General features: G+C 41.6%; 2 protein-coding genes and 1 pseudogene across 2 annotated transcripts; all 3 read right to left on the bottom strand.

Moving 5' to 3' along the window:
* Positions 1-30,051: 30,051 nt before the first annotated feature.
* LOC139410008 (protein regulator of cytokinesis 1-like) lies at positions 30,052-45,167 on the bottom strand. The gene is made up of 14 exons (XM_071155428.1): positions 45,043-45,167; positions 44,301-44,433; positions 44,078-44,200; positions 43,727-43,960; positions 43,379-43,549; positions 43,110-43,259; positions 42,643-42,793; positions 42,424-42,560; positions 37,351-37,446; positions 33,812-33,964; positions 33,250-33,351; positions 32,822-32,914; positions 32,344-32,448; positions 30,052-30,247 (listed from the first exon to the last, which is right to left on the bottom strand). The coding sequence occupies exons 1-14, from the start codon at positions 45,057-45,059 to the stop codon at positions 30,182-30,184; spliced, it is 1,731 nt and encodes a 576-aa protein (XP_071011529.1). The 5' UTR covers positions 45,060-45,167; the 3' UTR covers positions 30,052-30,181.
* Positions 45,168-45,796: 629 nt separating this feature from the next.
* LOC139408806 (sulfate transporter-like) lies at positions 45,797-53,357 on the bottom strand. The gene is made up of 3 exons (XM_071153151.1): positions 53,128-53,357; positions 50,963-51,610; positions 45,797-50,744 (listed from the first exon to the last, which is right to left on the bottom strand). The coding sequence occupies exons 2-3, from the start codon at positions 51,554-51,556 to the stop codon at positions 49,221-49,223; spliced, it is 2,118 nt and encodes a 705-aa protein (XP_071009252.1). The 5' UTR covers positions 51,557-51,610; positions 53,128-53,357; the 3' UTR covers positions 45,797-49,220.
* A 10,748-nt stretch (positions 53,358-64,105) lies between these two features.
* On the bottom strand, positions 64,106-71,150 carry LOC139409687 (purpurin-like; annotated as a pseudogene).
* Between the last annotated feature and the right edge of the window lie 939 nt (positions 71,151-72,089).

The following is a 72,089-nucleotide window of genomic DNA, read 5'->3' as shown; positions in this document are numbered from 1 at the left end:
TCAGGATCTCGCCACGGCATCTCTGTGCATTCAAATTGCCGTCTATTGTCACGCCCTGATCTGTTTCACCTGTCCTTGTGCTTGTCTCCACCCCCCTCCAGGTGTCACCCATCTTCCCCATTATCCCCTGTGTATATATACCTGTGTTTTCTGTCTGTTGCCAGTTCGTCTTGTTTGTTCAAGCCTACCAGCTTTTTGTTTCAGCTCCTGTTTTTCCCCAGTCTCTTTTTCTCGTCCTCCTGGTTTTTGACCTTTGCCTGTCCTGACCCTGTACCCACCTGCCTGACCACTGCCTTTCTCTGACCCTGAGCCTGCCTGCCGTCCTATACCTTTGCTCCACCTCTGGATTACCGACCTCTGTCTGACCTGAGCCTGCCTGACGTCTTGTACCTTGGCCTCGTTTGCCTGCCCATGTGGTTCAAATAAATATTGGTACTTCACATAGTCTGCACTTTGGCCTTACCTTGATTCCTGATATCGTTAAAATGCTATTTTTTTCGCTGTCTGTAGCTTATGCCTGCCCATACCATTACCTCACCGCCACCATGTGGCACTCTGTTGACATTAGCAAACCGCTCACCCACACGGCGTCATGCACGTGAGGCCGGTTGGACGTACTGCCAAATTCTCTAAAACGACGCTGGAGGCAGCTTATGCTAGAGAAATTAACATTAAATTATCTGGTAACAGCTCTGGTGGACACTCCGTAGTCAGCATGCCAATATCACATGACCTCAAAACTAGAGACACCTATGGCATTGTGCTGTGTGACAAAAACAGTGACCTTTTATTGTCCCCAGCACAAGGTGCACCTGTGCAATGATAAGGCTGTTTAATCAGCTTCTTGAATTTCCACACCTGTCAGGTGGATGGCAAAGGAGAAATTCTAACTAACAGGGATGTTAACAAATTTATGCAAAAAAATGAGAGAAATAAGCTTTTTGTGCATATGGAACATTTCGGGGATCTTTTATTTCAGCTTATGAAACATGGGACCAACACTTTACATGTTGTGTTTATATTTTGTTCAGTGATTGCCTAGTCACTTTTAGCCCTATAATCACATGTACATACTGTATTACCATAATTATCTCAACTACCTTATACCCCTGAACATTGACTCGTTACTGGTACTCTTTGTATATTGCCTCGTTATTGTTTTTATTGTGTTACTATTTCCTTTTTTATTTAGAAAATGTTTGTCTTACTTTTTAACTCTGCATTTTTGGGAATGGGCTCTTAAGTAAGCATTTCACTGTAAAGTTTACACCTGTTGTATTTGCCGCATGTGAGCAATAAAATTTGATTTGATTGTGCCTGGGGAGGAGAAATTAAGAAGTTCCTAATTTGTATTCCCTAGACCTCGCTAACTCCTCAAACCTGATTCATAGTATAGAGCACTGGTCGTCTTTCCACGAGGTTTCAGGATGTTGAATAACACTTTATTAGTTATGTTATAATGCCTACATAGGATGGTCAAAATACATTCTGTGTTGAATTGTGCATTCATTGTTTTCAGTATTTGTTATGGATTTCCTTTTGCTTAGTAGCTTTAGCTGCTCTAGTTTGTATTTGTTTATTATGAAGCTGCTTTCAGCAGCAGAACAAAGTGTCGATAGAGAGTGTGTGTTTAGTCATCTGCAGGAAAAAGGCATAAGGACATTACACGTCAAAAACCAAGCCTTGTGTAGCAAGGTCATAATATACACAGAGAATTAAGTACTTGTGGCTGAAAAGCAGGTTTAGCCTTGGTTCACACACAGACTACCATCCACCTTGATGCACTTCGCTGAGCACTCTGGTTTTATTCACATAGCAAATAGGGAAGGATTCAAAATGAATATATAGTGGAAACACTGTTAAAACTTTCACTATGTTGTTCAACAATTTACAAGCCCTATACTGTAGCTACCTGGGCTTTTACAACCTGAAATAACTACACTTCACATCATCGCATAATAAAGCAATATCACCATCTTCAAGACTGCCTCAAGCTAACCGCTAACACAATGTTCTAGCATCTTGAAAGCATTCCACCATCTTGCCAGAAGTAGCCTTCTCTTGTCATCACTGTTGCATCCAAGATGCGGCAGGGTAGCCTAGTGGTTAGAGTGTTGGGGTTGCAAGTTCATATCCCCGAGCTGACAAGGTACAAATCTGTCATTCTGTCCATGCACAAGGTAGTTAACCCACTAGGGTTCCTAGGCCGTCATTGAAAATAAGAATTTGTTCTTAACTGACTTGCCTACTTAAATAAATAAAAGTTAATAAAAAGATAAAAGCATGGATGGATTATGTTTTATCTAAAATGTCTATATCTAAGTGATGTAGCTACAGAATCCATTTTGCACCAGGACATACGCTTTCCTGTGTATAAGCTCTCTTTGTGGCAAGGTGACGAGTCAACACAACCAAATGGAACCTAGCTTGACTGGGAATTCCACAAGGTTAGGATAAAAATGTGTACTCTATAGGTGCCATTGAATCTTTATTGCCCACAAGGGTTGAGAGCAGTGGAGGCTGCTGAGGGGAGGATGGCTCATAATAATGGCGAGAACAAAGCGAATGGAATGGCACCAAACCATGTGTTTGATGTATTTGATACCGTTCCACCGATTCCACTCCAGCCATTACCACGAGCCCGTCCTCCCCAATTAAGATGCAACCAACCTCCTGTGGTATGAGAGAAATACATTTGTAAAGTAATCAAAGGGGCTTACAAGAAAATGACTAATTCAGGCAGAAAGGAGTTTCAGCACTTTAATCCATTGTTCAGGATGAGTAAATCACCTGTACTTACCCTGAACAATGGATTAAAGTGAGCAAATAAAAAATGTATCTCTGCCTTTTTTTTTGAGTGCTCCTTTCTGCCTGCAATTAGTCCTTTTGGAAATGTTTCTTGGTAAGCCCCTTTGATGGATTTTTGTCATTGTTGTCAAGCACCCCTACTTTCTTTGTTTGCTGTTGCTCATTTGTAAAGTAAATACATTCACTCTCAGTGTGTTGGTTCACCACAGAGACATAAGTGCCTCCTACCCCAGCTAGCATATACCGTTCTGAGAACCATATGTTTCTTAGAGCTTCGTGAGAGTATGGTTGTCCTATGGTTATGTTGCCTGCAACCTTCCCAAAATGTTATTGGAATGGTGTAGGATAGTTGCTTGGCTTTGGAACATCCTCAATACATTTAAGGAACATGACAAAACAATGTTATTACTTTAACGGAATGTTCCTAAAAGTTCAAACATGGTTACATGTAATTACATTTTTTTGTATTGTTCTAGGAATGTTCTCCAATTGGTTTGGCATTGGGAATGTTCTCAAAGTTCAAAGAACGTTAAGAAACAACGTTCTTCTGTGGGAATATTAGTACTTCAGCATAACGTTTCCTACAGGTTTCCTTATGGTTCTATTTTAAATTATGTTCTCAGAACGTTCAGATAATGTCAAAGTGGAACTGACAGCATTAACTACTTTGCAGATATGAAACAAACAGACAATCATAATATCAGTGAAAAATATCAAATTCCTACTTTATGCTACAAAACCAACTTTATAAGAGGTTTGAAATAGGTTCTACTTTACTAAAAAATCCATGATGTACAGTAAGGCATTATTGGCAGAATAGATGGATGCAGTTCAATACATGATTAATATAATTCACCAATACATTTATTCACTTTTTTCCCAAAAATGTATAGCTGTAAATCACAGCTGGCGCCCCGTACATTGTTTGCTGCCTCCACCCATTCGGGCGGGATGCACTGTTTCAGGGCAATGATCACAAGTCGGTCATAACGTAGTTATAGCGTGGCTAATAGGCTAGCGTACATGTCAAACATAAGGCCCGTGGGCCGAACAGGACACATAAGCGAGTCAACAATTGAGATCTATTTGATCAAATTATAGCCTGATGTCCTGGCATCGGTGAAATCAACTTCAATCACGCTGCTTTTGTTTGTCCCATTTACAGCGCACAGCGGAGGGAAAGTGTACAGACACAGTCCTAGCTAGGCTACTAAAAACGAAGCCTGCAACAAAACAAGATGCAGATGAGCCTATTACAGGGTGAGGAGTGAGTTTCACACATCCCCATGTGCTACATTCACCCCTCAAACTTACTTAACAGTGACCCCAGCACTGAACTCAGTGCAACTGTAGATTCGAGTCACTAGGAACCACTGTAAAGGACGTCACCCTGTTTGCTTAGGGAGTACTACCTCCTCCCGATTCGGCCCATACCTGGCGCGAACTCGGGACCTCTGCCTTAAAAACACACGTGACCGCCCTCCTCAAGGGTAGCCGATCGCACCACCTCAAAAGCTAGCTAATGAGGCAAAGCAAGCGGGATACTTAAGGCTGAGGAGCAAGTTTCACACATCCCTATGTGCTACACTAGATTCTCAGAAACATATATCTTCGTTCCCAGAACCAATGGGAAACCAAAAATGTACGCTACCATTACTTCCAAGAAACCAAATGTGCTAGCTGGGACTGCTCTCAATATGGCCACCAACACTACTTCCTGTAGCAACTCTACATCTCTGTCAACAGCTCTGCACCATTGGGACACGTTTCTGCATTTGACATTCCTAGATTACAATTTTAGGGTGTAGAGGAAAGTAACTGCAGATGCAGTATCTGTTAATCTAATGAACACTAAGTTATTCTACCTCAGAGCTTGAGCAAAAACTGTGTACAGTCTCCGCCGCCACGACAATAAATATACAGTGCCTTCAGAAAGTATTCATACCCCTTGACTTATTCCACAGCCTAAATTCAAAATTTATTAAATATATTTTGTCTCACCCATCTACACACAATAACTCCTAATGACAAAGAGAATATGTTGTTTTAGAAATGTTTTAAAATGTATTGAAAATGAAATACAGAAATATTAAAATTACACAAGTATTCACACCCCTGAGTCAATACGTGTTAGAATCCCCTTTGGCAGCGATAACAGCTGTACGTTTTTCAGCTGTGAGTCTCTAAGCGCTTTTCACACCTGGATTGTACAATATTTGCTATATTTTTATTTTTGAAATTATTCAAAATTTGTCAAGTTGGTTGTTGATCATTGCTAGACAGCCATTTTCAAGTCTTGCCATAGATTTTCAAACCGATTTAATTCAAAACTGTAACTAGGCCACTCAGGAACATTCAACGTCATCTTGGTAAGCAACTCTAATGTATATTTGGCCTTGTGTTTTAGGTTATTGTCCTGCTGAAAGGTGAATTTGTCTCCCAACATCTGTTGGAAATCAGACTGAACCAGGTTTTCTTCTAGGATTTTGCCTGTGCTTAGCTCTATTTCATTTACTTATATCCAAAACAATTCCCTAGTCCTTGCCAATGACAAGTATAACCATAACATGATGCAGCCACCACCATGCTTGAATATGAAGAGTGGTACTCAGTGATGTGTTGTGTTGGATTTGCCCCAAACATAACACTTTTTATTCAAGGACAAAAAGATACATTTCTTTGACATTTTTTTGTTGTTGCAGTTTTACTTTAGTGCCTTATTGCAAACAGGATGCATGTTTTGGAATATTTGTATTCTGCACAGGCTTCCTTCTTTTAACTCTGTAATTTAGGTTAGTATTGTAGAGTAACTACAATGTTGTTGATCCATCCTCAGTTTTCTCCTATCACAGCCAAACTGTAACTGCTTTATACTCACCATTGGCTTCATGGTGAAATCCTTGACAGGTTTCCTTCCTCTCTGGCAATTTAGGAAGGATGCCTGTATCTTTGTAGTGACTGGGTGTATTGATACACCATCCAACGTGTAATTAATAACTTCACCATGGTCAAAGGGATATTCAATGTCTGCTTTGTTAAAAACCGTCTACAAATAGGTGCCCTTCTTTGCTAGGCATTGGAAAACCTCCCTGGTCTTTGTGGTTGAATCTGTGTTTGAAATTCACTGCTCGACTGAGGGACCTTACAGATAAATGTATGTGTGAGCTACAGATAGTACATAGGTAAGCATTCAAAAATCATGTTAAACACTATTATTTCACACAGAGTGAATCCATGTAACTTATTATGTGATTTGTTTAGCACATTTGTACTCCTGAACTTATTTCGGCTTGTCATAAACAAAGGGTTAAATACTCATTGACTCAGGACATTTCAGCTTTTTGTTTTTAATTCACTTGTAAACATTTAGAAATTCTTCATTCCACTTTAAAATTATGGGGCATTGCGTGTAGGCCTGTGACCAAAATCGAATTGTAATCCATTTTAAATTCAGGCTGTAACAACAACAAAATGTGGACAAAGTTGTGGTGTGAATACTATTTGAAGGCACTGTAAATGCAGGGATGGGTAAGTTACTTTCTAAATGTAATCCGGTACCGTTACTAGTTACCTGTCCAAAATTGTAATCGGTAACTTTTGGATTACACAAACTCAGTAACGTAATCTGATTACATTCAGTTACTTTTAGATTACGTTCCCCTTAATAGGCAATAGAAGAAGACAAAAATGTATGTTACCAATTTAACTTTGTTAAAATGTTAAAATGTACATACAGTTGCTGGCCATATATATATATATATATATATATATATATATATATATATATATATATATATATACATTTTTGGACTTATAAATTATATTTATATAACTGGTTTCCTTCCTCTCCGTCATATATATATATATATATATATATGACGGAGAGGAAGGAAACCAGTTATATAAATATAATTTATAAGTCCAAAAATGTATATAGCGACAGATTGCCCCTTAAAGTCTATCAAAAATGTGCGAGTTTGAGGAGGTGTCCATTTTTTTATCAGCACTGCCCTGTACTGCATTATCACCACCGCATCTCAATGTTAGAGCCGACACCCTGGTTTGTTTCCAGGCTGTATCACAACCGGCCGTGATTGAGAGTCCCATAGGGCTGAGCTTAATTGGGTTTTGCTGGTGTAGGCCGTCATTGTGAATAAGAATTTGTTCTTAACTGACTTGCCTAGTTAAATAAAGGTTACATTTTTTTAAATAAATAAATGAATTAGACTGAGCAATAAAATCCCCACGTTTATTCCATAGGCTGGGATCTGAACTATGCAGCTGTTACAAGAGCACATTTTTCACTTGCTGCCCACTGGTATCAAAAACAATGATTGATAGGCAGCTTAAACTTCTTTAATTCAACCATTATTGGGTTCAAATACACATTTAGATTTGAGAACAGCCATCCACAACAACCACAATCCGTAAGACACAAATAGCTAAATGAGAGAGCAGCAGTGTGATTCACATCAATGTGCTATGTAGATATCAATAATAAGTGATATCCGTATCGCCGTACACTACACCACTGCTGTCATCCTGACCTCCAAGCGTTTATTTCAGTTGGATAATCTTTGGATGCCGACAGCAGTCGCCCATTGGAAGACACAGCTTAGACTGTAGCCCACAAAAGCCCATTCCTGCTCTTTTCCCGCAATCCACCAAATACATTTTAAATATAGAGTGTCATCATAGTGGTCTCTGACTTGTGGTCAGATTCGCTCAGGTCGAATAAACTTAAACTTGTGCCTTTTTTCAATGCTGATTTGAATGTCAATGAGAAAACAATGTCAATTATTTTTTTCCCGCACATCCTTTCTGAATTTAAATTGAATCCTCGAAGTAATCATCTAGTTTTTTGAAAGTATCTATAATCTGATTACAATATTTTTGCTGGTAACGTAAAGATTTACAGATACCGTTTTTTTGTAATCCGTTACTCCCCAACCATTTGTATATTTGGTATTTTTGGTATTTTATTAGGATCCCCTTTAGCTGTTCCAAAAGCAGCAGCTACTCTTCCTGGGATCCACACAAAACATGAAACATGACATAATACAGAATATCAATAGAAAAGAACAGTTCAAGGACAGAACTACATACATTTTTTTTAAAAGGCACACGTAGCCTACATATCAATGCATACAAACTATCTAGGTCAAATAGGGGAGAGGCATTGTGCTGTGAGGTGTTGCTTTATCTGTTTTTTGAAACCAGGTTGGTTTATCTGAGCAATATGAGATGGAACAGAGTTCCATGCAACAATGGCTCTATATAATATTGTACCCTTTTTGAATTTGTTCCGGATTTAGGGACTGTGTAAAGACCCCTGGTGGTATGTCTTGTGGGGTAAGTGTGTGTGTCAGAGCTGTGTGTAAGTTGACTATGCAAACAAGGAGAATTTCAACACATTCATGTTTCTTATAAAAAATAAGAAGAATCCATTCAGTCTCTCCTCAACTCTTAGCCAAGAGAGACCGGCATGCATAATATTTATAACAGCTCTCTGATTACAATTAAGAGCAAAACATGCCGCTCTGTTCTTTCCTTGCAGCACTGGACCACATGACTGGACAATAATCAAGATTAGATACAACTAGAGCTTCCAGAACTTGCTTTTTGGAGTGTGGTGTCTAAAAAGCAGACCATCTCTTTTATTACGGACAGAACTCTGCCCTTCTTTACAACCATTGAATCTGTATGTTTTGACCATGACAGTTTACAATCTAAGGTAATGCCAAGTAATTTAGTCTCCTCAACTTGTTCAACAGCCACACCATTCATTACCTGATTCAGCTGAGGTCTAGAATTTAGGGAATGATTTGTACCAAATACAATGCTCTTAGTTTTGTAGATGTTCAGGGCCAGTTTATTAATGGCAACCCATTCCATAACAAACTGTAACTCTTTGTTAAGAGTTTCAGTGACTTCATTAGCTGTGTTGCTGATGAGTATATGTTTGAATCATCAGCATACATGGACACGCACGCTTTGTTTAATGCCAGTGGCAGGTCATTGGTAAAAATAGAAAAGAGTGGAGGGCCTAGAGAGCTGCCCTGCGGTACACCACACTTTACATGTTTGACATTAGAGAAGCTTTCATTAAAGAAAACCCTTTGAGTTCTATTAGATAGATAGCTCTGAATCCACACTAAAAAAGCCATAACACATCATGTATGTTTTTTCAACAACAGGTTATGGTCAACAACAGGTCATGGTCAATAGTATCAAAGGCCGCTTTACCACTCTTAGGTAGCGAAATTACTTTGGCTTCCCTCCAGGCCTGAGGACAAAGACTTTCCTCTAGGCTCAGATTAAAGATATGACAGATAGGAGTGGCTATAGAGTCAGCTACCATCCACAGTAGCTTTCCATCTAAGTTGTCAATGCCATGAGGTTTGTCATTATTGATCGATAACAATTATTTATCCACCTCTCCCACACTAACTTTACAGAATTCAAACCTGCAATGCATTTCTTTCATTATTCGTTTTTTTACGCATGAATATGATGGCTCACTGTTCGTTGTTGGCATTTCCTGCCTATGTTTGCCCACTTTGCCAATTAAGTAATCATTAAAATAATTGGCAACATCAAATGGTTTTGTGATGAATTAGCCATCTGATTCGATTAAAGATGGAGTTGAATTTGTCTTCCTGCCCATAAATTAATGTAAAGTACTCCAAAGTTTTTTTTCCATAATTCTTTATATCATTGATTTTGGCTTCATAATAAAGTTTCTTCTTGTTGTTGTTGAGATTAGTCACCTAATTTCTCAATTTGCAGTAGTTTAGCCAGTCAGATGTGTAGTCAGACTCCTTTTGCCCCATCTTTTTCAAACATACAGTTTTTCAATTCCTCATCAATTCATGGAGCCTTAACAGTTATAACAGTTAGTTTATTTTTAGGTGCATGTTTATCAATAATAAGTGCAGCATCTGGATGCTCCTCATTAATCACATCAGACCAACAAATATTTTGAACATCATCCACATAAGAGTCACAGCAAAATATTTTGTATGATCACTTATACACTATTATAGGCCCAGCTGTTGGAACTTTGGCTTTCCTGGATATAGGCACTATATTGTGATCACTGCATCCAATGGGTACGGATACAGTTTTAGAACAAAGTTCTACAGAATTAGTAAAAATGTGATCGATACATGTGGATGATTTTGTTCCGGATTGTTTGTAAACACCCTGGTAGGTTGATTAATAACCTGAACCAGATTACAGGCACCGGTTACAGTAAGAAGCCTTCTCTTGAAAGGACAGCTTGATGAAAACCAGTCAATATTCAGGTCCCCAAGAAAGTAGACCTCTCTGTTTACATCACAGACTCAATCAAGGATTTCACACATATTGTTTAGAAACTGACTGTTAGCACTTGGTGGCCGATAGCAACACCCCTAAAGAAAAGGCTTTAGATGTGCCAAGTGAACCTGCAACCACAACACTTCAATAACACTTGACATAAGATCTTCTCTAAGAATTACAGGGATAAGGCTCTGAATATATACCACAACACCTCCCCCATAAGTATTTATGTCTCTTCTATAGATGTTATATCCGTGTATTGCTACTGCTGTATCATCAAAATGAGTCTCAGAAATGGCTGAAATATGAATGTTATCTGATGTTATCAAGTTGTTGATTTCATTAACCTTATTTCTAAGGCTACACATATTAATATGTTCAGCCCTTTCCTGGGTAGCTTATCAGAGATAGACATAATACTGAAAATAGCATACAAAGCAAGATACAAAAATATACATTCAGCAGTACATTGTAATCAACTTGTGTGTGTGTGTGTGTGTGTGTGTGTGTGTGTGTGTGTGTGTGTGTGTGTGTGTGTGTGTGTGTGTGTGTGTGTGTGTGTGTGTGTGTGTGTGTGTGTGTGTGTGTGTGTGTGTGTGTGTGTGTGTGTGTGTGTGTGTGTGTGTGTGCGCGCGCGCGCGCGCGTGCTACGGGGTTGAAACTACGAACCCATAGACTTGGCTCTCTCATCCCCTCCAGGCTTCTGGGAGGGAGGGTGGACAATGAGCCTGTCATAGCGGATGTAAGCAATGTCCCCACGCGCTCTGGCAGCTTTCATGGCTGGGATCAGTTCTTTCCTCTTCTGGCGCACAGCTTCAGGTTAGTTGAGGAAGATATACATTCCTCTCAAGTTCTTGGCTCTTTCAGGAACAGCTACCTTGTCCTTGAACCTCAGGAATTTTACCACTATTGGCCTGGGCCTGTCACCTGGGCTGGGGGTGGGTTTTCCAGTCCTGTGTGTGCACTCCAATCTTCCTGTGGTCCATCTTCAGTTTCTCAGAGATCATTTCCCTCACTTTGTCCTCAGACTCCGTCCAATTCTCATGTGGAAATTCCGTCCACAACCATGTTGTTCCATCTGATTTATCCATCATTTTTATCATGGATTCACATACAGTGCCTTGCGAAAGTATTCGGCCCCCTTGAACTTTGCGACCTTTTGCCACATTTCAGGCTTCAAACATAAAGATATAAAACTGTATTTTTTTGTGAAGAATCAACAACAAGTGGGACACAATCATGAAGTGGAACGACATTTATTGGATATTTCAAACTTTTTTAACATATCAAAAACTGAAAAATTGGGCGTGCAAAATTATTCAGCCCCCTTAAGTTAATACTTTGTAGCGCCACCTTTTGCTGCGATTACAGCTGTAAGTCGCTTGGGGTATGTCTCTATCAGTTTTGCACATTGAGAGACTAAAATTTTTTCCCATTCCTCCTTGCAAAACAGCTCGAGCTCAGTGAGGTTGGATGGAGAGCATTTGTGAACAGCAGTTTTCAGTTCTTTCCACAGATTCTCGATTGGATTCAGGTCTGGACTTTGACTTGGCCATTCTAACACCTGGATATGTTTATTTTTGAACCATTCCATTGTAGATTTTGCTTTATGTTTTGGATCATTGTCTTGTTGGAAGACAAATCTCCGTCCCAGTCTCAGGTCTTTTGCAGACTCCATCAGGTTTTCTTCCAGAATGGTCCTGTATTTGGCTCCATCCATCTTCCCAAACATAACGTTTTGCATTGTTGCCAAAAAGTTCAATTTTGGTTTCATCTGACCAGAGCACCTTCTTCCACATGTTTGGTGTGTCTCCCAGGTGACTTGTGGCAAACTTTAAATGACACTTTTTATGGATATCTTTAAGAAATGGCTTTCTTCTTGCCACTCTTCCATAAAGGCCAGATTTGTGCAATATACGACTGATTGTTGTCCTATGGACAGAGTCTCCCACCTCAGCTGTAGATCTCTGCAGTTCATCCAGAGTGATCATGGGCCTCTTGGCTGCATCTCTGATCAGTTTTCTCCTTGTATGAGCTGAAAGTTTAGAGGGACGGCCAGGTCTTGGTAGATTTGCAGTGGTCTGATACTCCTTCCATTTCAATATTATCGCTTGCACAGTGCTCCTTGGGATGTTTAAAGCTTGGGAAATCTTTTTGTATCCAAATCCGGCTTTAAACTTCTTCACAACAGTATCTCGGACCTGCCTGGTGTGTTCCTTGTTCTTCATGATGCTGTCTGCGCTTTTAACGGACCTCTGAGACTATCACAGTGCAGGTGCATTTATACGGAGACTTGATTACACACAGGTGGATTGTATTTATCATCATTAGTCATTTAGGTCAACATTGGATCATTCAGAGATCCTCACTGAACTTCTGGAGAGAGTTTGCTGCACTGAAAGTAAAGGGGCTGAATCATTTTGCACGCCCAATTTTTCAGTTTTTGATTTGTTAAAAAAGTTTGAAATATCCAATAAATGTCGTTCCACTTCATGATTGTGTCCCACTTGTTGTTGATTCTTCACAAAAAAATACAGTTTTATATCTTTATGTTTGAAGCCTGAAATGTGGCAAAAGGTCGCAAAGTTCAAGGGGGCCGAATACTTTCGCAAGGCACTGTACATAACTGATGTCCTCTCTCAATGACTTACAGATTGCTGTCATTTTGCTGTTCTCCTTTTTCAACTCATTGAGCTGACCCTGGGAGAACTGCAAACTGTTCTTCAGGTCCTGGATCTCTCTGGTCAGGTTGTCCATTATTTTATTAGTTGAATCTACCAGTATTTGGACAAAACACTTTAAGCTATTTCCTTGTTGTTGTAACAACAGCTTGTAGAACTCTTTTTGTTTGTTAAAAGATCCTTCACGTTTGATAGAGAGACACCACTGTCCTCAACGGTGGTGTCGGCTTTGGTCTTTGTCATGGTAGCTAGCAACGTAGGTTACTCTGTTACTCCTCACAGTTTGAGACAGGGCAAGTCACAGGGCAGATTGAGAACAACAAACATCAAGGATCTAGACAGCCACAAACCCGGGACAATCCGCAGTCCCAGACACAATGGCTAACCGCGTCGCTGGCTGTGTTCAAGCCCTCAAGAAAACCCTGCTAGCTTGATATGCAGCTAGCTAGCAGCTAGGTTAGCTGCAAGCCCAAATAGCTCCTCAGACCCGTCCTTGGATGGCAGGATCACTGGACAGAAGCTACCAGTCTCAGCAACTGATGCCAACTGTGTCGCGGTATCCAAATTAAAAAGTTAGCTAGCTACTAAGAACTTTTTTCATTGATTTTGTTGTAAGGTTTGAGTCACTCTGATAGCATAAGAATGGCATAAGCCATGGGAAATTAGCTTTAAAATGTGTAGAATTGCAGGAAATTAGCCCTAAAACGGTTTTATTTTCTCTCAGCCCATGATAAAATGTGTAGTATTGCAGAAAACCAACTTTAAAACTGTACATATTTTTCTCCGGCCCATGAAAAAATGTAAGGAAATTAGCTTTAAAACAGCAACATTTTGTCTCTGCAGCCAAGACTGTGCAATTGGCCACACCCACTATCACTACAGTACCACTACCAATCCTTGGGGAAACACTGGGTTTAATGTTCTTCACCTCAAACAGACCTGGACTCTTTTTGATTCTCTCACTGACACAGCCGTACTGTAGCCTACATCGGGTCATGATGCTTCTTTTGTCACAATTAGCTTTTCCCATGAACATTGCAGTCATGAACTGATACAAAGATGATGATCACCGTCCTTTGTGTTGTGCATCTTCATTCTGGTAAAGGGTAGGCCTAACAGAATAGAAGATATGTTCAATGTAATCACTACACCATTTGGCACACTACTATTAACCTTCCTTCCAGGTAGACCGACAGAAGGGTTGAGGCATTTCAAGAAGCTCACTAAAGAAGCAGGCTAAGTGCTACATAGATTTGACCTTTGGTACATTACAGGTGTTTAGCTGTGTGCACTGTGTGTGTTTGTGCATGTGTGTATGTATATCTGCAGATGTTAACTGTATGGATCTGGAACCCAGTCGCTGTAGTACCCTAAAATGTCAACTAACAGCCTCCGTGGTTTAGAGAGAGTGATATTTTAAAAAGACACGTGCCTATACTATGTTGTGTGTGACAAAGAATTCAACAAGTCTATACATTGCAATTTATATGTGTGGGGAAAGCCTGCAAATGTCTACAATGTTTAATGAAATGTATATGTTGATAGCGCTGTGAAGGTCTGGTTCGGTGGACACCCTTTGGGCTTCTGCTGTCTAGTGTAGAAGGTGTTCTGTAGAGACTGTCGTGTTGCAGTCTATTGTATATTGTACCCTCATGCTGCCAATGTTAATCACCAACAGCTGTACTTTGCTGACCTGAACGCCTAAATACAATTCTTTGTATGGAAGTGAAATGAGGTTGCATGAAGAGGGTAAGTTACCTTCTGGAATCACATTGCCATGTTCTATTATTCCTACTCTGACTTGACTACATTACTGTACATGGGAAACTCTGTCTCCACTTGTTTCTATGTATGAGGAGAATCAGGAGATGAAAGGTATTATTTATGTTCTGGCTTGATCAGGGATATTGGGTGTTAGAACCTGTGAGTGTGAGATCAAAAGTAAATATACAATCCCCCCCCCCCCCCATAGTATTACGGCCCTTACAGTCAACTGCACTGTTAGTAGTGAGATCAATATTTTTGATATACCACTAGAATTAATCAAATCCTGTTTTTTCTAAAATCACAGAGCATTTTGTTATGCTGATTATAATAGTGGATTGAATGAGGCTGTCTTGAACAATTTGTCTCCAAATGATCAGCCTTCCTATCAGCGTTTATCACCATGGTGACTTACCAAGAAAATACCCATTTGTGTGCCGATATCACCTGCTACAGTGATCCATTTCCTAGAAGGATATCTCCATATTTGGTCAAACTTGGGTAAAGTTTTGTCTATGAAGCACCAAATCAACTCATCTCAGGTTGATGGCCAGCCTTGTCAGTCTGTTGACTACGGCTGTCAGGCAGTCACATTGATTAGTCCTAGTAAACATCCATTGTTTTTCAGGTTTGCCTCTCGTGTCTGCCCAATACAGCATACTGAAATATCTAGCTAATTCTGGAAATGTAGTTGGTTTCATCTCCAGAGGAGCAGCTTTGTGGTAGACTTGTATTTTGACAATCTCAGTAATCATCATTGTAACACGTGTAACCTGGAAAAGGTTCCAGTCTCTTCTCCAGCTTGCAGGACTAATTTGATTACAATAAATGTCTGCTCAGTGACATGGTCCCATGTATTTTCAGAATGATACTCACAACCAAAGAAGTTGTTTTCCATTATGTTTGTTTGTATAGTAACAGCAAAACAACTTGTACATCATCTCATGTGTATCGTCTGATGTCAGTGTTCAAATCTAACCACGGTAGTGATACTGCCAGATCTGTCCAAAATGATCATGTTGATTAGTCTTTCCCGTCCCAGTTCAAGACAGGCGTTTGGCAAGATCTGCGTTTGGAGGATTTTGCTTACAAGCAAATTGCCAGTATAAATATGCACTGTTCCATTAACACTGAGTAATACTGACGAACAGTACGGAGTGGCAATGTGAGTGGATTATTGAAGTATGTGAACACTTGATTTGGTCAGTCCGCGGTAATGTCTGGAGAGTCGGTGATCTTCAGTACAGACCTTTTGATTGTTCAGATACTGTATCACCTCTTGGTTTTGATTAAGTTAAAATGAAGTTTATTGAAGGTTTATTTACGTTTAATTAGCCTTGATATGAGCATTCCATATCAGCGTGTTTGCTTTGACAGTTGTTGATAGAGCGTTGATAATTGATTTAAGTCGAGCTCTCCTCCACATTGTGCAGCAACACAATTAACTCTGGACAAACATTCCATATAACAAAGATCAAATGCATTCCATAAATGATACACCTTCACATCAACACTCATAATTAATTCTTAATGAAATTGTAAACAAAGTTTGCAAAGTGTCCTACTTTGTACTCAGATAATAACAGCTGCGACTAGGAACTTGTTTTTACAAACAACATTTATTCATGATGTAACATGACCGGTTTTCTTTTCACGGCCTGAGTGGGCCCCTGTACCATTTGACAAATCAGAATCAAAATGTATTGGTTGTGTACAACTTTTAGCAGATGTTATAGCCGGTGCAGCTAAATGCTTATGTTACTAGCTCCTAACAATTGAGTTAAATGTCAAACAAGTACACAAATAATACAAAAAATGATCTAGAAATGTCAAAAATGAATCCAATTAACAATCCAAACAGCAGTGTAACAGTAATCCAAATGTGATCTATATGTATATACAACAGATGAATTTACACCAGTTATACTAAGAATGATGTGTATAGTAGTAGATACATTAGAGTAAGCTATGTCAAGAATCCAGTATATAAATAAATATGCATTGTGTATAAACAGTGTACCTAAAATGCATTGTACAGTAGTAGAAATATTAGAATGAGCTACAGTACCAGTCAAAAGTTTGGACACACCTACGCATTAAAGGGTTTTTCTAGAATTTGACTATTTTCTACATTGTAGAATAATAGGGAAGAGATCAAAACTATGAAATAGCACATATGGAATCATGTAGTAACCAAAAAAGTGTTAAACAAATCAAAATATATTTTATATTTGAGATTCTTCAAAGTAGCCACCCTTTTCCTTGATGACAGCTTTGCACACTCTTGGCATTCTCTCAACCAGCTTCATGAGGTAGTCACCTGGAATGCATTTCAATTAACAGGTGTGCCATGTTGAAAGTTAATTTGTGGAAGATAGCCCTATTTTGTAAAAGACCAAGTCCATATTATGGCAAGAACAGCTGAAATAACAAAAATAAATGACAGTCCATCATTACTATAAGACATGAAGGTCAGTCAATACGGAACATTTCAAGAAGAAAACATCAAGCTCTATGATGAAACTGGCTCTCATGAGGACCGCCAAAGGAAAGGAAGACCCAGAGTTACCTCTGCTGCAGAGGATAAGTTCATTAGACTTTCCAGCCTCAGAAATTGCAGACCAAATAAATGCTTCACTAAGTTCAAGTAACAGACACATCTCAACATCAAATGTTCAGAGGAGACTGCTGCTGTCACACCCTGATCTGTTTCACCTGTCCTTGTGCTTGTCTCCACCCCCCCCAGGTGTCGCTTGTTTTCCCCGGTGTATTTATCCCTGTGTTTCCTGTCTCTCTGTGCCAGTTCGTCTTGTTTGTCAAGTCAACCAGCAATTTTGTTTCTCAGTTCTCTAGTTTTGACCCTTGCCTGTCCTGACTCTGAGCCTGCCTGCCTGACCACTCTGCCTGCCCCTGACCTCGAGCCTGCCTATCACCTGGTACTGTTTGGACTCGGACCTAGTTACAGAACCCCTACCTGTCCTGACCTCAAGCCTGCCTATCTGCTGGTACTGTTTGGACTCTGACCTGGTTTACGAACTCTCGCCTGTACACCGACCTGCCTTTTGCCTACCCCTTTTGTCATAATACATTTCAGAGCTCAATCATCTGCCTCCTGTGTCTGCATTTGGGTCCCGCCTTGTGCCCTTATAACTGCGTTCGGCCTTCATGGTCGAATTGCTGCAAAGAAACCACTGCTAAATGACACCAATAAGAAGAAGAGACTTGCTTGGGCCAAGAAACACGAGCAATGGACATTAGACCGGTGGAAATCTGTCCTTTGGTCTGATGAGTCCAAAATTTAGATTTTTGGTTCCAACCGCTGTGTCTTTGTGACACGCAGAGTAGGTGAACGGATGATCTCCGCATGTGTGGTTCCCACATGAAGCATGGAGGAGGAGTTGTGATGGTGTGGGGGTGATTTGCTGGTGACACTGTCAGTGATTTATTTAGAATTCAAGGCACACTTAACCAATATTCTGCAGCGATATGCCATCATTCTGCAGCGATATGCCATCCCATCTGGTTGGGACTATAATTTGTTTTTCAACAGGACAATGACCCAAAACACACCTCCATATGTGGGAACTCCTTCAAGACTGTTGGAAAAGCATTCCAGGTGAAGTTGGTTGCGAGAATGCCTTTGAGTGTGCAAGTTGTCATCAAGGCAAAGGGTGGCTACTTTGAAGAATCTAAAATATAACATATCTTTTGATCTGTTTACACTTATTTGGTTACTTCATAGTGTTCATAGTAAAAATAAAGAAAAACCTTTGAATGAGAAGGTGTGTCAACTTTTGACTGGTACTGTATGTTGAGAATACAGTATTTAAATACACAGTACAAAACACCCATGGCAAAATGGATGAAATTGCAGGAAATGACCTTCCAGACCAGAGTACAAAATATACATATACAGTTCCTTCAGAAAATATTCACATCCCTTTACTTTTCCCACATATTGTTGTGTAACAGCTTGAATTTAAAATGTATTACATTTAGATGTTGTGTCACTAATCTACACACAATGCCCTATAATGTGAAAGTGGAACTTTGTTTGTAGAAAATGTTTGAGTCAATAAGAATTAAACCTCTTTGATTTGACAAGCCTAAATACATTCAGGAGTAAAAAATGTGCTTAACAAATCACATCTGTTGAATGGACTCATTCTGTGTTCAATAATAGTGGTGAATATGATTTATGAATGACTACTTCATTATCTGTAAGGTCCCTCAATTGAGTAGTGAATTGCACGCACAGATTCAACCACAAAGACTAGGGGGGGGGGGGTTCAATGCCTCACAAAGAAGGGCACCTATTTGTAGATGCTTGATTATCCCTTTAAGCATGATGAAGTTATTAATTAGGCTTTGGATGGTGAATCAATACTCCCAGTCACTACAAAGATACAGACATCCTTCCTAACTCAGTTGCCAGAGGGGAAGTAAACCACTCAGGGATTTCACCATGACGCCAATGGTGACTTGAAAACATTTACAGAGTGTAATGCCTGTGATAGGAGAACACAGGATGGATCAACAACATTGTAGTTACTCCACAATACTAAATGAATTGACAGAGTGAAGATCCTGAATTCAAAGTGTTATGTTTGGGGCAAATCCAATACAACACATTACTTAGTACCACTCTACATATTTTCAAGCATAGTGGTGGCTGGGTAAAAAATAAATAGAATGGAGCTACTGTAAGCACAGGCAAAATCATAGAGGAAAACCCAGTTCAGTAGCTTTCCACCAGACACTGGGTGATGAATGTACCTTTTCGCAGGACAATAACTTAAAACACAAGGCCAAATCTACACTGGAGTTGCTTACCAAGAAGACAGTGAATGTTCCTGAGTGGCCGAATTACAGTTTTGACTTAAATCTGCTTGAAAATCTATGTCAAGACATCAAAATGGTTGTCTCACAATGATCAACAACCAATTTGACAGAGCTTGAAGCAAATATTGTACAATCCAGATGTGCAAAGCTCTTAGAGACTTACCATGAAAGACTCACAGCTGTAATCACTGTCACAGGTGATTCTAACATGTAACAACTCAGGGGTGTAAATACATATGTAAATTGGATATTTTACATTTTTGTCATTTAGCAGATGCACTCATGCAGAGCAACTTACAAGAGCAATTACGGTTAAGTGCCTTGCTCAAAGGCACATCGACAGATTTATGTAATAGATTCAATAATAGATCCAGATTAGGTTTAGTGAGTGATTTTTCCCAAAAATTGTGCATTTCATTTTTCAAATATTTAGCATCAGCCAATTGCTTGTTACCCATTCTAAAACTGATTGGAGCGATATGTCGAGAGCGTCAGCTATTTATTTTACTGTTGCCACCGACATGTATACTGTTGAGTTGTTGAGCGTACATGGACACACATGCTTTATTCAAGGTCAGTGGAAGGTCATTAGTAAACACAGACAACAATAATGGTCCAAGCTGGCTGCTCTGTGGTACACCACACTGAACCACATTTGCATTAGAGAGGCTTCCATTAAAGAAAACCCTATTGGATCCATGATAAGGCAGAAAATGTTAATCCATAACACCTAATTATTTTCAGCAATATGTTATGATCAATGATATGAAAGGTTGCACTGAAGTTTAACAAAACAGCTCTCAAAATCTTATTATTATCAATTTCTTTCAGCCAATCATCAGTAATTTGTGTCAGTGCTGCACATGTTGAGTGCCCTTCCTTATAAGCATGCTGGAAGTATGTTGTTAATTTGTTTTCTGTATATAATTGTCAATACATTTTCAAAAATGCAAAGTGTAGTATTCATGTGTAATTTATCTGCATGTTTTGAAACTTGAACAGTCATTTTTTATTAACATTTTTCACATATAACAGATATTTTGTGTTACTTCATTTTACCAGACCTGGTTGATGCTTGATGCTTCCTAGATCCCTTCAGTGAGCTAAGCTGTGGTGATTTGTCTACCTTCTGAGATACAGTGCCTTCAGAAAGTATTCATACCATTTGACTTATTCCACATTTAGTTGTGTTACAGCTTGAATTCAAAATGTATTAAATATATTTTTTTTTACATTTTTGCAAATGTATTGAACATGAAGTACATAAATATCTAATTTACATAAGTTTTCACACCCCTGAGTGAATAGTTTGTAGTAGCACCTTTGGCAGCGAGTACAGCTGTGAGCATTCCACACCTAGATTGTGCAACATTTGCCCATTATTCTTTTCAAAATTCTTCAAGCTCTGTAAAATTGATTGTTGATCATTGCTAGACAACCATTTTCAGGTTTTGCCATAGATTTTCAAGCAGATTTAACTCGACCACTCAGGAACATTCACTGTCTTCTTGTTAAGTAACTCCAGCGTAGATTTGGCCTTGTGTTTTAGGTTATTTGTCCTGCTGAAAGGTGAATTCTTCTCCCAGTGTCTGGTGAAAAACAGACTGAACCAGGTTTTCCTTTAGCATTTTGCCTGTGCTTAGGTCCATTCTGTTTCTTTTTTATCCCAAAAAGTTAATTGCATTGTCACATTTCCACTTTCCTGCACTATGCCTTGTTGCAAACAGGATGCATGTTTTGGAATATTTTTATTCTGTACAGGGTTCCTTCTTTTCACTCTGTCAATTAGGTTAGTATTGTAGAGTAACTACAATGTTGTTGATCCATCCTCAGTTTTCTCCTATCACAGCCATTAAACTCTGTAACTGTTTAAAGTCACCATTGGCCTCATGGTGAAATCTCTGAGCGGATTCCTTCCTCTCTGGAAACTGAGTTAGGAAGGACGCCTGTATCTTTGTAGTGACTGGGTGTATTGATTCACCATCCAAAGCGTACTGATTCACCATCCCTCAACTGAGGGACCTTACAGATAATTGTATGTGGGGTACAGAGATGAGGTAGTCATTAAAAAATCATGTTCAACACTATTATTTCACTCAGAGGGAGTTCATGCAACTTGTTATGTGACTTGTTCAGCAACTTTTTACTCCTGAACTTATGTAGGCTTGCCGTAACAAAGGGGTTGAACACTTGTTGACTCAAGATGTTTCAATTTCATATTTTATTAATTTGTACATATTTTGAAAAACATGATTCCACTTTTACATTATGGGGGTATTGTGTGTAGGCCAGTGACAAAACATCTCTATTTAATCCATTTTAAATTCAGGCTGTAAATGTGGAAAAAGTCAAGCGGTGTGAATACTCTCTGAAGGGACTGTGGCAAGGCTCCTCCAATAGCAGGGTCCATTTCCTCAGACAGACCACCTTCTCTCTCACATAGTCCCTCTCACTCCTGTCCTGCTCTGACCATACTGATGGTCATCTGGTTATGATCAAGGTTTTGAGTTTAGAACCGCATTTTTGGAAAATGTAACAGTGTGTCTCGGCCTCAATCCAATAAACCCAATACAAATTGAAACAAGTAACATCCACATACCAGGGATCAGAGGAGGCTGATCCGGATGGTAATTTCACTTGTCAGTGTTTTCATCTATCAGCATCGTATATTGTAGAACTAAATAAAATAAAATACAGTTTTATTAGTCACATGTGCCGACTACAACAGGTGTAGGTAGACCTTACAGTGAAATGCTTACTTACGAGCCCCTAACCAACAGTGCAGTTTCAAAAATTACGGATAAGAATAAGAGATAAAAATAACAAGTAATTAAAGAGCAGCAGTAAAAAATAACAACATTCACAGGGGGGTGCCGAGTTAGTTGAGGTAGTATGTACATGTAAGTAGAGTTATTAAAGTGACTATGTATAGATGAGTCAATGTGCGGGGGCACCAGTTAGTTGAGGTAGTATGTACATGTAGGTAGAGTTATTAAAGTGACTATGCATAGATGACCACTGAGAGTGGCAGTGGTGTGGAGAGGGGGGGGGGGGCAATGCAAATAGTCTGGGTAGCCATTTGACTAGATGTTCAGGGGTCTTATGGCTTGGGGGTAGAAGCTGTTTAGAAGCCTCTTGGACCTAGACTTGGCGCTCTGGTACCGCTTTCCATGCGGTAGCAGAGAGAACAGTCTATGACTAGGGTGGCTGGAGTCTTTGACAATTTTTAGGGCCTTCCTCTGACACCGCCTGGTATAGAGGTCCTGGATGGCAGCAAGCTTAGCCCCAGGGATCTTACTGGGCTGTTCACACTACCCTCTGTAGTGCCTTGCGGTTGGAGGCTGAGATGTTGACATACCAGGCAGGCTCTCGATGGTGCAGCTGTAGAACTTTTTGAGGATCTGAGGACCCATGCCAAATCTTGTCAGTCTCCTGAGGGGGAATAGGTTTTGTCGTGCCGCTTCACAACTGTCTTGGTGTGGTTGGATCATGTTAGTTTGTTGGTGATGTGAACACCAAGCAACTTGAAGCTCTCAACCTGCTCCACTGCAGCCCCATCGATGAGAATGGGGGAGTGCTCGGTCCTCTTTTTCCTGTAGTCCACCATCATCTCCTTTGTCTTGATCACATTGAGGGAGAGGTTGTTGTTCTGGCACCACACGGCCAGGTCTCTGACCTCCACCCTATAGGCTGTCTCGCCTTTGTTGGTGATCAGGCCTACCACTGTTGTGTCATCGGCAAATGTAATGATGGTGTCGTGCCTGGCCATGCAGTCATGAGTGAACAGGGAGTACAGGAGGGGGCTGAGCATGGACCCCTGAGGGGCCCCTGTGTTAAGGATCAGCGTGGCGGATGTGTTGTTACCTACCCTTACCACCTGGGGGTGGCCCGTCAGGAAGTCCAAGATCCAGTTGCAGAGGGAGGTGTTTAGTCCTAAGGTCCTTAGCTTAGTGATGAGCTTTGAGGGCACTATGGTGTTGAACGCTGAGCTGTAGTCAATGAATAGCATTCTCACATAGGTGTTCCTTTTGTCCAGGTGGGAAACGGCAGTGAGGAGTGCAATAGAGATTGCATCATCTGTGGATCTGTTGGGGCGGTATGCAAACTGGAGTAGGTCTAGGGTTTCTGGGATGATGGTGTTGATGTGAGCCATGACCAGTCTTTCAAAGCACTTCATGGCTACAGACGTAGTGCTACGGGTCGGTAGTCATTTAGGCAGTTTACCTTAGTGTTCTTGGGCACAGGTACTATGGTGGTCTGCTTGAAACATGTTGGTATTACAGACTCGGACAGGCAGAGGTTGAAATGTCAGTGAAGACACTTGCTAGTTGGTCAGCGCATGCTCGCAGTGCACGTCCTGGTAATCCGTCTGGCCCTGCGGCCTTGTGAATGTTGACCTGTCTAAAGGTCTTACTCACATCTGCTGCGGAGAGCGTGATCACACAGTCTTCCGGTACAGCTGGTGCTCTCATGCATGTTTCAATGTTATTTGCCTCGAAGTGAGCATAAAAGTAGTTTAATTCATCTGGTAGGTTAATATCACTGGGCAGCTCTCGGCTGTGCTTCCCTTTGTAGTCTGTAATGGTTTGCAAGCCCTGCCACATCCGACAAGCGTCAGAGCCAGTGTAGTACGACTCAATCTTAGTCCTGTATTGATGCTTTGCCTGATTGATGGTTCGTCAGAGGGCAAAGCGAGATTTCTTATAAGCTTATAAGAGTCCCGCTCCTTGAAAGTGGCAGCTCTAGCCTTTAGCTCAGTGAGGATGCTGCCTGTAATCCATGACTTCTGGTTGGATTATATACGTATGGTCACTGTGGGGACGACGTCATCGATGCACTTATTGAGAAAGCCGATGACAGATGTGGTCTACTCCTCAATGCCATTGGAGGAATCCTGGAACATATTCCAGTCTGTGCTATCAAAACAGTCCTGTAGCTTCATCTGACAACTGTTTTTATTAATCTAGTCACTGGTGCTTCCTGCTTTAATTTTAGCTTGTAAGCAGGAATCAGGAGGATAGAATTATGGTCAGATTTGCCAAATGGAGGCTGAGGGAGAGCTTTGTATGCATCTCTGTGTGTGGAGTATAGGTGGTCCAGAGTTCTTTTCCCTCTGGTTGCACATTTAACATGCTGATAGAAATTTGTTAAAACTGATTTAAGTTTCCCTGCATTAATGTCACCGGCTACTAGGAGTGACGCCTCTGGGTGAGCGTTTTCTTGTTTGCTTATGGTGGAATACAGCTCATTCAATGCTATCTTAGTGCCAACCTCTGACTGATGTGGTATGTAAACAACTACGAAGAATACAGATGAGAATTCTCTCAGTAGGTAGGGTGGTCTACAGCTTATCATGAGACACTCAACCTCAGGCGAGCAATAGCTCGAGACTTCCTTAGATATAGTGCACCAGCTGTTATTTACAAAAATACATAATCCGTCGCCCCTTGTCTTACGAGACGCCGCTGTTCTATCCTGCTGGTACATCGTATAACCAGCCAGTTCAGCTGTATGTTGATATTGTCATCATTCAGCCACGACTCCGTGAAGTATAAGATGTTACAGTTTTTAATGTCCTGTTGGTAGTTTAATCTTCCCCGTAACTAATATATTTTATTGTTCAAAGATTGCACGTTTGCTAGCAGAATTGAGGGAAGTGGGGGTTTATTCGATTGCCTTCGAATTCTCAGAAGGCGGCCCGCTTTCTGGCCTCTCTTTCTCCGTCTCATCTTCACTCAGATCACGGTTGTCGTGGCCTGTTCCCGAGGAAGCCGTATATCCTCCGCCTCAGGCTCATCAGAGTCGTGAAAGAAGAATAAGGATTCTGCTAGTCTGTGGTGAGTAATCGCAGTCCTGATATCTCAAAGTTATTTTCGGTCATAAGAGACGGTAGCAGCAACATTATGCACAAAATGAGTAAAATAAATATTTAAAAACAACGCAGATAAAAAAATACAATCGGTTGGGGGCACATAAACATACCTACTGTACCGGTGGCATAATACCCGGAAAAATGGTCTGGTGATTGGAAAGTTGGTATTTTAATTTCCTTTGGGGTACCTGGTTTCCCGAGTGGTGCAGCGGTCTAAAGGGACTGCATCTCAGTCACTACAGTCACCCTGTTTCAAATCCAGGCTGTATCACAACTGGCTGTGATTGGGAGTCCCATAGGGCGGCACACAATTGGTCCAGGTTTGGCTGGTGTAGGCGGTCATTGTAAATAAGAATTTGTTCTTAACTGACTTGCCTAGTTAAATAAAGGTAAAAAAGAAAAACATGTTTTGTTCTGTTATTTTTTGGTCTGGGAATAAACAGTTGTTAAATGTACCATGGCTCTACATTTGTACAAATATTGCCTGCTGCTATTCCATGACAAGTTGCACCAGAGATGGGCTTTGGTTGTACTACATTTGAAACTATCTGGGACTTTGGGATTTGATAGAGTTTAAAAAATGCAATTTTGTTTGTTTTTAGAGGCAGAACAAATCCTTCGTAGCATGTTTTGGCAGTAAGACATTCAGCATACTCAAGTACCCCATGGACTCATGCCAGGTTCTGTTTTCTGACCCCTGTGAAATAAGGTAGAAGTGGTTTGTATCATATACTGTAGCTCAATTTCAACATTCTTTGATGTCATGTCAGAAGAAAAACATATTATTATTATTAAGCCAATCAACATGTGATCTCCATGGCTCTTCATGTCTGCCTAGTAGGTGTCTCAGGTCCAGTGTTTGGGTTTGATTTCCACCCAGAGTCCTCCAGGTTTCAGAGTTTATACTTTAAGACTGATCACATTATATGTTGGCAAGAACAACCATATGGACCAGCGCCTGAGGAATCAAGATGAAATTAAACAGCAAACTAGTCAATAAAATCTTCCCATGGCCATGTTCAAATGGTCGCCCTTCGTTGATGTAGACCTCATGTGTATCAGATTTAAGCTTCAGGTTTAATCCACGTCACAGACATGTTGAAGTTCCCACGGAGAAAAGTGGATAATAAACATCTGGGCCCAGATTCACAAAACACTTCTTACTCAAACGTAAGAAGCTTCTTAAGAAGAAAAAGGAAGAAGTTCATAACAAAGTTTGTATGTGCAATTCCTCAACAATATTTTAAGATTGAATCATTTTCTTACGAACTTCTCAAATATGTTCTTACGAATTTTCTTAGGATGTTTGTTGCTAGTCAACCGATGTATCTAGCTTTCTAGCTAGCAATGGCAATCATGTTAGCATATTTCCTACAGAGATTACTGTTCTAAAACATGTTTAAAACAGGTTTAAAGAAATCAACACTGAAACTTTCAGATTAACTTTGTGAGTGAATTAAACATGTTCAATTGCTTTCATGAGCTTATTCTCTCACTGCCCTTCGTTTACGAAAAGGGTTAAGCTATCTTGGAATTAAGAACAAATTCCAAAACTTTATTTTCAAGAATCATATTTATTTTTAAATGTTTGCTTAATTAAGGAGAAACACAAGACATAGCACAAGTACATTTCCAAGAAATGTGTCTTTCTGGAAATGTGGATACAATCAGAATGTAGACAAGATCAGGACAAAGGACCCATGTTAGCACCAGGTATAAACAGGATTAAATTACATTCAAAGACAAGGAAGTCACAGTGAATTTAGCCACACATATTGCACACTGAGTATACCAAACATTAGGAACACCTTCCTAACATTGAGTTGCACACCCCCTTTTGCCCTCAGAACAGCCTCAATTCGTTGGGGCATGGACTCTACGAGGTGTCAAAAGAGTTCCTCATTGGAAAGAGCTTACTCATTGGAAAGGGGGATACCTAGTCAGTTGTTCAACTAAATGCCTTAAACTGAAATGTGTCTTCTGCATTTAACCCAACCCTCTGAATCAGAGAGGTGCGGGAGGCTGCCTTAACCGACATCTTTAGCGCCCAGAGAACAGTGGCCATAAGCCATTTGTCATTCTTGCTTGTAACATACATCAGTGTAGGAGTGATAACACATTCCCAAGTTTGATGGATGTTCACGTGACAAACTTGATTGGTGACATTTTCTGATGCCTGACATGACAATTACCTCCCATACTGTACCGGCTAAGCCAGGTGGCATCTGACATTGTTTGCCGGAGTATGATAAGTACTTACAGAGCTCTACTTGGACAGTAAAGGGTCTCCTGAGAGAACAGAGTGCATTTGGAGGTGGAGGAACATTGCTGTTTGTTTTGTTCCCCCTCAGGTTTCTCATCGAGGGCTTTGGTGGTCTGATAATGAGGACAACTGACATTTGGCCTCCTGAGACTGGCTTCAGTAGACTCCCTGGAACTCAGGCAGGGCAGCAGTAAAACCTAGCAGCACTAGTCCTACTTATTTTTCACTTCTTATGAGCCTTATTCCTGCCTGAGGGGCTCAGTCATAACTCAGCTAACCCTACATGTGATTAAACCACCTAAGACATGATCTATCCAATATTCCAAATATGACGTGTTTACTCACTGGCTAAGAGGGGTATTTTTGTTTAGTAATTAAGAATTCATGTCTTGAGGCATGAAATATGTGTCAATTGTTCTTTTGTTAGTGTTACGCAACCAGGTATACTATCTGGTATCTGCCCTGCCTGCTAGAAGCCAACTACAGTGCACTTTTCTATACAAGCAGAACAGCATTATAACTCATGAGAAACAGCACTTGTATACAAATTCCCTACACCTACATTAGATTCACCTTTCCACAGGATATCGTTAGTATTTCACTTTGACCCTCATCAGCTTATAAACGGTAACTAACAGCATTCTTTTCATTTCCTCCTTCTAGATTATCCTTCCTTCCCAACCGAAGCCACAGTGAACAGCACAAAGATTTTATCCAATGAGGTAGGATCTCAAGACTCCATGGGTGGACTATAGCCCAGAGAAATAATGGTGTTAACCTGCTTGTCTCACACAAGTCGAACAAGTGAAATACAGTAGGTATTAAATGGGGACGTATGGTCACGACATTGAGATTCTGAGCTGAAGGACTTGAGAGGACTGCAGTCTGATTATTGAATTAGCAGGTCAAGGTTTATGGAATTTGATGCAAAAAAACACTGTCCAGTCGAGCCCCCCCCCCCCAAGTGAAGACTCAGACAATGAAGATACAGGAAGAGATCAAAAGCTAGTGTGCCTGTGGAATGACTCAGCATTGTGCCAAGATTGTTTGCGATTGATGTTCTAAGAGTCCCTATGAAGTTAAAAGCTATTGTACATGTAATCAGTTGGCCAAGCAGTTGTGTGGACTGGGGTCACTCCCATTCCTGCTAGTGACCTGTGTGTTAAGGACAACTACGTTTAAATATGTCAATCAACTTAACATTACATTATCTTTTGACAAATATTTCATGTATATATGTATGTTTTGCATAGTTGGGATGTACCAAATGTAACTATCATGTAATTTGGCAACTAAAAATGTGCTTCTGAATGTCTAAACAAATTCTTTCCCACTGGATCAGGGTATTATTCAAACTCGTTGCAGTCAGTTTAATCTAGCCTTAGATTTGTAATCATGCAGCATAGACAACGTGACGGGCTTCAATGGAGACAGTTGAATAGCAAACAGCTTTAATTGTGTAATACTGTGTTGCCTTGAAAGCATTTAAACGTTCTTGACCATCATGCCATTGTTTGAGTGAGGCAATTATACAGCCAAAAATCCTCTTCTCCATGTTCATAAATGACTAACTTGATTATCCATGACAATTACATGGTTTCTACAATCCCACTCGTCGGTCAACGGTAAAGGAGTGTTTTGGCTCAAGGTCAATGAAACAATCCAGGATTGATGGAGCAGAAGAGGAATATCATTCATTCTCTATAACCATTCAAGTTTACAGGGTCTGAATCAATCTTAGGACTTTGGCTCTAAACCAACATTCCCTATCATGAATAAAGCTAAACTCTCCCATGCCATCATTTCATGTGTAGATAAAAGTTCAAACACTGCCATGTAGCTCGGTTGATAGAGCATGGTGCTTGCAATGCCATGGTTGTGGAGTTCAAATCCAGCGCGGGACCAGTATGAAAATGCATGCACTACTGTAATTAAAAGACAGGTGACATTTATTAATAGGTATACAAGAAACAGTAAAATTCACATGTTGACACAAGGACAAAACAAATGAGAAGTAGCATTACAAGAAAGAAATATTTACAAACAGAAATATTTATAAAACTTTAAATTGAAAAAAAAAAAGAGTAGCATGTAGATCTGCTGGAAGGTCTGTATCAAAACAGGATGCTTCCTCTGGTGTTACCTGGTCATTTATTATAAAGTAAAACATTTAAAATTAATATTAAAGTACTGCATGTCTAACATCTAAGGGACTCTACCTTTAAAAAAGTATCAAACTCGTGAAATACCTGCCCTGGACAGCAGAATATTAATCACTGGAAAACATGGCTTTATGACAGTTTCATCCACACCTTTACTATTACAATACGTTGCAAATTACACTAAGAGTCCCCTTTGACCTATCCACTTCCATGCAGGTTGTAGTATTACTATACATAAATACAATTGGTTAGATTTCAAAGTAACAGCAACACCAATTAGCTCAAATTAGTTGCATCAAGACACGTGTAGCCACGGCAAGTCTTTGATGTAACTAATTTGAGCTAATTGGTGTTGCTGTTACTTTGAAATCTAACCAATTTGATTAAAACACCGGCCGTGTAGCCAGGAGAAGAGTGCCAAGTGGACAGAACACAACCTCTGAGGAGTGAACTGTGCACGCACCTCTTAAAACGCGGGGTCCTTTGCTGTGGAATTGAAAACTGCATCACTTGACTTTTTGGACAACGCACTCTGGAGGGAATGAAAGACATATTTCAGTAACTGATACAATAACCCCCCCCCCCCCCCCAAAAAAAGCACTGTTGGAGTAGAAAGCGAGGAAAAACTTAGGTCAACATTTAACTTACAGTGGAGTCGGAAAATATTTAGACCCCTCGACTTTTCCACATTTTGTTACGTTACAGCCTTATTCTAAAATCTATTTTTAAAAAAAAAAGGGTTTTCTTCCAACGCATCAATCTACACACAATACCCCATAATGACAAAGAACACAGGTTTCAATATTTTTGCAAATCTACAACAAAAATACAGAAATATCACATTTACATAAGTATTCAGACCCTTAACTCAGTACTTTGTTGAAGCACCTTTGGCAGCAATTACAGCCTTGAGTCTTCTTGGGTATGACGCTACAAGCTTGGCACACCTGTATTTGGTCAGTTTCTCCCATTCTTCTCTGCAGATCCTCTCAAGCTCTGCCAGGTTGGATGGGGAGCGTATCTGCACAGCTTTTATTCAGGTCTCTCCAGAGATGGTTGATTGGGTTCAAGTCCGGGCTCTGGCTGGGCCACTCAAGGACATTCAGAGACTTTACATTTAGCAGACGCTCTGATCCAGAGCAACTTACAAGAGCAATTAGGATTGAGTGCCTTGCTCAAGGGCACGTTGACAAATTTCAGCTAGTCAGCTCGGGGATTCGAACCAGCAACTTCTCGGTTACTGGCCCAGCCTAGACTTCGAGACTTGTCCCAATGCCACTCCTTGGCTGTGTTCTTACGGTCGTTGTCCTGTTGGAAGGTGAACCTTCTCCCCAGTCTGAGGTCTTGAGCACTCTGTAGCAGATTTTCATCAAGGATCTCTCTGCACTTTGCTCCGTTCATTTTTCCCAGTCACTGCCACTGAAAAGTCTCCCAGTCACTGCCACTGAAAAACATGCCCACCGCATGATGCTCCCACCACTATGCTTCACCGTAGGGATGGTGCCAGGTTTCCTCCAGATGTGAAGCTTGGCATTCAGGCCAAAGAGTTCAATCTTGGTTTCATTAGACCAGAGAATCTTGTTTCTCATTGACAGTCTTTAGGTGGCTTTTGGAAACTTCAAGTGGGCTGTGATGTGTCTTCTACTGAGGAGTGGCTTCCATCTGGCCACTCTATCATAAAGGCCTGATTGGTGGAGTGCTGCAGAGATGGTTGTCCTTCTGGAAGGTTCTCCCATCTCCATAGAGGAACTCTGGAGCTCTGTAACAGTGACCGTCAGGTTCTTTGTCACCTCCCTGATCAAGGCCCTTCTCCCCTGATTGCTCAGTTTGGCCAGGCTGACAGCTCTGGGAGGAGTCTTGGTGGTTCCAAACTTCTTCCATTTAAGAATGATGGTGGCCACTGTGTTCTTGGGGACCTTCAATGCTGCAGAAATGTTTTGGTACCCTTCCCCAGATCTGCACGTCAATCCGGTCTCAGAGCTTTACGGATAATTCCTTTGACCTCATGGCATGGTGTTTGCTTTGACATGCACTGTCAACTGTGGGACCTTATACAGACCGGTGTGTTTTTCCAAATCAATTGCATTCACCACAGTTTAAAATAAGGCTGTAACGTATCAAAATGTTGAAAAAAAGTCAAGGGGTCTGAATACTTTCCGAATGTACTGTAAATTCATGTGTCCGGATTATTGAAGTACACAGTGACACAGTCTTAAGGATGGTCTCACAGTGAAGTCCGAATATAGTTTAAAAGGCTGGTTTAACAATATATAAATTGCAGGAAATTTGCGTTAAAACTAATATTTTCTCTCCACCCCATGACAAAATGTGTAGAATTGCAGGAAATGTGATTTTGAGAGCAAAATGTTTCTGCAGACAAGACGGTTGTAGAGTTTAGTTTAAAGGGTTAGTCTTACAGTGAAGTCAGAGTAGTTTAAAATGCGCAACTAACAATATATGATGAGCTATGAGAATGTATGAATTGCTTTTGTTTTGTAAAGTGCCATGTTTATTTAATTGGTTGACTATAGAGCCGAGAGAAAAATCCTATTCAAATATTTGTAAAAATAAATAAATCATTAACAGCTGGTCTTAAAGTCAGAGTATAGTTTAAAAGGCTGGTCTCACAGTGAAGTCAAGGTAGCTGATGTCAACAGGTTGTTTCCTCTCTGTACTGTTGCACTCCAGCAGGGGCGTTCTCTGACTGCTGCTGCTCTCCAGGGGCCTAATTTTCTGCACAGCCAATGAGTGGACACAAACAAACACGGCACATCAGAGTCAACATACTGAACATGCAGCACACTTCCTTCCCTGCTTACCTATCAAATCCACCTGAAGTATTATATTTCTACATCTCTTTAATAGAATTCTTAACTTGGAAAGAGATTAGATTCTAAAGACGAGTTTGGATTTTGCTGTCAATACTGTGTCTTTCACAAGCTAGGCAGACTTTGGAAAGTGGTTTATGGCTCGAACAGGAAAAACTCTATAACAGCAATCACCTAGTAGTTCTCTTAATAGTCATTGCGCTATATAAATGGAAGCTGTTCACCAAGGACAAGAACCAACAATGGTCCACAGTTTGGAGTGAGTGCTGGGTGTGTACCTGCATCTGAACCTGGGAGAGAGGAGGCTTGCTGCTGGGCACACTTATGAAGGTGTTGGCTGACCGCACCCTGGTAACCTGGCTAGGAGTCTTCTGAAAGAAGGGCTATGTGGGTCAAGGTCATGTAAGACTAGTGACACATTTCTTACATTTTCCACCTATGTAAGGTACTTAATGAGATTCTTACATTACGCAATTATATCAAAATAAGTGTTACCACAATAATAAAGTGCTCGAGTTGGTTTCGGAGGCCAGTGAACCACTGTAAGTGCTAGTTACTGTACCTTCTACAGCTACATATCTGGAGATTATTTTTTGACAAAAAAATCTAAATATTATGTTTGCGCTAGTCAGCTGTCCCTGTACCAAAACTCCAGTATTTTTCCTTCATAGCTTGTTCGGACCCTGGCAATTCCCAGCCCTAGTACCTTTCTGATCTTGTTGGGGGTAGGGCCGTTTATCCCTCCATGGGCCCTCTTAGTGGGAGTTTTGAATGGAGTCGTCATCTCCCCCTTCTTTGATGTCTGCAACTTAAACACAGAGACAAACAAAGCCTCAGTCACAGACCAGTCAGTAACAAACGATCAGTGCCCCAGAATGGTCAAATCCACATTTCTCAGCATTGCCATTTGGCAGTTACACATGTTGACCACGCTACTCTGTACAAGTCTATTTTAATCTACGTTCAGCACAGTAAGTTTTAGAATCGGCCTTTTGCACATGGGAACAGAGAGATATTGCTTTACGATAGTTTGTGATGAAAAACAGTCACCTTGTAAGAGAGATTTACACAGGTATCAAAACGTTATGCCAGAGTAAGCCTAGACGAAACACAGCCCTTCATTTAAGTGTTTCTAAAATCCCCTATGGGAAAAATGCATGGTGGGAAAACAATTGGAACCAATTCCCTGTTTGACTGCTAGGGTTTATGGGGATTATGACTCATACTGTGGTAATCTATGGGTGAGAATTAGGAGGGGCTGGACTTACGGCGGCACGTTCACTTTTCTCCTTGTCCCTCTGCTGCTTGTACTCCTCCCATTGGCTGGAGATGTAGGTCATGACTCTGCGGCCCTGAACCAGGAAGGCAGAACCCTGGTCCTTCTCCCAGGCTTCAACCCCCTTCTTCAGTTCTTCCTCCAACTGGTCACATCACATAACAGGGAGAAACAATGTCACTTTTCCTTTGTAAAAAGCCTTTACACACACACACACACACAAACACACAAACACACCTTACTGTTATTTACAGTGGATTTGGAAAGTATGCAGACCCCTTGACCTTTTCCTTAATGTTTTTACATTACAGCTGTATTCTAAAATTGATTAAATAGTTTTTTCCCCCTTGTAAAATCTACACACAATATCCCATAATTAGGGATGTACGATATATCGGTGAACATATCGGATTCGGACGATATTAGCTAAAAATGCCAACATCGGAATCAACTGATGTCTAGTTTAACGCTGATGTGAGAAACCAATGTCAAAGTTGACGTGCATACCTATATAACGTAGGTACATGCCGTAATCACGCCATGTAAAGAGTAAGAGTAAGAACATTTTAGCGAGACAACTCAAAAGGCAAAATCCAAGATTATGGAATTCATTGCCCTTGACAATCAACCGTTCTCTGTCATGAATGATGTTGGCTTTCGCCGACTGTTCGAGCACCGGTACACACTACCAAGCGCGCTATTTTTCAGATGTTGCCCTACCGGAGTTACACAGTAATAGTGTCACTGCAATTAGCGTCAAGACATACATATTATGGAACGCCGTTTGGGTCTTTGCGTGTCAAAAAAAGATACAGTAGCACTGTCAAAAGTCTGCAAACCAGCAAACACCGGCCACGAACGATGTGTTTACAATACCACGTTGGTAATAAAGCATAATTTGTTTGAGCGCAACTTCTGGGCTAGCTAGGTTTAGCTTGGTACCTAGCTGGCAGCAATACAACCAGCCTGAAAACAATGACCCGTAGAAACTGCAGTCATTTTCATTATTCTTAGCAATGATTTAGGAATCCTTGTGAGTTAAGTATTAGCTAGGTTGCCACTTGTTCACCTATTGAAATTTAACTTCAGTTCATGAAAATAAATAGCTAGCCAGCTACTTAACCCTGTTGCCCAAAGCTAACGTTATAAGAAGCCAGCTAGCTTCATCTGGCTAGTGAGGCTCGACCGGATATGGTTATGTGTGGTGAAGCTAGCCACAATAAGGATTAGGGACAATAGTGGAATTTGCGGTTTGCCTTCAAAATAAATAATTGAAAGTGATACAAATGAATACAAATAGTAGAATTATGCCATACTGTTATTTTGAAGGCTAACCGCAAAGTCCACTATTGTGGCTAATTATTATTGTGGTTGGCTTCACATAGATGGGTCCGACCACCATTAATCAAATAAAATCTGTCTTATGAATGATAACACCTAGCTATATAGTTAGCTAGCTAACAATGGCTACTGAAACAGATGTCGTTTTTGGGGAAGAACATTGTTTGCATCCATGAGCTAAGCTAGCTTTTCTTTTTATGACCAGCACTGTAGGTGCACAAGACAACTTTACCAGCATCATAGCATACGTATCGATGAATCATTGTCACATGAAATACAAGTGATAGTTATTACACATTGATTACACTACGTAAAACATTTATGAATGCGTTAAATGATGATGTGACGTGCAGTCATATTCAGGTCCTGATTGGTCAGCAAGCTTATTTAACGCGTCAAATTGTGTTATCTACTGGTCATTGTTTTCTATTTTGACACGCAAAGATCCAAATGGCATCCCATAGAAATCCTGGTTGAGAATGAAACGACTGAACGAAACAGCACAGCAAGTAAGTGAAAGAAATAGGCTTCGATTATGCTTTACTGGTAATGGGGACATACCAGTACATACATATGTATAATTGTGCGCAGCCCTTATGGGACTCCCAATCACAGCCGGATGTGATACAGCCTGGATTCAAAACAGGGACTGTAGTGACGCCTCCTGCAATGAGATGCAGTGCCTTAGAGTGCTGCGTCCATGTGTGTGTGTTAACTATTTAACTGTGCTAGAATGCTTAAAAGGCAGCTAAAATTTTAAAATACCAATATCGTGTTTTTTTAGCAAGGAAAATATCGGATATCGCTATCGGCCAAAAAAAAGTGTCATATCGTTGCAACACTGCCCATAATGACAAAACATTATTTGCAAATGTCTTAAAAATACAAAACTGAAATAGCACATTAACATAAGTATACGGACCCTTTAGTCAGTACTTTGTTGAAGAACCTTTGGCAGCGATTACAGCCTCGAGTCTTCTTGGATAGGACGCTACAAGCTTGGCACACCTGTATTTGGGGAGTTTCTCCCATTCTTCTCTGCAGATCCTCTGCAGGCTCTGTCAGGTTGGATGGGGAGCGTGTCTGCACAGCTTTTTTCAGGTCTCTCCAGAGATGTTCGATCAGGTTCAAGTCTGGGCTCTGGCTGGGCATTCAGAGACTTGTTCCGAAGCCACTCGCTCATTGCCTTGGCTGTGTGCTTAGGGTCATTGTCCTGTTAGAAGGTGAACCTTCACCCCAGTCTGGGGCCCTGAGTGCTCTGGAGGAGGTTTTTATCAAGGATCTCTCTGTACTTTGCTCCGTTCATCTTTCCCTTGATCCCGACTAGTCCCCAGTCACTGCCGCTGAAAAACATCCCCACAGCATGATGCTGCCACCACCATGCTTCACCATAGGGATGGTGCCAGGCTTCTTCCAGACGTGATGCTTGGCATACAGGCCAAAAAGTTCAATCTTGGTTTCATCAGACCAGAGAATCTGGTTTCTCATGGTCTGAGAGTTCTTTAGGTGCCTCTTGGCAAACTCCAAGCGGACTGTCAAATGCCTTTTACTGAGGAGTGGCTTCCGTCTGGCCACTCTACCATAAAGGCCTGATTGGTGGGGTGCTGCAGAGATGGTTGTCCTTCTGGAAGATTCTCCCACCTCCACAGAGGAACTCAGGTGCTGTGTCAGCGTGAGAATCGGGTTCTTGGTCATCTCCCTGACCAAGGCCCTTCTCCACCGATTGCTCAGTTTGGCCGGGCGGCCAGCTCTAGGAGTCTTGGTGGTTCCAAACTTCTTCCATTTAAGAATGATGTAATTTCTAAATGCACTGTATACGTCATTGGCATTTTACATCAGAGTACAACATCAATGACACCGCCATATAAGAATGAGAATGACCTTGAACCGATCATTGGATGCTCCAGTGAGTGGTTGTGAATAGAAGCTGTGGCGATATAACGCTGCACTCCAACTAATTTAGCAGGAGTTTGTTTGATTACCATCATCAACCATGTCTGTCACTTTTCATAAACATATTTTATATGTAAAAATGTAAAGACTATAATTTCTACAACTTACAACAGATTTTAAGCAGGTGAAAATAATTGTCAGAGATGAATGAATGGTATATAACATTCCTTCAGACTGTGAAGCCAACTGCCATACAAATGTATAGAAGGACATGACTTAAATCAAATTAAGTCTTACCTTTGGCAGCATCTTTTGAACTTTGACCTTCTCTTTGGCCTCTTTAAGAAGGGCTCCTCCTCTGTTGGAGAAACGGTTTGGATCATTTGCCTTTTTCTGCAAAGAGAAGTTTCAGTAATAGATTATACATTTTCTTGTCAAATTATATAGAATATCAAAATTAGCAACACACTGAACATCTTTCAGAAAATGAGCAGATTGTTGTCTAGTATCAAGAATGCAAATTTATTTTTCGTTTTCAGCAAATCTAAAACAGATCACATTAGGGCTGATCCCATTTAGTCAACTGGTTGATAGGCTATTGGTTGACCATCAACCAGTCAACTACATGGGGTCAGCCCTAATGTAATCTGTTTAGGATTTGCTGGAAACAAAAATAAAATATCCACAGTGTATTCGGGAAAGTATTCAGACCCCTTTTTCTACAGTTTCTTATGTTACAGCCTTAATCTAAATTTGATTAAATAATTTATCTACACACGATATCAAAGCAAAAAATGTTTTTTTTTTATTTTTTAGAAATGTTTGCAAATTTATAAAACATGCAAAACTGAAATATAAAATTTACATAAGTATTCAGACCCTTCACTCAGTACTTTGTTGAAGCACCTTTGGCAGCACTTACAGCCTTAAGTCTTCTTTATGACGCTACAAGCTTGGGACACCTGTATTTGGGGAGTTTCTCCTCTGCAGCTCCTCTCCAACTCTATTAGGTTGGATTGGGAGCGTTGCAGCCGTTATTTTCAGGTCTCCTGAGATGTTTGATCGGGTTCAAGTCAGGGCTCTGGCTGGGCCACTCAAGGACATTCAGAGACTTGTCCCGAAGCCACACCTGCATTGTCTTGGTTGTGTGCTTAGGGTCGTTGTCCTGTTAGAAGGTGAACCTTTACCTCAGAGGTCCTGAGCGCTCTATAGTAGGCCTTTATTCAAGGATGTCTCTGCACTTTTCTTGGTTAATATTTTCCTCAATCCTGACTAGTCTCCCAGTCCCTGCCGCTGAAAAACATCCCTACAGCATGATGCTGCCACCACCATGCTTCACCGTAGGGATGGTGCCAGGTTTCCTACAGACACGACTCTTGGCATTCAGGCCAAAGAGTTCAATCTTGATTTCATCAGACCAGAGAATCTAATTTCTCAGGGTCAGAGTCCTTTAGGTGCCTTTTGGCAAACTTCAAGCAGGCTGCCATATGCCTTTTACTGAGGAGTGGCTTCTGTCTGGCCACTCTACCATAAAGGCATGAATGACAGAGCTGTTGCACTCCACCAGAGTGACAATCGACTTCTTGGTCACCTCCCTGACCAAGGCCCTTCTTTCACGATTGCGCAGTTTGGCCGGGCAGCCAGCTCTAGGAAGTGTCTTGGTGGTTCCAAACTTCTTCCATTTAAGAATGACGGAGGCCACTGTGTTCTTTGGGACCTTCAATGCTGCCGCAAAGTTGCCACCCTTCCCCAGATCTGTACATCTACACAATCCTGTCCCAGAGCTCTACGGACAATTCATTCGACCTCATGGCGTGGTTATTTCCCTGTCAACTGTGGGACCTAATATAGACAGGTGTTTGTCGAGTGTCATAACAAAGCATCTTTTTAAAAATGTGTAATAAATTTGCCCAAAATTCTAACAACCTGGTTTCGCTTTGTCATTTTGGGGTATTGTGTGTAGATTGATGAGGAAAAAATATTATTTAATCAATTTTAGAATAAGGCTGCAATGTAAAACACATGTGGAAAAGGAGAAGGGGGCTGGATACTTTCTGAATGCACTGTGTGTGTATACATACAACCGTTCAAAAGTTTGGGGTCACTTAGAAATGTCCTTGTTTTCCATGACAACATACATGTAATGAGTTGCAAAATGAATAAGAAATATCGTCAAGACATTGACAAGGCTATAAATATTTTTTTATTGAAATAATCATCTCCTTCAAACTTTGCTTTCATCAAAGAATCCTCCATTTGCAGCAATTACAGCCTTGCAGACATTTGGCATTTTAGTTGTCAATTTGTTGAGGTAATCTGAAGAGATTTCACCCCATGCTTCCTGAAGCACCTCCTACAAATTGGATTGGCTTGATGGGCACTTCTTATGTACCATAAGGTCAAGCTGCTTCCACAACAACTCAATAGGGTTGAGATCCGGTGACAATGCTGGCCACTCCATTATAGACAGAATACCAGCTGACTGCTTCTTACCTAAATAGTTATTGTAAAGTTTGGAGCTGTGCTTTGAGTCATTGTCCTGTTGTAGGAGGAAATTGGCTCCAATTAAGCGTTGTCCACTGAGTATGGCATGGCATTGCAAAATGGAGTCACAGCCTTCCTTCTTCAAGATCCCTTCAACCTTGTACAAATCTCCCACCACCAAAGCACCCCCAGACCATCACATTGCCTCCACAATGTTCTTCTTTGTGAGCCGAACACCTAAAACTTAGATTAATCTATCCATAACACTTTTTACCCCAAATATTCCTCTGTCCTGTGTCTGTTATTTTGCCCATCTTATTGGCCAGCCTGAGATATGGCTTTTTCTTTGCAACTCTGCCTAGAAGGCCAGCATCCCGGAGTCGCCTCTTCACTGTTGATGTTGAGACTGGTGTTTTGCAGGTACTATTTAATGAAGCTGCCAGTGAGGACTTGTGAGGCATCTGTTTCTCAAACTAGACACTAACATACTTCCCTTATTGCTCAGTTGTGCACCGGGGCCTCCCACTCCTCTTTCTATTCTGGTTAGAGCCAGTTTGCGCTGTGCTGTGAAAGGAGTAGTACACAGCGCTGTACGAGATCTTCAGTTTCTTGGCAATTTCTCACATGGAATAGCCTTCATTTCTCAGAACAAGAACAGACTGACGAGTTTCAGAAGGCACTTTGTTTCTGGCTATTTTGAGCCTGTAATCGAACCCACAAATACTGATGCTATAGATACTCAACTAGTCTAAATCAACTAGTCTAAATCAGCACAACAGTTTTCAGCTGTGCTAACAAATGCTAAATGGTTTTCTAATGATCAATTAGCCTTTTAAAATGATAAACTTCAATTAGCTAACACAATGTGCCATTGGAACACAAGAGTGATGATTGCTGATAATGGGCCTCTGTGCACCTACGTAGATATTCCATTAAAAAAACATTGTTAAAAATGCCGTTTCCAACTACAATAGTCATTTACATCATTAACAATGTCTACACTGTATTTCGGATTGATTCGATATTATTTTAATGGAATTTTTTTGCATTTTCTTTCAAAAACAAGAACATTTCTAGGTGAACAAACTTAAACGGTAGTGTATACATTTTTGTAAAAATTTGTAAAAAAAAATACGTATGGTACACGAGACACCGCCTGACTCACGAGACACCGCCTGACTCACGAGACAACGCCTGACTCACGAGACAACGCCTGACTCACGAGACAACGCCTGACTCACGAGACAACGCCTGACTCACACGAGACAACGCCTGACTCACACCTGTCTCAGTGGACTAATCCATTGCGGTAGTATTACCAGTAGTACATTTACCAGAGTGGACACGTTGTTTAAGGACCACACAACCTAGGCTACAGTTAAGAGGAACAAGTTTTGGTTTATTTCATACCATTTCCGAGTTGTCAATTCATGAACTGTCTTTTGTTTGTAGCTCTCCTATCAACGTTAACTGAGAACTCACACTGGATTATGCAGAGAAATAGGCCTAGGCTGCCTGGCCTTCGTGCAAATGTAGGCCTATAAACGTGCCCATTTGGGGATATGATAGTATTTCTGATTGTCTTACCTCACCACCACTGTGGAACTTGTTATTGTTTGTTGGTTTGGCAGTGCCACTGTCAGCCAGAGAAATATGCTGAGAAGGATTATCACCACAGCAAGCAAGGTACTTGGAGTCAAACAGACAGGTCTAGATGAGATCTTTAAGGTCAGGGCCCGGCGCAAGGCTCACAAAATCATTTTAGACCCAAGCCACCCCTTGTACCCGGACTTTGACGTACTCCCCTCTGGGTGCAGGTAAAGGGCAGCCATCAGCAGGACAAACAGAAGCAGACAATCATTTGTGCCAGGTGTGATATCACTCCTAAATAGCTTGGGCTAATGTTCCTACAGACTCAGTAAGGCCGGCAGGCTAGTCTTTTTTAAAAATGTTTATGTATTGGTATGTAACTGTTATGAAAGTTGTATTGACAATTTTGTTTTGTATTTGTATTTAAAAGCACATTAAAAAGTGTAAATGACACTGCAACAACATTTACCCATTGGGACAATAAAGTCAGTAAGAACTTCCTTCTTTCTTCAACTCAAACAGCAAGTAAATAAAGTCTGTTTTTACATCCATTGAGAAAGACAATAGTTCCTCAACGTAGCCTATTTGAAAAATCTTTCCAGCTCTTTCGATAACCACTTGTGCTGTGATCCGGTGGAAACCTTGTAAAATAGGCCTACCTGATTACTTCTCATCCCTTGCACAAACTGTCTACAACTGTGTATCTACAGCCTTGTCGGTCTGGAGCTAATTTGCGGGAAACTAAGGGCCCAGAATATTTTTATACAATATTGCAAGTTTGCTAGCGCGAGCTTCAGGCCGGACCAAGTTGATACAATGTTCCTTGCAGACAAACCATGCATAGCCAATGTGATTTATAGGATATTTATTTTTAGTTAAGATATTTTCTACCTGCAGGCTTCAACATTTTATTTGTTAACTTTATGTAGGCTATTTTGTTTCTACAGGCTATTACCAGCAACTTCAGGAGCTTAACTGCAGAAAGCCAGCAGCAAGGGGAGGAAGAGGGTAGGTTATCTCTGGCTCCTTCTTGAGTCATTGGTGTCTTAATTATTTAATCACTGTGCTTAAAACATAAGACAAGCTCATTAGCCTACATATAGGCTAGTTGATTTCTATATAGGGAAAAATACACCTTTTGAAATTTAAACCAATCGATTGGTCGAAAGAAGTCAACTCTTGGTCGATTTTTTGTTGTTACGGACAGTCCTAGATGACATGCACCAAGTAGTGCACAATTTTACAAAACGTTGCAATTTCATAGAAACATAGCCTGACCGCAAAATCCAGCAGTACCTCAAAATCCTGGAAGAGGGCCCAGTACTTCTCCCATCTCTGCAGGGCCTCCAGTAAGGGCTTTACCTGGTCGTAATAATTCTTCACCTTCAATAGCGCAGCATCATGCAGCGCCAACAACTCCTCTGTGAAGTTATCTAGGGAAAAACAAATGGGTTCGATCAGATGCATGTGTATTTTGTCTGTGAGAGTGAGATTTCATAGTGTTGTTCAACTCACTGTCACAGAAGTGGGCATTGAAGGGTTCCCTCTGCTCACGGCCCAGGTTGCACTTGTCCCAGAAGGTCACTAGTTCCTGTCTGACCTTTTCAATCACATCCCCCAGCCTGGTCTTCTGCAGGTCTGTCAGACGGTCCACCTCCCCCTGCCACTGGACCGGACAACATGGTCAGGTTCAGTATGAAGAAAAAGGAAAACAACGCTTAGAAACAGTGATACGAGGAGGTACTATAAGAAACACGTTTTTCCTCAGTGGTCCCCAATGAACATTACCCGGGTAAGGACTGTCTCAAACACTGTGGGATACTAGCACCATCTCTGTTCTGTTTCCTTGTTAGCTAAGTCCGGGGCAACATTATAGTCATAGTGTAAGGTTTACTGTTTTGAACAGTGGTGTGTGGTATGCATGTGAAGCTTTGTCCAACACAGTGGTGAAGGAGAGGTATGAAGGAGGAGAGAGTTCCAACCTGTGTGATTTGGTCAGAGAGGGTACCCTGCACACTCTCTTGGAACACACTGCAGTTTTGCTCCAGCGCATCCAGACGATTCCACAGGCACATGGATCGTTCTTTCAGCTCAGCTAGAGTATTTGTCAGTGATTCCTTCTTGACCTCCATCTACACAAAATGATACAAATACTATTGGCCCAGACCTAGAAGTCACATCAGATACAATAAAAGACTACAATATAATATTTAAGTAATCATTAGTAGCGCGGCTAGATTATTTTCAGTACCTGGGAGAGCAGCAGTTTGAGGGCTTTGATATTTTCATGAGTGAGCAGGAATATATCCTCATCGTGGCCCACAGACTCTTTCTCCAGGCTAGTCTCTGGTTCATGACCCATCTCCTCCATCAGCTTCCTGATGTCCTCACGCAGACCTGAGAACACCTTTGCACGACTCTTCTACAGGATTGAGTGACAAGAGTTTAGATTTGTTTCTCTCCAGAATACCAGTAATGGGCAGTTATGACAAATGTATAGTTTGAATAATAATGTTGCTTTTTTAAAGACAATAGGAAGTTCAAAATGACATTCATACTAAACCCAAATCTTCAACCTGGCCTGCAGCCATTACAGTACCTTTTCCTCACTGAGGGTCTGGATGTGCTCCCGGAGTTCCTGTAGCTGCGTGCGAGATGGCATGCTGCCAGTGGGGATGTAATAGGGGGTGACGCACAGCTCCACACACAGTTCCTTATCCTGCTGCTGCAGTCTGTGTAGCTCCTTCAAACGCTCCCCCTTCTCCTTGGTCAGAACCTCCACACGCAGACGCAGGTTCTTCTCAATCTGGAGGACTGTCAGGCCCTCCTCCATCTGACAGGTGGGCAAGACGGAGACATGAGGTTTGTACAAAGGAAGGAATGGAGTCAAGGAAAGGAATCAGCAAACAATGTTGAGGTTGATTATAAAAAGCCTTAAAGTACCACTTACCTTGTATGGATCCATCGACATTTCCAGGCACAAGGTATCCAGCTGTTTTTGAAAAGTGATGATATTGGCCCGGATGCGGTGCCTCAAGGCTTCCTCCTCGGTGATCATGTCATTCAAAAGGCCCTTAGGAAAATAGTGTCAGAGTTGGTTAATTTAATTGACTACTTAACGAGGATTCAGTAACATGCAGTTCATCTGAATATACTGTTTTCTAAAGCCTCACCTCAATGTGTTTCTTCACTGTCTCCATTCGCTCCACCCTCTGCTCCTCCATGATGCCCATGCTGTCCCAGATGTCCACCAGCCTGGCCATGGCATGGTTTATACCCGTCACTAGCGAGAAAGCCAGGGCTTCACTGCAGAGATGAGTGACAAGACAATCAAATTTGGTAACATATGCTGGCTAAGTAGCTAGCAAACATATAACTAGGTATTTTGAACACTTTGTTTACTGCCAGACTAGCTCTGGTCCAAGCGTATGCGTTAGATCTGTACTACAACGGATGGACCACACATAACTATTTTCGCGGTTCAGGCAAATAAAGGTTCGTCAGCAACCGTTACTCTAGCAACATCTTTACTTTGGCGAGTAGCAGATGTATGTTAAAGTCTGTCAATATTAAGGTGGAAATCCATCTAGGGGCGAATGTAAAAATTACACCCTGGACCAGCGCTAACACACAGCTGGCTAGTTTGTAAGGGTATCAAAGATACTACCTCTGTTAGCTAGCTACCAACGGTTTGAACATTTCCCCCTATCTCGGCAATGCTGCAATGTCATTAGCTATTTCTATTGCGGAAGCAATTTCTAATGGTAATCAACCAAACATTGATGCAGCTAACTAGCTAAGAGACAGTACCAGTTAACTAGCTAACTGGTACTACCAAAGATTTCGTATAACTGTGGTGCTACCGTCTGTATTAAGGTTAGCATACTTTAGCAAGCCAAGTCAACTTGAACTTACCTCCTCCGACTTGACATAGTTTTCCCCGAAAACAATAAAGGAAAAATAGGTAGCTGTTGAGGAATATTATTTATACAAAAAGACGTAGATGGCTGGCTAGTTTCATTTGTCACTACAGCGGTGCGGAAACAGTGCCCTTTCAGCTGCTTGTGCAAAAAAATTCAAAAAAGACGTCCTTGTTCAAGAAGCGCTGTAATAGGCTATTCACTCACCAATGGCACTCCCATTTTCTCACTTTGGTCGGGAGGCTCTCTGCCGTCATCAAGTGGACAGTAGGCTACATTGCATTTTCACTTCAGTACTATACCAAGAAAGTCAAAATACTTTTATAGAATTACGCCACACGCCATATCAATGTTATTTGCTGGTAGATGTTGCTGATTAGATGGATACATATAAGTCTATACATTCAATCATGTTGAATGAAGAGTCAGGAAAGCTCACATTGTACTCAATGTCTGTAGTGCTCTGGAGTGATGTTTGAACCTGCAATATGAAAAGTCAGCATAATTCATGCCAATGTCCAAAGTAAATGATTATTTCTATCAAACTGACACAGCAAATTGTGAAATGACTAAACGGTAGTAAGCCTGTAATGGCTGAGCGCAGAGGAATTGTTCCAATGCTGCATTCTGTTATTTTGCCAGTTAATCATTGACACACCTGCTGTCAAGTGAATTGGCAACTGAAAAGGACTAGCATTCAATATAACTTCATAGTCTCAAAATCATTAGTCATTTAAATTACACATAGCTAGTATTGTAGTAGTTTATTAAACCATGAATTTACTTATACTTTATACAAAAGCGTTGTTTCTATTGATAACTAAGATGCACAGTATATAAAAACATTCAACCGTCAACAACTCTACAAAGTAATATAAAATACGATTTTAAGAATAGTTTGATAAGATTCCAAACTTTAAAAGTTCATCTGAAACATCAACTTCTATTGTAAATCTTTAGATACCAGCACCTTGTTGGAATAGAAAATGGAGTTTGTGTGTTACAAAATAACTGGTGAAGTCACCATCAATATATTATGGTGAATCTGTCCTGGTCAAACTCAAAATGAAACATAAAATAGATTGATTCTCCCTTGATTAGTAGTTAGATGGTCAATCATAAATCCCCTATAAAACAACCAGCGGATAACATGATCACTGACACATTCATCACTGTACAAAAGCTTGCTAGTTTTATTATTCAAATAACATTAACCCCCCCCACCACCACCACCATTAGCATGATAAAGAAAATCCTTCTGTTTAAGCTAGAGATAATGTTTTTTTTGCATGGGCTGCGTCTCAATCCACCTGTGTTGGTCTTCCACATCTGTGGTGGGAGGTGGCAGAGTTACAGCGGTGTTTGTCCGACCAGGAGACATCCCCGAAAATCATCTGAAGTCCGATGTGCCAACTTCTGTCTGTAGCGTCTGAATGGTTGACACCACCATCGAAAGCTGAGTCTCTCATGTTGGTTGTTTAAAATCAAAGTATACCTACAGAAACCTGAGTCCTTCCTCCCTTCGACCGGAAGAAGGGGGCGAACGGCACGAAGCTTCCAAAGCTGTTTTTTTCTTCTTCTCTCGAGTGCATGGGGGAGAAGAGAGTGCTCATCACGGAGGCAGACACCAGCAAGGGCACAGGCACATGGTCAACACTTTCATTGCCAGCAGCATACCACCTTGCGTACCACTGCTGGCTTGCTTCTGAAGCTAAGCAGGGTTGGTCCTGGTCAGTTCCTGGATGGGAGACCAGATGCTGCTGGATGTGGTATTCGAGGGCCAGTAGGAAGCTCTCTTTCTTCTGGTCTAAAAAAATATCCCAGGGCAGTGATTGGGACACTGCCCTGTGTAGGGTGCTGTCTTTCAAATGGGATGTTAAACGGGTGTCCTGACTCTCTGAGGTCATTAAAGATCCCATGGCACTTATTGTAAGAGTAGGGGTGTTAACCCCGAGGTCCTGGCTAAATTCCCAATCTGGCTCTCAAACTATCACAGTCACCTAATAATCCCCAGTTTGAAATTGGCTCATTCATCCCCTGTAACTATTCCCCAGGTCATTGCTGCAAATGAGAACGTGTTCTCAGTCAACTTACCTGGTAAAATAAAAAATTACAGGAATCATGAGGATAATACACTTTACTGTTTGACCAAATCATAGGTTTAGCTGCCAAAAAAATAGGATATTTTGAGTGAGGTGACAATGTACAACTTGCTCTTGCTACGTTTATAAACACCTTTCCGTTTTTTACAATCCATGATCTTGGCTGTATAACTAATGACAGAGTCGGGGAAGGTCTCTTTGCTGATGCCACGTTTGACCTTGAAGGTGAGTTTGCGTGACCTCAGCTCAGCCGATCAGAAAACCGGGCCGGCCCTTGCCCACAGAACAACCAAAGGCAAATTTGATAGAAATGTGAGTTATAGATTTGTCATTCTTCTTGAAAGCAAGTCTAAGAAGCAGTAGATCTGTTCTATGACCTCCATTTCTATGCTTCCCAGTCTTAAATTTAATTTTTGTGTCTTTTACTTTCGGTTTTATACACCAGCTTCAAACAGCTGAAAATACAATACTTTTGCTTATGGAAAATATGTTTCAATGATTGTACAATGATTCTCTACTCTATACTTGCTTATTTTGTCACAAACTGAAATTTGGTGAACTATTAGAATTTTAGCAACCAGGAAATGTCGGAGAGATTTCTGCTTGGTATATCTTTAACCCTTTACACCTATATGGATAGTTTCTAACAGAAGAAATATAAAAATTATATTCATGACCATGGTATAAATTGAAGGAAATGATCAGACCAAAGGTGAGAACACAACAGTTCACCTGACACAAGACCAAACAAATCCAAACATTACGCTGTTGATTTCATCTGCGTTTAACATTTACTGTACTTTTCGCTGCATTTGTTGATAACAAATACACTCATAAGATAAGAATATTCACTGCAATTTTGGGGTAGGTGCAAACATTATTACAAGGGCTTGAGTGAGAGGTCTAACTGGTGTCTTCATGTGGACACACACCTCTCCAAACTGTGCACAGTACCTAAGTCATTTCAATGCACTTTTGTGACACAAGGAAAGAGCCTTCAACTTAAAGGTGTTTTTTTTTTTAGATCTCCTAGCTTTGCCGTTGAGGAACTGAAGCAAGCACACTTACAGTCTTTTGTTTGGAACACAGCCCTGCGTCCCCACCATCACACAATTACGTAAAAAAAAAACTTTCCATTATAAATCACAATCTGGGTCAGGTGGACATCATTTGAAAGCTTATTCTATTGCCAACATGACTAGTTATAAAATAGGATCTTACAGTGTTAGGCTTTCACAAGGCACTTCAGACAAACATATTGTAATTTTGGTGCGCATAGAATGGAGTCCTTCAAGTGTGTGTTCCGCAGCAAATTTTCTTCACAATATGACAAACATTCTGTTCAGGACAACCATGGTATGACGCTTGTCATTCGTGTAACTGTACATCAAATATAGATATCATGATTGTTGATACGGTAAAATTACATCAGTTTTCAAATATGGAAATGTGAAGTGCACATTTGGACTTATGGGTGTGTGGTTTGCTTGTATGACATCAAAGCAGTGTTTATTATAATCCTCCAAGTGTCATCTGTCAGAACACATTGACTCCTCTCAATTTACAGCGTCCCCTCACTCAGACCACAAAAATGTTGCTTAACTACTAGCCCAATTAGCAGGAGGGTTTGGGGGCATTTCTTTTATTGTGCGTGGTACACATGTTTAGAATGACTGTCAGTTGAATCGCACACAGGGCTGTAAAGTGAGCTGTAAAGTAAAGAGCTTGTTCTGACATCATATATAGTACATTACTGTATTACAGCCACTGCATTCAGATTTAGATGCTTATGAGTGACCAAATCTGCCATTTTCAACCCGTAAAGGGGATGACAGGGGCTGTGAGTGTGAAGGGCTACCAGGCCTATGGACCGCCGGCGATGTCACCTTTTTAATTGTTTTATTTTGATATGAAAAAAAAGGTTTGTGTGTGTGTCAATTTTGACCAAGCCACCCAACAGAAAAATTGTCCAGCCTATCTGGCATTTTCCAGAATTGCCAGAAGGCCAGTCCATCCCTGACCAGAGCCATTTATTTACATATCCATTTATTTGGAAATATACGGCTCTGGTCTACACCAATGTGTCACCAATAAATGCAGATGTTGCCCTGTCATTGGCAAATTGAACTGCAGTGTGTACAGTATAGAATGACAAGCGTTCCATGTCTTTGTCAGCCTTCCCAAAGAAAGAGCCTTGTCTGAGAGAATCTATGACCGTTGTATTACAGCTTGCTAGCAGCACTGTAACACCCACCTCCTTATAGTCTTTAATGATCCCTTTGAAGGTTTGCATCCCTGTGGAGTCTACGAAGGGCATGGCAGAGCAGTCTAAGATGATAGTGTGGAAGTCAAGTTCTCTGGATACCAGCCCTACATTCACCTCTCCATTAGTCTTGTCGTCTCTCCCGACTTCCTTCGCTGCCATTTTTTCAGATTTTTTCTCTGCTTCCATCCTCCTGGTCATCTCCAGGAAGGGTTCCACGCCCACGGCCTTGTACAGCGACTTCAGGAAGAAGTCCTTGTTTGCATAGTAGAGCGGGGCCTGGAAGCGGAAGATCTTCACTTTAGGGAGGGACATGAGGTTTTCATACTCCTCCAAATCCTCGTAGTAGACAGTGTCATGGACCTGTCCTAACAGAGAAACCTTGGGCTTCTGGGTCTGGACGATGATACAGAGGATAGAGAAAACCACTCCAACCACCAGCCCCATCTCCACACTGATCAGTGCTGAGGCACCCATAGTCACCATCCAGACGACAGCGTCCATCTTACTGACGCGCCACTTACTGGGCACGTCTCTGAACTTACGGAGAGCTCCCCTCAGGCTGACGATGATGATACAGGCCAGGACGCACTTCTGGAGGGAATAAAAGAAGGGGGCGAAGAAGAGCAGGACCAGGAGAACGACAAAGGCACTTACAATGCTGGAGACCTGAGTCTGGCAGCCCGTGGAGTCTTTCACCATAGTTTTAGCCAGGGCAGCACTGGTGGTGAAACAGTGGAAGAAGGAAGGGATAATGTTACAGAAACCAATGGCCAACATCTCCTGGTTGGGCCGGACGGTGTAGCCGTTCTTCTTGGCAAACATCTCAGAGAGGGAAACCGTGAAGGCAAAGCTGATCACAGCCAGTGGGATGGCATCGAAGGCCACCCGGGGCATCAGACCAAAACTGGGCACCTTAGGGGGGATGAAGCCTGTGGGGATAGCACCAGAGACACTGGAGTCGTACCGTCCGTGGAAGTCTACAAAGTGGGACACCAGTGTAGCGCCCGCCACCACTACCAGCTCTGTGGGCAGAGGGATCTTCAGACGATCCTTGTAGCGATCTTGGAGCTCCTTCCCCAACACCAGGACAGAGATGCAGATGACGCTGGTGATGAGGTCACAGTAGTTGGTGTTCTGGATGTTACTGAAGATATTGATCCAGGTGACCACCACAGTGCCGTAGCCCTGGTGGCGAGGGATCTTGAGCCCCAGTAGGTACTTGGCTTGGACGGTGAGGATGGTGAACGATGCGCCTGTGGCAAAGCCGTCCAGCATGGGAGCAGAGAGGTAGACGGAGACAAAGCCCAGTCTGAACACAGCCATCAATACCTGAAAGGAGGTAACCATGTTTATCAGATAGCTAATCTAATCTAAAGGTCAATATTCAGCACAGTCATCTTTGATGTGAGTTAATTTATGATGTTTAGGACATGAGTAATCAAGTCTAACTGATTTACATCTGTTCCACTACATGTTGAAATCTGTTCCACTACATGTTGAAAGCAGTTATGAGAGTGCTGAATCAATCAGAGTAGTTGAAACTGTACCTGGTAAATCCCAGCCAAAAACGTCAAGGCTGCTGCAATGCTGATGGCATAACATTCTTTCCCACACTCCATGCCGAAGGCCCCTATTGTCAGGTTGACGGCTGAGCTGTCTGAGTCTTCTGTTACGTTTAAGAATCCATCTATGGTGGCTGCTTTGGTGTCATCCAGCTCGAACCCTGCCATATACACCTCTCTATCCACAACCTGGCCCACCATGAGGCTCATAAGACTGAAGATGCCCACAGACACGTGCCTGGAGGTCCCCATGAAGAAGTATATTATGTTGGCGAAAAAGGAGGTGTAGAGGCCATAGATAGGGTCCACTCCGGCCAGCAGGCAGTAGGCGATGGCCTGGGGCACCAGGATGATGCCTATGATGAGGCCTGACATGAGATCACCCCAGATATACTCTTTCAGTTTGTACTTGGGAAGCCAGAGCACCACAGGGAAGAACCCAGTCAAGGTGTTCTTGACCCTGGGCACAGAGCAGGACAGGCTACGGCTCAGCTTGGTCTTCAGAACGGTCATGGGCTCTTTCCGCTGCCGGACCCTCCGCTCCAGGTGGGGAACTTCAGTGACCTTGGCTTCCTCCATGGCCTCTGAAAGGGGTGGGTTGTGGGGGTGGGGGTGGGGTGCTTAGCTGTGCTCCTGGAATGAATCAGACAGAGAATCTTCACTCATCATGACACTCATTGATCATTAGATAGTGTGTCCTCCCCGAAGGAAACAATGATTAAACACCTTCCCAACAAGCATTTGCATTCAAGGGGTGTTGCATTACTCATAGTTCTCTCGTTAAACTTTGATGCGTAGTTTATTGTATCATTGAAACTGTAACAGAGGTTCAGTCAAGGAGTGATTTAGTGAAAATGAAAACATTGAAAAGCAATAAACATGTCGGGATCTGTGAGAGATTGGTTAGGCTATCGTCAAATAAACTTCCTGCTTGCTGTTAATGTGCTCCCACATCAAGTTCAATGTTACACAGAGACATTCAGCATCGTTGTCACACCCTGATCTGTTTCACCTGTCTTTGTGATTGTGTCCACCCCCCTCCAGGTGTCGCCCATCTTCCCCATTATCTCCTGTGTATTTATACCTGTGTTCTCTGTTTGTCTGTTGCCAGCTCGTTTTGTTTCGTCAAGCCTACCAGTGGTTTTCCCTCTGCTCCTGTCTCTCTATATGGCCTGTTTCCTAGTTTTCCCGGTGTTGACCATTTTGCCTGCCCTGAGCCTGAGCTTGCCTGCCATCCTGTACCGTTGCACCACCAATCTAGATTACCGACCTCTGCCCGCCCTTGACCTGCTTTTTGCCTGCCCCTGTTCGATTAATAAACTGTTGTTACATAGACGTTGTCTGCATCTGGGTCTTACCTGAATGGTGATAACCGTGGCAACACTTACTCAAGGACCACAGTGAAAATATACAGGTGTCTTAGGCAACCCATCTCAGATTGCCCCTTAATTCAAAGACAAACGCAGACAATGTATTGACAAACCATCTAAAACTCCAATATATCTTAAATGCGACCTAACCGGAAATATCAAGCATCAAAGCATGCCTCTAATGATATAAAGCATGCCTCTAATCAGTAGAAAGAAAGAAATTCCTACATTTCCCACTGTGGACAGTCTGAACATCTCTAGATTGAGATGAATGAGTGATCCAGACATTCAGCATAGAGCTCATCATGTCTTATCATGTCTTCAGAAGCCCTAAACTATGCAGTAGATAACTGTCCCACTGGGCACACACTGAGTGAATCAATGTTGTTTACATGTCATTTCAATGAACTTAGGTTGCACCAACATGCAACAGACGTTGTGCCCGGTGGGATGATAACCCTTAACGGTAGCAGTAAACAGAAGATTAAATCTTATCGTTGTGTCCCATCATAACCTCATTACAGCTGTCTGATGGGCTTTGATTCCTGCTTGTTCTTCCTGTACCAAAGTCAACACTCACCCCTCATGTATTAACTGCACTAACGGTACTCAAATAGTAATAGCAATTTTAGGTCAAAATCATTTTTAGACCCTCCTCTAGAGGCTCTACGTTTACCTGTCTTAAAACGTGTGAAATGCATGAAATGGCACACATAGGTTACAAACGCAGGCTACTTGTTATTCTACCAATGTTCAGGCTGAGGCAAAACAATAACTCACCCACACTTCGTTCTGCCAACCCAAAGAGGAATGCAAATTTTGTGTCAAAGTTTTGTAGTCAGGAACATGTAACCTACAGGTACACCTACAAATAGTCACCGCTATCAGTGTTCTCCCTCACAGCCAACATGTGAGTGTCACATGCTCTCTCTCTACTTTCTCTTATCCTGTCTCTCCTGTCTCTCTGGTAGTGTCATACACACGCCTCTCTTGCTACCCCGGAGTAGAATGACAAAAAGGGTGTTGTCTCAAATCTATGTTGGATGAGTATAGCGATAAGGGCAACCCTTGTCCTGACACTGATCATTGCCATAGGCTGGACAGTGTGGGGAGGTGGGGCCACTGTCTCCTTTTGGGTTGTCCATAAAGTGGAAGCAAGGCCTCCCTTGGCAATCTAATTTTGTTCAGGGCAATAGGGTAACAAAAGTCAATCGTTTACTGGCTGGTGTGGCTTATCTATCTGTTAATATTCAGACCTAACCTGGGATCTGGTTAGTTTTCAAACTGAAACTGAAGAAGAAGGGTCACAAACAGAAACAGAAATAGAAGGGTCACAAACGGAAACTAAAGCAGAAGGGTCACAAACTGTTAACATGCAGTAGTTCTAGTTGACACAGTGACCTGGTTTGGTGATTGTCTTACAACACAGCAATAAGATAGGGGTTCCTTCACTATTGACTTGACACCAGATTACTGATCCCTGTTCTCAGTTTATTATGTATTGCATACATTAATATATCTGTCATCGTGTCAAATATGGAAATGTACATGTTTTTTTAGAAGTAGATTTTTTTTGCATTTGACTGAATGTCCTGTTTCCAGAGGCCTAGGGTTTAGTAAGGTTTGCCTTTTAAGGGAAATACGTGTTCACACATTCTTTTTTACTTCTGCATTGCATATTAGTCCTCATTAATGAACTACTAGATGGTGAGTTGTGTTCCTGGTTTCTAGCTATGCCATTGACTAAGACTTAGCCAATTAAGCCATGGAGCACATCACTCCAAATCTGCTATATGAAGTCCCATTGTGCTGAGTGTTATGGTACAGAAATCGATCTGTGACTAGCTAATAGTTCCTGTCTCGTGACCTGCAGTGATGTCATATCTGTGGACCCAATATTAAAGAATGCCCTAGCTTGAAATCCCATGTGAAATCCCATTATGGTATGGCATGACTCCAGTGTGGGATCACAAGACAGACTATGTGTCGTCTGGTCTTTCCACTATTGTGCCATGAGGGAAAAGTTGTACAATGGCCCTTGACATTATATCCAGATGAATTAAGTTAAACGTTGACCAGTGAGGTCTTGTGAGATGTGTGTGAATTGATTTGTGCCAGGTCTTGGCATACACCATAACTTATCACTCTGTTTGACCAGTTAAGTTGAAACATACCCTCCAAAAGGTCTGGATCATCAATATGAAGTAGAAGCTGTGTAAACATAATAAACGACATGTATGAAATAATATTTGTGTATAGAATGATATTATATATCCTTTTATAATGGAATAGCTTACATGCAAACTAAAGAGGTATTTTTCACTAATCAGTTATTCACTTCATCTAGGTTTTTGCCTTGTTTGGCTGTATTTCATAGTGAATGGCACCATTGTTGGTGGGCTGAAGACGTTGCATTCAACAGACCCCTGTCCAACCGTGTAACAGGCTTCAGTAGAGTAACAGTACTAAATTACTGAAATGTGTATATTGTTATTGTTTCATGTGTAACACAATACTGCTCATCATCCGTTTGTATACCATTCATTCCAGACAAAAAAATACCTATTGAAAAACCTATACAGTGCATTCGGAAAGTATTCAGACCCCTTCACTTTTCCCACATTTTGTTACGTTATAGCCTTATTCTAAAATTGATTAAATAGTTTTTTCCTCCTCGTCAATCAGTAATGACAAAGCAAAGAGAGGTTTTTAGAAGTGTTTGAAAATGTATAATAAAAAACTGAAATATCACATATACATAAGTATTCAGACCCTTTACTCAGTACTTTGTTTAAGCACCTTTGGCAGCGATTACAGCCTTGAGTCTTCTTGGGTATGACGCTACAAGCTTGGCAGAGAGCTAAACTACTTCTATGCTCGCTACGAGGGAATAACACTGAAACATGCATGAGAGCACTAGCTGTTCCGGTAGACTGTGTGATTACGCTCTCCGCAGCCGATGTGAGTAAGACCTTTAAAAAGGTCAACATTCACAAGGCCGCAGGGCCAGACGGATTACCAGGATGTGTACTGCGAGCATGCACTGACCAACTAGCAAGTGTCTTCACTGACATTTTCAACCTCTCCCCCTCCAAGTCTGTAATACCAACATGTTTTAAGCAGACCACCATTGTGCCTGTGCTGAAGGCCACTAAGGTAACCTGCCTAAATGACTACTGACCCGTAGTACTCACGTCTGTAGCCATGAAGTGCTTTGAAAGGCTGGTCATGGCTCACATCAACACCCTCATCCCAGAAACCCTAGACCCACTCCAATTTGCATACCGCCCCAACAAATCCACAGATGATGCAATCTCTATTGCACTCCACACTGCCATTTCCCACCTGGACGAAAGGAACACCTATGTGAGAATGCTATTCATTGACTACAGCTCAGCGTTCAACATCATAGTGCCCTCAAAGCTCATCACTAAGCTAACGACCCTGGGACTAAACACCTCCCTCTGCAACTGGATCCTGGACTTCCTGACGGGCTGCCCCCAGGTGGTAAGGGTAGGTAACAACACATCCGCCACGCTGATCCTCAACACGGGGGCCCCTCAGGGGTGCGTGCTCAGTCCCCTCCTGTACTCCCTGTTCACTCATGACTGCACGGCCAGGCACGACTCCAACACCATCATTACATTTGCCAATGATACAATATTGGTAGGCCTGATCACCGACAATGACGAGACAGCCCACCTCCCCTCTTTACACCACTGCTACTCTCTGTTGTCATCTATGCATAGTCACTTTAATACCTACATGTACCTACATACTACCCTAACTAACCGGTGACCCCGCACATTGACTCTGTATCGGTATCCCCCTGTATATGGTCTCGCTATTGTTATTTTACTGCTGCTCTTTAATTACTTGTTACTTTTACCTCTCATCCTCATCTGTATTTTTTTTTTAAACTGCATTGATGAGGGGCTCGTAAGTAAGCATTTCACTGTAAGGTCTACCTGTTGTATTTGGCACAGGTGACTAATACAATTTTATTTTATTTTATCAATTGAATTTACCACAGGGGTTCTCCAATCAAGTTCAAGAAACATCTCAAGGATGATTCATGGAAACATTAAAACATGAATCCTGTTTGAGTACAAATTTGAGTCTCATATCAAAAGGTCTAAATCCTTTAGTAAATAATGTATTTCAGATTTTTTTTGTATACATTTGCAAAAAAAAAAAATTGATGTTGTGTTTTGTGTAGATTGATAAAGATTTGTATTTATTGAATCAATTTTAGAATAAGGCTCTAACTTAACGAAATGTGTAAAAAGTCAAGGAGTCTGAATACTTTCCGAAGGCACTGTAAATGTGAAAGACATGAAGAGAGGAATACAACATACTGATGAAAAAATATATTTTTCAATTGAACATTGAAACATATTATAAAATTCATTAATAAGGCAATACTTTGTTTTATAAATGTCTAACTATATAGGACGCATACTATAAATTATAGATATGAGAGGATGACTACTCTGTCTCTTTAAATACACCAGAGTCAGGGTGTTGTCTGATGTACTATTCATTCTCAGTCTAGAAATGAATCCGTTTTATCTGCAAAAGCCCCTCTCCAGGGGTCCATCTGTGGCTGCATAGAACCAGTCAACACAGTGTACAAGGAGAGGGGACTCACTCTGATATAAGGGGTGTGGAGGCTGGTGAGAGGAAACAGTAGCCATGCCTTCTCTTCTGAGATCTTCACTGTGCTCACACCCAGGCCTGATTCAGTACAGCCGGATGGAGCAAGGGATGATGGGAATAGGCGCCTCATTCTCATCCAGGGCCCGCTCATCTAATCCTCCAATCAGAGAAAGAGAGACGAGGGGATGGGGGATGGGTTTGTGGGCTGGTTCATAACCATGGAAACTGAGGCATCCATTCACTGATGAGACTGAGAGTCAGCGTGAGGGGGTTGAGTGATTGAATGCTTTCTCCAAGGCACAGAATGCTCATAAACTTTGTTGAATGTGCTATGTAAGTTGTTAAAGATATATCGCTTTTTCTAGGACATATCACTAGCACTGTTACTTTGTCAAACGTGTCACTGCCAAGTGCCCTATTATCTCCCCAGGAAGGCTACCTCAGCAATGACATCCAGGTGTTCTATTCTACTCTATTGTTGGGTCCTGTTTGCAGTGCTGGCTGGACAGAGGACTTTTTTTTATGCCAGTTCACTCTTGCGTTCATAGTACATGTGGTGTGAGAGTAATTAAACATCCTTTACACATTAACTTCCTTTGAAGAGAGTTTCTTTTTTTTTCATCAGCATGTAAATGTTTGAATAGGATTAGTCAGAGAGAGTGGGAAAGTAACCTATTGGCAACCCTCTCATCCATCTGAACATGTGCATCCAGGTTCACAGCAGGTAAACTCTTGGCCTTGGAATCCACACTAACTGAGTGAACCAGAGCTTGGCTTGAGCAGCAACGTTGAACGTTCTCCCCTTTGATCCAAACAAGATTGATGGTATCAAATTAATGAGACATTTATGATCCTCTAAAACGGATAGATTTCTGCTGTGCACATGACATAGGTGTCAACTCCCATGAACTATAATGGAATTATATGGCCAGACAGTGGTTAAACCTTATCAAGAGGACATGAAACATGTTATAAATTATTCACACACTGTCACCAGTATTTTGACATCTGCCCACTGACGATAGGAACTTCTTATCCAGATCCTTTGTCTTACTTAGGGGTTTTGTCTTAGCAACATTCTGATCTTTACATATTTTTGTCCCATTAATTAGAATCATACATTGACGTACTTAAGAAGAGAGATACTTAGGTGCAAAAAATACTTTGGCTTGCAGACAATTACATTATCTAACAGCCAAGATCATTTCAATTTGTTTAATGGGAAAGTAGGCTTTTGTCCCAGCTCAAATGTCCAGGGTCATTGTCGTTGTAAAGTCCCTTTGTCTGGGTTATATTGTAACCATATAATAATTTGTTTCTACATCGAATACCTTAGGTCTACGTAGAATGCTGATTCACTCAAAATCGGTCACTTATTTCGTTATGGTTATGGAGTTGTGTATTTAAGACTGTGAGCAGTTGTTTGGGGAAAAATAATGCATATCATACAGGTTTGATGCTATTCATAAAACAAATATTTTCCATATTGCACATCATTAATTCTTCGCCACGAGTGTGGTAGTTCCACTGGGTGGCGAAATGAGAATAACATGTGCCACTAGAGGGAGCAGTATCCTATCTTGAGTGCTCGTCACCACCACTACTGTTGAATAGTACAGGGTGTTGGAAAAGGCAGTGGAAACCGTATGGCAATGCAATAGGTTTTTGTGAATGTTTACTTTATCTATATATTCTTAGGATATAACTATTTCTCAGTGGGTGATCACTGATCATGGTTTGAATATAACTTTTTGCCTAAGTCCAAATGGAGATAAGGACACAGTGTATTTGTAAAGAAACTCTCAGGCCAGATAGGTTCCCAGATAGGCCTCTAAGCCTTTAGTGGACCTGGAACCGACAGTATTTTAGCAACATGAAATCTTATTCAAATCTGTTCATATACACCCCCAGGACGAATATGACTATTTTTTTATTACATTTTCTGACAAGTGAGCACTTTGATATGGTCACGTTCACGTTTTCATAAATTCTTAGAAGGTTTGGAAATAACATATACTAAGGTATTAGTGAAAATTCTACAGCAATATAGAGTGGCAAAGCGGCCCGATCTCAGATATAAAAAGTATCTAGACATGATCTAATTTCTTTTAGGCTAGCATTTAGTTTTCAGCAGCGAAGATTTGTATAAACCTCGCTGTCTGTCTCGTCGACATTTGAAACACTGTTTCAATATTCAAATTCGATCTCCAGCTGTCGCATAGTAATGACGAGTCTGGACGAGACAGACAGACAGGCAGCTTTTCTCAGCCAGTCGAAACCCTAAATCATTTTTATGGATATATACAAAGAAATATCAATAGAAAACAGGTACAACTTTAGCTAGTTTGCAGTCTTTCTAGCTCCAGGTTAAAGTGATTGTGTTAGCTGTGTTGTTGGCTAGCTCCTCGGAACAACAATGTCCTGACAAGAGAGCACATTTTCTACGCGAGTCATTAGGTCAATCTTATGGATGTATCCAAGTAAATGTCACTAGAAAACAGCTTAAACAAATGCAGCTACTTGGTTGTTATTCTGGCTGCACTGTTTGACGTGACTGTAAGTTAGCCGTAGTTGGCTAGCTAGTAAGCAAGGGATAAGAATGTTGCCAGCCAGTATAGCAACAGAACATTTCGATCGAACGACTGGGTCGCGTCCATAGATACAGAACAAAAAGACTTAGCAACTGGGTCTCATCTCTGGCAACCGAACTGATAGAATGAACGACCAGATGGCTTGGGTAGCAGCCCTACATTTGTGCCGGGACTATATCTTGTGGAAATATGAAATAGTGTGATTAAATTAATCAAAATAATGTTTTAAATTAAAATATGTAAATAATTATTTGAATATGTTGGTAACCAGTTGTATAAAAGTGATAATGCCCTCAAAACCAGTGTTTGGAGGATATATTAGCATGGTTTGCCGGCCCTCGACTTCGTCTTGGGCCTATCAGCACCTGAGCCAATATATCATCAAAACACCAGCTTCTCTGGCATTATCACTTAAATAGACACTGCAGTAAATAAAACGAAATAAAAACATCAGTCTTCCAGGACCAGAGTGTATGCAGACCGGTGCGCCATATTCAATCAGAGCTACACTAGGCCTTTATGCAAACAAGCCATTTGCCACAAGGGCCTGCCATCATTCACTGTGAACTGAACTGTGTTTACAGGCAGTTGCAACAGTGCAACTTTAAACCATTAGAAAGCATTTGGCAAAAGCCATAAAATACACCTGAATAGATTTATGCAAATACCATTGGAGTCCTCTTAAATTTTAGTCGTATTGATCAAACAAACATAAAAAGGTAGGCTATCTTTCCCTATATCCACATCAACAAGATTAAGGCTAGCCAGAGCAAGATGAGCTCAAATCTAATGAAGGAACATTAGATAAACCCTCTCAAACTTTTTCAGATAGTTGACCATCAAAATTTCACTGATAAACGATGGGGAATAGTAAGTAGCTTGCTCGTCCTGCAGCTTACCTGCCAATGCATGCTTGTCCCAATTAAGCACCAAGCTAACTGGCTAAAGTTGGCTAGCTTGCTAGCTAGCTACTTCCTGACACAAATGAGAGAACACCTCACTCTGACCATTTTACTAGACCTAGCAGAGCTGGTTAGGCTGTTTACATGTTATCTAGAGTTTTCTTGACTAACTATAATTTTTTTCTCCTATGTTTACTGACACTGGTCATATTCAGCAGGTGTTGCGCGTTCACAGATTAATCAGTTATTCTGCGTGCGAGAGTGCTCTGAAATCGGAGTAGATAGCCAGAGTGTTACATCTACGCCTGCCACGTCCTCTACTGCTCCGTCTTGTCTCCCTAACATGCCGCCACTCCCCCAGTGCTCTCTCCCTCTTTCTCTCTCTCTCTGTGTGTGAGAGAACCTTCTTTGCTTGGTTTTCCTCCTCTGACTGCCTCCCTTCCCAAGTCACTCTCCAGCTACTTGTTAAAGCTGAAAAATGTGAGTTCCATGCTTCCTCTGTGTCTTTCCTGGGTTATATTATTGCACAGGGCTGGTTATGTATGGATCCCTCCAAGGTCAAGGCAGTCAGAGTGGCCTGCACCTTCAAACCTGAAGGAGCTACAGCGTTTCCTGGGGTTTGCACATTTTTACACACGTTTCATCCGCAACTACAGCCATCTGGCAGCACCGCTCTCACCTCCACCTCGTTCCACTCCCCCAGTGCTCGCTCCCTCTTTCTCTGTATGTATGTGTGATTGTGTGGGCGGAGACATGTGTGCAGTAGGCAGAGCAGATCCCTACCAGCTGCAACCTGTTCCATAATCAAGACCTCTACAAATACTCAGCCCTGCCACTTCCACGCTGCCAGATCGTAACCTCTGCTCAGTCAGTCTGCATTTTTAGCCATTTGTTCCTGCATAGATCCTGTTTTTGTGTTGTGCCTGTTTTCCCATGCCTGATGCTGTTTTCCTCTCTGCTACAGTTCTGTCTGCTTTGACTCTGGTCTTTTTCTCCAGTCCCACATTTCGTCAATCCTGCCACCCTGTCCTGGACCCCCCACTCTACTGCTTCCTTGGATTCCTCACCAGGACCTGCTTACCCAGCCCTAACTCCAGCCCCAGCCTCAGCACCTGTCTCCCTGTAAACCGCACAATCTTTCCCTGGCCTGCACCCCATCTTCCCCCTGCTTTTCAATAAATACCTTGGTTACCTCATCCCAGTCTCCTCGTCTGAGTCTACTCCGTGTAACAGAGTAAATTTACGAACGCAAGGGATATGCAAGAGATATGCTAACAGGATAACAGTCGTTCAGCATATCTAGCTAGCAAAGTGATTAACATTTCTTGCTAGCTAACCAAATGACACCTGCATCTGTGGCTGTGTAGCCACCAAAAAATGATATGATGGGGAAAAAGTCAGTCACTCACCCACAGTGATGTAGAATACACAAGTAAACATACTTTAAAGTACTACATAGGTCGTTTTTTGGAGGTAGCTGTACTTTACTTTACTATTGACAACTTTTACTGCACTACATTCCTAAAGAAAATAATGTACTTTTTGCTCCATACATTTTCCCTGGCACCCAAAGTTACTCATTACATTTTGAATGCTTTGCAGAACAGGAAAAGGATCCAATTCACACATTAAGCTCACCCCACGAGAAGCATTGCATGATCAACGCCACCCTCAGCAAGGAGATCTGCTGGAAGTGATGTCTCTCCCAGCCTTAGACGTACTATCTCTAGGTAATCAGTCCAGATTATTTCCGTAGGGTGTAACCTATCCAACTCTACTTACTTCTAATTTGGATTTCATTGATAACATTGACGTTCCAGGCACGAGAGTTGATGCCAGATGTCGGGATAGCAGGTAGCCTTTTGCTTAGATGTTTCTTAGCTTGGTTGATGGAAGTTAAGTTTAAATTTTGTCCGTTAAATGTAAATATTGTCAGTTAATCATTCCACTTAAATTGGCTGGTTAGTTGGATAACAAACATACTGTGTAGCTACATCTACAAATTGACCTGGCTAATTGATAGTTTGAGGAGGAGTGACATGATGCTGTGCTGTTACATTTGTAAATTACCTGGTATAACAGCAAAATGAGCTAAAAGGAAACATCTGCTAACTACTTTAATTGCATTATTGCAAATTTTCCATTGGGAAAGAAAAATGGCCCTGAATTTACCAGAAAACGAAGCTCCACACAACAAGGGGGGTAAGAAATAATTTAAACATTACATATATAAATTCCCACTGTGCCCATGATAAAATGCAATGTGAATTATGTTGTACCACTGAATACAACTGTAAGAAGATGCACTCAGACCAGCTTTTGTGATTTAATTTATGTTAAGTACATTACTTTAGTTGGCTGCTTTGAGCAAATCTTGTATGTAGTATAACCTATTCTGGGATACGTGTGTGTGTGTTCGTAAGGGATTTCCTCCTCTTCCGAAGAGGAGAGGCGAAAAGGATCAGAGGACCAATATGCGGCGTGGTAAGTGTCCATGGTTCTTTTAATACGTAAAGGTACACATGAACAACTGACTACAAAAACAAGAAATGTGAAAACCCAAAACAGTCCTATCTGGTGCAAACACAGAGACAGGAACAATCACCCACAAACACACAGTGAAACCCAGGCTACCTAAGTATGATTCTCAATCAGAGACAACTAATGACACCTGCCTCTGATTGAGAACCATACTAGGCCGAAACATAGAAATACCCAAATCATAGAAAAACAAACATAGACTGCCCACCCAACTCACGCCCTGACCATACTAAATAAATACAAAACAAAGGAAATAAAGGTCAGAACGTGACAGTGTTACAATATATTTACAGAGGTTCACTGTTGCAGTGCCAACTTTGGGAGCATGTGGTCCTTGATAAACTCCTCTAGTCCAGCAATATGTGGTCGTCAGTGGTCGTCACGCTGGATGGGGATGGAGGTGGTCGTCACGCTGGATGGGGATGGAGGCCTTGGTGGTCCACATAACGAAAAAGTAAAAGCCCCTTCCAATGATTTGGAGCTGCCCTTGGACCTGGTGAAAGTAAGGATCTTCTTCCCGGAGGCAGTAAAATCCTCCCTACTCCTGGTTATAGAAATAATTTGACTTCACTGCCTCGTCAATGGTAAGTTCCCTTGCACCATAGGGACACTTGACCTCCACCACTGCTGTGGTGCCCAACAGACCATCCGGTGAGGCACCCAAGATCCTGGACCCCATAACCCAAAGCCGTGACTCCAGCAAATCCATCCCTGTAGCTATTTTGAATACCTTGATGCCCTCCTCTTCATTATCGATGCCCCACTTTACAGAAAACACCCCCATCCAACGACTGTGATCTGAGGACCCTTTTTTAGCAGAGACGGAGTAATGAACTTGGCCCTAACCACTGCTCCATAACTGCTGGCTGTCAACCTCCCTCTCTTCATGGTGTGCCAGTTGGGGTTGATGCACTGTTCAACAGTTGCCTACAGTATAGCCTCCTGATGCTCGACTGATAGCACCATGCCAGCCAGGATCCCTGCATGCCCCAGGTGCCCTTGTTTTTTTAACAATGTCCGGTGATGACAGGAAGGTAGTGGTTGTTCTGGCTCAGGTTCAAGGAGTCATGTCATTCCACTGAACCTGCCCCGGAGACGGTTCCTTAGCCACTGAAGATCCTCTTCTGTGGGCTCTCGGGTCAGAGGGTGGTAGTCTTCGACCGGGTACAGGTCCTCCACTGACTGCACCTGGTCGGGCACAGCTGGCTTCCTCCACTCGCATTCCACATCTGTACAGCCAATATCGCGAATCACAAAAATAGCCAATGCAGCTGCATGGCTACACTGCACTCTACAGGGGGATTCACATGTGGTAAAGAGAATCACCTATTACCTATGGAGTCCTAGCAAGAGGACGGATGGTAAGTGCCACGTGCCTTTCTATGCATGACTTTGAACACCTTGAAATATGTGTGTTGTAAGAAATGAGCTATATAAATACAGTTTGATTTGATTGATGGCGTTACAGCTGAAGAATATTTAATGAGGACAAGTGCAGTTTTTTCATAAACTTTTAATTGATATTTGGGGATTTTATCACTTGACATATCAATCATATAGTGGGAAGGATCCCACAAATCAAGACTGTGTGAAGGCATGTTCCACCCCAAGTAAATAAACACTGTGCCTTTAAAGATTTGTCTCTGGTCATGAAACTACAATAAAGGCTGGATGTTTAAACAAAGTCAATTCTGAATGCCAATAGATGTTTAGATGTATTCTCCTCAAGGACAACATTCTAGAACTGAGTTATCACTCGTCTAAGTCTGGTATCTGGGGTAATCTGGTGAATTACTTTATAATTGATTAAGTGGCTCTTTCTTTGTAGAATGTCGATAGTAGTAAAGAACACATTATATTGCTAAGATGCTCAAACTTAACTTAATAGCTACACTCACCGACACAACATAAATTCCATCCCTCATGCTGGCCCTGACCAAATTGGTAAGTTGCCCCTAGGTTTAGATGCACTTCTCCACATGGCCAGACTTACAGAGGTCTTCTCCCCTTTAAATGCTCTTATGTTCATCCTTGAAAATGTACATAAGGTCTGAAATAGACACCAAAGTCCACATACTGTACAAACGATTATCTAAGCTTTTTTTTTTTAAATCTACTGCTCTGCTAACTATATAACTAAAGTGTAGTCAGTGGCTAGCTAAGACAGAGAAAGGGGACGGAAGAAGTTCATGGATAGGACACGGGTCTCTGTTTGCGCTGGTGAACGGAAGTTGACAGTGTCAGCTAGAGATGACGTGCAAGAGCTCCCTGCAGGATTTTGTAGTCTTGCTGAGATCTTCTGTTGCTAATTAGAATTTCACATTTTTGAGAGTAAATTGTGGCGAATATATTGATTAAACTGACCTTGTCCGAGAGAGAATTACACAGGCTGTCAAATGTCATGCCAGGGTAAGCCTACACCAAACACAGACCTTATGAAGTAGTTCTAAAATCACAAACGCAAAAATTAAAGGGGAAAAACGATTGAAACCATTACCGGGTATTACCGCTAGGTTTTATGGGTATTATGACGCGTCCACTGTGCCGGACTATGGAGACGAATATATTGATAAATGTCACCTTGTCCGAGAGAGATTTACATTGTTATTACAACGTCTCACCAGGGTAAGCCTACACGAAACACAGCCCTTATTTTAAGTGTTTTTAAAATTCCCTATGGGAAAACTGAATAGTAGAAATACGATTGAAACCATTTCCCTGTTTAACCGCTAGGTTTAATGGGTATTTTGACACCTCCACTGTGGGGCTCTATATTTTTGGGATTACCAAGAAATGTATTGGTGAATTATATAAATCGTGCATTGAACTGCACCCATCTATTCTGCCAACAATGCCGTACATCATGTACGTCAATGTTGAGTCAAATAGAACATATTTTTAAAACCATCAATCAATCAAAGCCCTTCTTACATCAGTTGATGTCACAAAGTGCTGTACAGAAACCCAGCCTAGAACTCCAAACAGCAAGCAATGCAGATGTAGAAGCACGGTGGCTAGGAAAAACTCCCTAGAAAGGCCAGAACCTAGGAAAAAACCTAGAGAGGAACCAGGCTATGAGGGATGACCGAGGGTAGATTATATCAGAACATGGCCAAGATGTTCAAATGTTCATAGATGACCGGCAGGGTCAAATAATAATAATCACAGTGGTTGTAGAGGGTGCAACAGGTCAGCACCTCAGAAGTAAATGTCAGTTGGCTTTTCAAAGGAGATCAATCAGAGTATCTCTACTGCTCCTGCTGTCTCTAGAGAGTTGAAAACAGCAGGTCAGGGACAGGTAGCACGTCCGGTGAACAGGTCAGGGTTCCATAGCCGCAGGCAGAACATTTGAAACTGGAGCAGCAGCACGACCAGGTGGACTGGGGACAGCAAGGAGACATCAGGCCAGGTAGTACTGAGGCATGGTCCTCCGAGAAAGAAAGAAAGAAAGAAAGAAAGGGGTTAGAGTTCACGAGAGAGGGGACTGTACTGGTAAATTAAAAATGTTACATTCTCAGGATTACATTCTCTGTAGAGAAAATATAGCTAGCAAACAATTCCTGAATAACTAGCTTGATTAGCCTATTGCAAAACTACAACTCAGCTATTCTGTTAATAGTCAAGGTCACATTGTCTGTTGACCATATTATCATTAAACCTGGGGACTTTCCGGATAAAGGCTTAGGCATCTCACATAGAATTACATACTGTATTAGAACACTAACATGATCATTTAACAGGGTCTCTGTGGTTGCATGGTTCAGGAGTTGAGGCTTGAGGCGTTGAGGAGTTAAGCTGGTGTGGGTGAGAGACTTCCCAAACTCACCTAGTCTGGACCTAGCTGAACCCCGACCAGTGGATTCTCTGCCATTATTCACAGTTCACAGCCAAGACTAGTGGATAACAACTGAGCAGCTTAATCCACTTATATTATTAACCATGGCTCTTACAAAGAGGTTCTGTGAGGAGAAGCCTTCATCAGCAATCTGGCATCTGGTGAGTGGGACCATCTGGACCATTTGAATACAAAACAACAACACAATAGCTTCAAAATAAACTAGAAGCACTAACAACAAAGCCACACTCATTCAAATGAAAATCTGACATATCACATTTACATAAGTATTCAGACACTTCACTCAGTACTTTGTTGAAGCACCTTTGGCAGCAATTACAGCTTGGAGTCTTTTGGGTATGACGCTACTAGCTTGGCACATCTGTATTTGGGGAGTTTCTCCAATTCTTCTCTGCAGATCCTCTCAAGCTCTATCACGTTGGATGGGGAGCATCACTGCACAGCTATGTTCAGGTCTCTCCAGAGATGATCGATCGGGTTCAAGTCCGGGCTCTGGCTGTGCCACTCAAGGACATTCAGAGACTTGTCCTGAAGCCAAGCCTGCGTTGTCTTGGCTGTGTGCTTAGGGTCATTGTCCTGCTGGTAGGTGAACCTTCACCCCAGTCTAAGGTTCTGAGCTCTCTGTAGCAGGTTTTCGTGCAAGGATCCCTCTGTACTTTACTCTATTCATCGTTCCCTCGATCCTGACTAGTCTTCCAGTCCCTGCTGCAACCACCATGCTTCAACGTAGGGAGGTTGCCAGGTTTCCTCCAGACGTGAGGCTTGGCATTCAGGCCAAATAGTTTAATCTCTTGTTTCTCATGGAGAGTCCTTTAGGGGTCCTTTGGTCACTCTAACATAAAGGCTTGATAGGTGGAATGCTGCAGAGATGGTTGTCCTTCTGGAAGATTCTCCCATCTCCTCAGAGGAACTATGGTGCTCTGACAGAGTGAGCATCAGGGTTCTTTGTCACCTCTCTGACCAAGGCCCTTCTACCCCGATTGCTCAGTTTGGCCGGGCGGCCAGCTCTTGGTGGTTCCAAACTTCTTCAATTTAAGAATGATAGAGGCCACTGTGTTTTTGGGGACCTTCAATGCTGCAGAAATGTTTTGTACCCTTCCCCAGATCTTTGCCTTGACACAATCCTGTCTCGGAGCTCTACGGACAATTCCTTTGACCTCATGGCTTGGTTTTTGCTGTGACATGCACTGTGGACTGTGGGACCTTATATAGACAGGTGTGTGCCTTTCCAAATCATGTCCAATCCATTGAATTTACAACAGGTGGACTCCAATCAAGTTGTAGATAAATCTCAAGGATGATCAATGGAAACAGGATGCACTTGAGCTCAATTTTTTGGTCACATAGCAAAGGGTCTGAGTAATTATGTAAATAGGGTATCTGTTTTTTGCTTTTATAAATTTGCAAAATAATCTAAAAGCCTGTTTTCGCTTTGTCATTATGGGCTATTGTGTGTAGATTGCTAAGGATTTTTTTTATTTAATACATTTTTGAATAAGCCTGTAACGTAACAAGATGTGAAAACCGTGAAAGGGTCTGAATACTTTCTGAAGGCACTGTATATATTAAACTATTTATTTAATCAATTTTTAGCTCTTGATCAAACATGGATGCAACTCTGAGATTTGTTTAACAAAGACATTTATTTTCACACACACACACACACACACACACACACACACACACACACACACACACGCACACACACACACACACACACACACACACACACACACACACACACACACACACACACACACACACTTTACCCGATTGAGCAGCCCTTCCCTTGAGACAATGGGTGGCAGACCTTTCTCTCCCGCCTTGCAACATGGTCTATTCATTTCTACAGCGCTGCTGTATGGACCTATCTATCGGCCCTGGATGCCTCATCTCATGCCAGAATGCTTAAGGAATTCGGTTCAGGATGAGCTGACAATTTAGCAAGCTCCTGTAGAGGAAAGAGAAAAATAACTTATTCATGCCCCCTAACCAGATATATCTGCCTAAGAAAATATTTCTGCACTGGGGCATAATGCAGATTGTTGTGAATATTTTCAATCCTTTTTGAACTACAACTCTTAGCTCCCTCTTAGCTTTCATTTATTAATTATGATGCTCTCCTTCATGCTCATTGATATTATCTAGACGTGATCTCATTTAGCCTTTGTTTTCATGCTGTGTCCCTTTAGACAAGTGTCCAACTCACCGGAGTGCAGGACAGGCTCGAACAGGCCAGCCATGCAGATCTCCTCCTGTTTCCCATGGACAATGTGCTGGATTGCTGGGGACAGGCCACGGGGGTTACGGGAGAAGATCAGGGAGTAACCATCCTCACAGCGTCCATCGTCCTTCAGGGTACGGCAGGCGTAGGTATCATAGTCGGTGTCAATCATCCAGTAGTTGTCACCTCCACTGGCCAGGTAGCTGGCCAGTCCCTGGTAGTTCATGAACATCTTGCTGGGGTTGGTGGGGTTAGGCACAGTGTACTGGGCAGCCATGTCAGCGCACACAACACAGAACCTGTCAACACAACAACACACACTCATTTGCACAGAACATTTCAACACACTCAAACTCATATTAGCTCTCACAACTTAAAACCAGAGGTCAAACACATATGCACGATCATTGTGATCCATCACTTACAGTGTAAAATGTTGTCTATATTTCCTGTCCACCAATTAACATTTGATTGGTTTGTGCCATAATTCTGTGGTCTATTAGACCACATTCTTCCTTACAACTAGACAATTATTTTAGCATCTGTGTATGCTTTATATGCTAGTTCTTCCAAGTTGATGCAGATCTACTCACCCGAAGAGAGTGACACGTCCCTTGGAGGAGGCGGTCATGGTGCCGTCATCATCGACGGTGTACTCAGCAGAGATGTTGTCCTGGATGGAACAGGCCCACAGGGTCCTTCTTCTGCAGAGCGTATCACTTCCCAGAATACTTTAACAGAGAAAACCAGAGATAGAGAAGATTGAGAAAAACTCAGTAGACGATGAGGATTGAAATCCAGAGGAGATTCAAAACTTTATTCGGCAGACCATTGTAGTCGTCTCTTATGCATTTGCATTACACATGATCATAGCCATGTTTATCCAATCATGTTTAAAACTGACATTGTTCACTTGTTTTTATCTGTCTAGGGATGTGACCCCTAATGTGTGGACTGTAGCAAAGCTCACCCTCTTGGGGTGGAAGTCCGCCTTGACTGTGAAGCTGTCTACCACGCAGGAGGCAGACCAGGCGTGTTCCTCGCAGGCCATCAGGACAATGAGGAGAGCCAGCTTTGAGGATTTCAAGCTGCACAGAAGACAGAGGGAGAGAGACAATGAGGATGAACTGACCACACCAGATAAAATGCACATCAGATCAGGCGAGAGAACCTCAAATGATCTGCTTCTAAGTTAGTAAACATTCAGTGCGTTCCTAGAGACACTGTAGTAGTGTATCCTCGTTGGAGTAAAATGAGGACACACCACTACAGTTCCTAAAGTGCAATGGTCTTTCCGTTACATATTCATAGGGTTGTGAGGTAGAAATGAATGCCATATTTCACATGAAGGTAAGACCCAGATGGAGACACGTAATTAACAATGGTTTAATAATCCAACAGGGGCAGGCAATAGACAGGTCAAGGCAGGAAGGGGTCAGTAAACCAGAGTCAGGGTCAGGGTAGGCAGAGGTCAATAATACAGAGGTTGGGCAAAGGTACAGGTCGGCAGGCAGGCTCAGGGTCAGGCAGAGTGGTCAGGCAGGCGGGGGCCAAAATCAGGAGGGCGAGAAAAATAGAGACTGGGAAAAGCAGGAGCTGAGAACAAAAATACTGGTTGACTTGACAAACAAGACGAACTGGCAACAGACAAACAGAGAACACAGGTATAAATACACAGGGAATAATGGGTAGATGGGCGACAGCTGGAGGGGGGTGGAGACAATCACAAAGACAGGTGAAACAGATCAGCGTGTGACACATGCACATGTTTTTAAGAACAAAAACAGGTGACAGGTTTGAATCCTGAGCAGGCCTCAGACATACAAAAGCAAAACTCATTCTTAGCTTGCTAGTATCTTCCAAAAACAATTCATACTGTATTTAAGAACAATATTTACATTTTCAGTGAGATAATCAAGTCCTATAATAGCATGAAATATATTCATGGGTCCTCTCCATCAAGACGCTGGACCTTACCTGTCTTAGTGAGGATGAGCAGTGTGTAGAATTCAGTGTTTTGTGGTTGTCCGTTAAGGTTTTGGAATCTCTTGTGTTTGGGGCCCTTTATGCACAGTGAACACAGAAAAGGGTACTGATTATTTTTCACTTCTTGTAAGTAAATAAGGTGCTTAAATCACGGGTTAATCCGGTTGGTGATGTTCTGACTATAATCTGGCTTCGCTTCTGAATCCGCCCATGCCTCCCATAAAAACAATTAGGGCTTTATGTAACTGTGAAGACAAACACACACTTACGATGGGAAAATATATTGTCCAAACAATAAGGATCATTAGGATTAGAGAAATCATACCCCAGCACATGCTGGAACACAACAACTAATGAGCATTAGTTATTGTGTTCCAGCACATAAATCCTTACTGCTGATGATAGAATACTACCAGCAGCACTGCTTTGTAGACCTTGAGACTAGTTTGGAGATCCTGGAGTATGATTAAACAGCCAGCAGGCTAAAATAGTATTTTGGAAATTAAATGTAGGGTTATGTGAAGCGCCACTTGAGAGGTATCCCTAACCATCAATATTGTAGTGTCATCTACCAGCCGGATCGCTCTCTGTCAAAACTATTGCTTTCAAATGTTTTGACCCTTGGTGCTCTATGTGTTGTTCTAATCAGTCCTGACAATTGACTTGCTAAAGGCCTGAAGCTATATTGTGTGAGCTAGTGTTATGCTAGGCTTTGTTTGGCTCTGATGTACATGACTGGCATGGTAAAACAGCTTTAAGGTTATTTACTGTATGTGTTGTGCTCCATGGAGTCCGTGTACAAACTCAGCGGGAACAAACGTGATGCAGTAAACACTAGTGTTTCTGTTGTGTCACACACACACACTTGAACACACTAAGGCACACACACACACACACACACACACACACACACACACACACACACACACACACACACACACACACACACACACACACACACACACACACACACACGTAAGCAG

The sequence above is a fragment of the Oncorhynchus clarkii genome, chromosome 5 (assembly GCF_045791955.1).
Source record: "Oncorhynchus clarkii lewisi isolate Uvic-CL-2024 chromosome 5, UVic_Ocla_1.0, whole genome shotgun sequence".
In the NCBI taxonomy this organism is placed as follows: Eukaryota; Metazoa; Chordata; class Actinopteri; order Salmoniformes; family Salmonidae; genus Oncorhynchus; species Oncorhynchus clarkii.
Note: the sequence above shows the minus strand (reverse complement) of the source record. Positions and strands in the feature narration are given on the sequence as shown.

Bases quoted from the DNA above. Each gene is read 5' to 3' on its own strand.
- LOC139410008 (XM_071155428.1), bottom strand. The intron at 43,260-43,378 runs GTACTGAAAATA...CATTTTGTGTAG, and splicing joins TCAAACTGCTGCTCTCCCAG to ATGGAGGTCAAGAAGGAATC. The intron at 33,965-37,350 runs GTAAGACTTAAT...TGATGTGACCAG, and splicing joins TTCAAAAGATGCTGCCAAAG to TTGGAGGAAGAACTGAAGAA.
- LOC139408806 (XM_071153151.1), bottom strand. From the start codon at position 51,556: ATGGAGGAAGCCAAGGTCACTGAAGTTCCCCACCTGGAGCGGAGGGTC. The intron at 50,745-50,962 runs GTACAGTTTCAA...ACCTCCTTTCAG, and splicing joins TTTTGGCTGGGATTTACCAG to GTATTGATGGCTGTGTTCAG.